Consider the following 61551-nt stretch of genomic DNA (forward strand, 5'->3'; position numbering starts at 1 on the left):
AAGTGCATAATATTGTGGTCATATATTTATAATTTTTGTATAATTTTTTTTATTTTTTTAGAACCATAAATATAATTAGTGCATACTTTAATTTAAATATTAAAAACAATAGAAAGAAAATTCAAATATAAATATAAAAAATGAGGTTAAAGGCTAATAAATCTTTTTAACTTATCCAATTACTATATTTATAGTTTCAATATATAACTAATCCATCAAATTATTAATATAATTTTATTTTGGTTGTAAAAAATTTGGTTGTTTATCATTACTCTTTTCGAAATGTCTATTATTAGATTTCTACCATCATTGCATTCTGACGTTCACAGTTTCTGACTGATGTACTTTTTTCTGATCGAAATTATCATTTCAAAAGAAATGTCAATAATATGGTTAGATTACTACAATCATTACTTTATCGAAATGTCAATAAATATGTTTAGATATCTACAATCATTGCATTCTCACGTTCACAGTTTCTGGTTGATATACATTTTTATAATCGAAATTATTATTTCGAAAGAAATGTCAATAATATGTTTAGATTTATATAATCATTATTTTTTTGAAATGTCAATAAATATGTTTAAATTTCTACATCGTTGCATTCTCAACTTCATTTAGTTCATATCCCTATTCTTTCATTTTTTGACATATTATAATTATAGATTAGGTGTGATGTTCTAACAATAAAGACGTTGTGACGAATTGGCGATGCCTTTAGTTTTGACTTATTAATATTGAATCTATGCATTAGGAAATTATGTTTTCATTGACAATGAATGTATAACCGGAAGTCAATGTAGAAGTGGGCTTAATTAGGATCAATTAATCTCGCTTATGGATGGAAAAGCAGAAAATAAATTTCAATAATAAATAAATAATCGGAAAATGCCGGGATGCAGAAAATATGTTACTCCCTAACTCCGTCCCATATTAGTTGCACTTTTTATTTTCAGACATTTCCAAATTATTTGTATTATTTTTATTTTAAATAAAAATTAGAGTATTTAATTAATATATTAGAGTTAGTTAAATGTTCCTTTATTAGCATTCTCTTATTATACCTAAAATGCTAATTTTATTACAATAATTATTTATGAATAAACTTACGCCGTAAAGATGAAAAGTGCGAGTAGAAATGGGACGGAGGGAGTATTTGGGAACGAACGCAGTACTTCCTAGTCCCTTGGTCCACAATTACAAGTCCACATTTGTCCACGATTACAAGTCCACATTTGACATGGTGCGGATTTTAAGAATTAAGTAAAGATTAGTGAAAAATGTGTCCTACTTTTATGTACTTTTAACTTTTATATAATAATATGTGAGTGAGATAAAGTTGGTGGAATGTGAAGTCAATTACCAAAAATGGTAGTACTAAAGTTATTAGGTTTTTATTGATGGGCGGACGAAAATGGCAAAATGAGACGTTTATTGATAGACGGATGATGTAGTCCCTCCGTCCCTTAAAATTTATCTCTTATTTCCATTTTTGTCCGTTTACCTTTCACTTTTAATATTATTGGTAGCAAAACTATATAAAAGCAAGATCAATATTGCACTAAATTTGCAAACTCATTTTCAATTATATTTTTTTAAAGTCCGTGTTAAATTAAATGGTCACAAATTATTAGGGAAGTTGTATTTTTTTACTCCATAAGAAGAAAGCTGGTCATATATTATTAGGGAAGTATTTTTTTACTGCATAAGAAGAAAGAAAAAAAATAGTTATAGTCTATTAGATTTATTTGGATATATGTCATGTCCAGCTGAAATGTTATGCAGCTGTCATTTACTATTTGCCCAATCCTAATTCTGTCTACTAAAAACTTTAATTAGTGAAGTCAACTGATTTAATCAAGATATAGCTACTAGTTTGAACACTAAAGACAATTCTTTACAAAATTGTCCATACGCATAAATAATCACTACGATTATTGAGAAAAATCTTTTCTTGTTGGGGAAAGATAAAAAATAATCACTACGATTATTTAAAAAAAAAACAAATTGTTTTAGCTAAACTTACTAAATTATGAATTTCCCGGCCGATTGAATTTGTTTGATTGAAGAATATACTATAAAGGAACATTGGAGGATTGAGAAAAATTTCATGCCAAAAGTATCAAGTTTTAACATGGGATTTAAATTTATGTCTTGAGGCTATTTGGAGGACTGAGACATGCCTTTGATGTTTATAATTAAATTAGTAGTTTTACGTTGCTCAAACCATCTTATCGTAGTGTAGAGAAAATTATTGGTGTTAAAAATTTTAATTAGAGTTTTAGTTTTCGATAAGTTAATTTTTTTTATCTAATATCGTGATAGGATCAGTGCATTACATACTATTCACCTAAAATACAAACAATTAATTCATAACTTTTATAGTATAAAGAATTATATTAACATGGCGTAAATTCTCCCTACTCTTTTTTTCCCATATATCCTTAATCCCCCTTCCTTCCTGTATATCAAACAATCCTTAATTATACTAGATTAATAAAAAAAATTACCTCATATAAATCCTGGCAATTGTTGGTAGATTCCTCCAAATGATCATACTTCCTCATGAATTCTGGCCGGCGGCCACTGCGGAATCTGGCTCGATAGATCATAAGCGCGCCGTGCGCATGTCTTAACGTCGAAAATTTTGGATGAGCATGGTAATCGCTCGGACAATAGTGCTATTTTGCAAATGTAAAACTATTTAACTTTTTGGACGTTATATTGATGAGAATTGAGATATATACGGATATTGAACCATAGCTTGCTCCAGTTATAAGAACCCTTAGAGGTATGGAGTAGAAGAAAATAAATTATCTAATTCTAAAATATAAGAGTATTTCAGAAATAGATATTTTAGGAAATTGATTATTTCGCTAACAATTTTCTTATCCGGCACATATATCTAGAAATACCGGTTTTTTGTTTTCACTATATAGTTCCTCAATTTCCAATTTCCTCTTGTTCCAAGATAAAAAATTTATCTATATTTGGATGCATTACACAAAACTTATTTTATATATATTGTGTTAGGGGCTAAACTTTGCAGGACATGTGAATATCTAGATTCAAACTCATATTTAATAACATACTATATATAAATTTATTGATATTTAATTTGCATATTAATATGTCACATTAATTTCAATCAGTGGAAAATGAGAATATGAAATTTGATTCATGACGGTCTTATATATACAAGACTTGCCCTTAGATTAAACGGATTATCATGACAATTTTACTTATTCTTGTATCTCATATAATAACCTTGCACTATTTACGTACTTTAATTAGTTAAATAAAAGAAAAGTCTTTTTTTGAAATGGTGTTAGTAAGCTGGGTGAATAGAATATAAATACGATATACGTTAATTGTAATTGCAAATGCCAATAAGAACATAGATATTCCAACAAATTATAGATTCAAAATTGAATCTCAAGTCCTAACCATATTACGAGGATACGGTCATGTTATTAAAATAAAACATTTTCTTATCAATGTTGTAGAAATTAACAATCGAATAATGTGTGTGGATGGTAATATGACCACGTTCAATCTACTTATTCACAAATTAAAATCACATCTAATCAAATCCAAAAATAGAAAATAAATAAAAGTCGGCATCCGATCACACCATCATAGTACACACCACAACCCTAATATGGAAAACTTCACTACATTCCAATTTCATGTACATCATCATCATGATCTTCATCATCTCTCTCTCTCTCATAGGGATTTTAAATTTATTAGTTTTCTATTTCGAAGAGATTATTTCAATTGTGCCGATGTTACTATACATGTTGAAAGATGGTGAAAATATACTATTTTTTTTGCAACATAGACTCACAATAATTTCTCATTTTTTTTCTATTGAAGAAAAAATGAGTATTTCTGAGTTGTATAAACTCATAATGTTGCTTAACTTTGAGATACTATTTCATCGAATTCAAATTGATTGATTTAAATGTAAGCACGGTTTGGTAAATATAAAAAAGAATACAACTTCATTACTAGCTTGTTATTATTATATTGTATGAGAAAATTTGCAATATTGCATATATGAGAACTCGAAATTTGAGCATATAGTACTTATTTTACATACACAGTGATTTCTTCATATTCTATTGAATGTCTAGATATTTAGGTGATCTAGTTTGGGAAAACTAGGTGCCCACTTGATATCGGGTTGTTAGAAATTTAAATATATACGTATCTCTTATTTCATGGAGTATATATTTGTAGATCTGTGTTAAAATGACATCACCTTTTAAAGTGATACCATATCATCATTTTTAGCTAATTATTTATACACGTGGACGAATAATCAGCTGTCATGTGGCATTCATAAAAAATGTTTAAGGATAAATTTTCTCGGCCTGCAATATCCAATACGCTAGACTGCAATCTATAAATTGCAGTGTAACATTTATAATATTGCAGGCTACGTGATATCACAGTGTTATTTTAAGAGGTGTTGTCATTTTAACGCACCCCTATATGTGTATGTATAAAGATAAGTTATGGTTATAGCTAACCCCACTGAAAATGTAAACCATCAAGAGTTCATGGTAACATATGACTAAGTTGTTGATGTAATGAATTAAAAAAAATGAAATTCTCGTTATTCTCGTTAGTTGTGGAAGTAATGAATTCATGAATTTTGAATCCGGAGCATCGATTAATTTAACAAACTGATGAATCTAGAAAAAGCTTTACTGTTATACTACGTAAGGGCTAAAAATTGATCCTTGTTTATATTATAAAATAATTTTCAATTTATATTCTATCCTTATATAGATATATATTGTATATTCAGAGAGAGAGAAAGCGAATAATTCAATTAGCTTGCGTACTGTTTATACAAATCAATAGATTATTTTACGCCTCAATTAATATTGTCATATTATAACTAACTGTCATTATCTATTCAATGTGCTTTATCAATTCAATTAGCATGCATACATATGATACAAATCAATAGATTATTCCATGCTTCTAAGTGCATGTATACCTCAAATTAATATTGTCACATTTTACTTGGTGTGTTTATTTATTAAATGTGCTTTTCCAAAACAAATTAATTTGACTTATACTAGTAATTAAGTAGATGGAATAATGTAATTGCCCTTCTAAGTAAGTAGTGCACCACTTGCACTTTCAACTTCCCCTGAAAAAAAAGAGGAAAATTAATTCTAGTAAATACTATAGTGAATGCAATGTATCTATATGATACATCCAATTTCCGTGGCATCATCACTTCACCGCATCAAATCTCAAACACCTAAAGTTAGACACGATATCAAATTTGTTATTTTGAGATATACAAATGTGTGGTTTCAAATATGATATACATCATGACATGTATATCTAAGCGGCTACCCCATATATCCCACGCTTTTGCTATAAAAGAAACCAATATATTGAGTTTGAATTTCTCGAATAAGGTGATAATTCCAAAACAAATTAATTCAATTCATTTTCAAGATCTTCGGTCGGCAATATGATGTGATGTCCATACTTAATTCGAGCTATAAATTGATACTATTGTTTTATTTAGTATGATTATTTATGAAGTTTTAATATAATTGTATAATAACTTTTAATTCCGCCACCTTTAATTTCACAGGTGTGCCGACTGCCGAGATTAGCAACACTGAAGTTTCTCTATGACGACTGAATAAAAACAATTTATTATATTTTTAATGATAAAAATATGAATTGGCATAGATTTTTTTATAAGGATGATTCATTCACATGACACTCTCTAGTCATGAGTCATGACTATAGTCTATATACCACTATTTCAAATTGAATTTATGATTTTGATTATAGAAACTTTGCACTCGTCACTCGTCACAACTGAAATATTGGGGTTAGTGGAAACTAAATTTTCAATAATGAAAATATAGATACGTAGAGAGAGCACAAGTGGCTAGCATGCATATTGAATGGCTATTCCAAGTCCCAAACCCTCACTTTATTTGTTCTCATACGGCTAAAAGTAGAAATCTTGGCTCTTTGGACATTGCTTCCATCACTAAAAGTATTATTAAGAAAATTTTCTTAATAATAAAATACTATTCAATCTCTTTTGGTTTCAACGTGGTTTCGGTTTATGTACTTGATCCCCTTTTCGGAATAAGATTGATTTCCTTGAATTCTATAAATTTTTCGAAGCAATATATGTTGTAGAGAAAATAAACACATACTTATATCGAGTTGATCTTAGAATTTAAGTAAACCAAATTTCTTTATATCATAAACTTGATTTTTGTGTGTGATTATTTGTACAAAAGTTTTCATCACCACATGAAATCTAAGAAAATTTTCATAAGAAAGTCTCAAGTTCATATATAAAAATACACATTTTTTTAAAAAATAATAATGCTAAGATTAAGATATATGAGAAAAACAAATTTAGTTACGCACAATTCTAGGATTTAGGAGAGGAATGATGCATTTGAAATGATACTAATCGATGAACAATATTGTGGAGCAAATATAGTACTACTAGTCTAGAAATGTTATGAAGCGATCTCTTTTAGCTTATGATACAATTTAAGTACTCGTATTATAGCTTTATTATTTGCTACGTTTTATTCCACTAATTATGATAAATTGACCGTCTGAAAAAAAATTCTAGCTACCTCATTGATCATATCCAAACCTTCTGTTATGAAATGGCAATTGGTCTTGCATCACATTCTACATATTGCATACTAAAATAATGTGGTTATATTCCTACTATACATTAATATATTGATTCATACGTATGGAAAATGTATTTTAATCACTAAATTATATATTGCTGCATAATGAATCACACTTTTATACAAGTAGTATTAATTTTATAATTGAATATGAGTATAATGATATAATAGAACGTGGCATCCATTTATGAAAATAAAAAATAAATGTAATTTTGAAATTGTGAATATCTTGCAAAATTAGACATTATTTTGGTCACATATGTATATTTTTGCGTGTATGCGATTTTTTCACGTAACCTCAACCTCAAGCTAGGTTTCGGTGGTGCTAATTTTCTCTTAAATATATGTATTCTATTAGAATTAAATTGTTCCTCATCTAGTTGCAATATGCACATCTATAGGATACTTTATTTTGCTTCCATCTAACCTTTTAGATTCTTTCAACTAATTTATAAAGTTGGATGATTTCCAATTAGGTGAATAGCAAGCACATTACCAACTTAATTACACTATTAGAAAAAGATATGAAAGGCGTATAGTCGTTCCTTTACTTCAATTATTATTATATTGTTTTGAGTAATGTATGTTATTGTGCTAGAAGTTTATATTTTGCTAACATTTCAATTCGTATCACAATTGGTCCTGAAGATATAGAAATTTCATAACATTTTTAATAAACTGTGTATAAATTAACAACCTAAAATGTTAGCAATATAACACGTCCCTATGTATAAAAGTGCAATACCCAATTTGTACCCCGATCATTCTTTATTCCTTAATTTTGAAGTAAAAATATATTTTTGGGTACCAACGGAAAAATTAATACTATATTAATATATGTCTCTTTGAATGTCTTCACCATCAGTTTATCTAAAGATTTTATGTAGAATCATTGACTTGACCTTCTCGTCTCACTAAAAGATCTGCTTTGACCTTCTCGTCTCACTTTCATATCCTAAATACTAGTAGTACTAAATAGCTTTTCCATTAGTTAATATACAAATAAGTTGAAAAAAAGTCCTAAAGGAAACTGTTGATTGTTTACTAGTTCTACAATATTTAGTTCATTAGGTCTTTATATTAATGTGTTTTATTTCGTTAATTTATTTTATATTTTTTCTTATTTCACTACGTCCTTATACCATTAATACATTTTGATTTAAGAGATTTTTACACTTATTTTTAATTTAGTTGGATTATTATTGAATGGACTTAAACTTTAGTTAACTTTTTTTATTGATTAAAATTCATTTAATTTTTATTTTTTCTCATACTTATATTGGAATTATTTCAGTTAGAATGTCTTCTCAAGAATCATTGTGAAAATTTTGATATTGCTTGTTATCAACATATAAATCTATCATTTTTTCCAATGATGCTCGAGTCCATAGTGCAACTGAATTAATTTCAAATTAAATTAAATAAAATAATATAACCAATACATAAAATTTAATTAAATTATAAAGTCCGTTAAATAAAGATTCAATCAAAAACCTAATTAAATAAAATGTATTAATATAAAGACCCAATGAAATAAAAAATTTATATAACATCCTAATGAAACAAAATGAATTAGTATAATAAGGATCTAATGAACCAAAACTTTTTTTCAAAAACCTAAGGAAATAAAATGTTTTAGTATAAGGATCTTCATATGTGTTTTGCCTTGATTATATCATACTCTCACTTCCCATAAAAATCGACACTTTTGAAAGAATGTGTATTTAATGCGCGATGGGTAAAATGGGAGAGATAAAAAACGATTGAAATATTGCTAATGGAGAGTTGAACCCACCTTATTAGAAGAAGAAAAAAGTTAACAAAAATAGAAGTGAACTACTTTTATGAGATGAATAAAAATGGAAAGAGTAGAGGGAGTAATTTTTTCAATATTTCTAAATTGTCCCATAATTACGAATTTTACAAAAATTATTATAATGTGATAGACGAAACATATTATGTTGAGAAAACAACCAACGTTGTTCAACACACCTAGTTAGTCATGTTTTTAAATTTTTAAAAACATATACATCACGTTAATAAATCTAGAAGCGTAGCACATTTGAAATTTTCGCCATGAGATTATTGGGAAAAAAATGTTAGAATTATAATATTATCGACATCTTTAGATGCTGTGGATTTACCAAAAATTGACCAAAATTGAGGTTTTTTTCAATAATTTAAACGATTAATTGTCATATATAGACTATGTATGTATAAATCCTACACGCATGCATGAAACATATTGACTTTAGCCTATAGGCTAATTTGACCTTTCTCATCTCTTTGATTAATCTTAGGTCCTGATATCATCGATGAAGAAAACCAATTAACATTAGTCTATATCAAAATATTCATTCAAATCTTATTAAGTCAAGCTAAAAAAACCACTATACCCAACCAAAAAAATATTAAATTTCATTTTCTCATATATAAAAAAGCAATTTAAAGATTCAAGTCGCACATGTGTTTTGTATTAATTGGGAGGCACTCCAATGCCCAATCTGGGTCAAATTCCTCTGATTATGTCTTGTACAAAGCAAGATATAAGACAAGATTTTAATACACGAAACACAATCTCACATATACACGTGTATTAGATAAGTAAATGAATACGATATTCTATAGTTGAAAATGGTAATAGTTCTACATTTAATGTATTATCTTTTGAAAACCTATTTATATATATCTTGAATGATTACCAGTTTTTGGTCAAAGTGTGGGATGCTTATTGCCAACTTAACGTGAGCTTGTTTACGTTGAATCATTGCATACGTCATAAAACAACATTAAATGCTATAGTAATGAAGCCATTTTAACAAATATAAACTCAAGCTCAATAGAGTTGTTTGTAATTGACCATACCTACTTTTAATTTTGACTGAGAGTGAGTAAATAATATACTAATTCTAGGGAGGTCAATCCAACCCGAAACTCGTGGGTCCTGAATAGCTCGTAAAATTAGTAGGTTAGGATTGTAATTTTGTAACCCGAATATAAATCAAGCTAAATAGGTTAGCCCGAACAAGTTAACGGGTTAAACGGATTGGCCCGAATCCAAATGAGTTAGCCCGATTGACACTCCTATTGATTCTATTCATAAAGATAGATTATGTTACTTTATTAACATATTTACAGATATCACATATCGATGGGATACAAAATCCTTCATATTAAAAAGACATAGGGACATAGGGTTATAATTAACCTTTTCAATATCAAGAAATCAGAATGGATATAGTTAATTAAGTAAACTGACCCTTATCCACCAACATAAACAATTCGTTAACAGCTAATGATGAATGATTTTTATAGAGTAGAGTGAAGCAACTACAACGAGTATCGGAAGGTTATTGGTCCTAAATAAATAATTCTATTAAAAAATATCTAAAAATGCATTTATAAACAGTACTGAGTACTTCAAGTTAGATTTAATTGTGTTACTAGCTTCAACCTTAAACATTGAATGTAGCGAAACTTACTTCCAATAAAAAATTATCACTAGAAAATATTAATATTCTCTCCCGGTCCAATAAAAATAGACATTATTTTTAATTTTATTAATCCAATAAAAATAATTTATTTATGTTTTTATTAACTCTTTTTCTTTAATGAAATGAGTCTTATACTCCGCTAATAATAATACTAATATAACTTATAATTTTATAAATAAAACTAATTGATGTTGAATTACTTTCGAGAATGATCAAACATATCATGGAATCGAAATCAACTGATACAGAAACTCAATTTTCAAAATTTTGTTCTTTTAACTGTAAAACAAAACACCATTCAAATTAACCTATATATAGCCAACAAACGTCATATTACTAATCAAAATAATAAAAAAGATAAACTCAATCTCTTAAGGTGGTATTCGTCTCGTTAGACAAGATAATATTGAGATATAGTAGCATGTGATAAGTCACAATGAGTTTTATCTATGATTAAATTAGTCATGGGGTGAAGGTCATATTATTAATCATGAGATACAATCTAATCCTATAATTATAAAGACAAATCGAGCTTTTTAGATTAGTTATGACCATTATTTATAAGTAATTATGACAATCGAACGATATCAGTAACGAAAAAGATTATATCCAATGTGAAATCATAACCCTGAAGGAAACAACTGCAAATAAATGAAATCTTTTAAATAAAAAAAGGAGAGAAGAACCAAAAATATGATGAGTTTTCAATTTTAAAGCAAAAGGCCTCACACCAGCATCAGCAATGGCTAAGAAAAACTATGTCCAGGCAGTGATGGTTGGGTCAGGTTTGATCCCGCTCTCTAAACAAGACCACTAATGGCAATGGTCAAACTTGAGTTCCCCACACGTGTCCTTTTCCACATCTCAACCTACACGTGTCAACCTCTCAACACCCATAAAAAAAACTTCTCCCTCAAAAATTGTTGGGTGGAATTCAAGCTGTAACAGAAATAGCCGTCACTTCAATCCTACCTATATATACAATACACCCTATATTTATTTTCTCAAGATCAAATACCAAACGCATTCTATCAATCATGGAGCCAATTAGTAGCGTATCCCTCTTTCTCCTCCTTGCAATTGCAACCACAATCATCCTCAAACTCCGCCATGCACGCCTCCCCCTCCCGCCGGGCACCTTGGGCTGGCCCTACATCGGCGAAACCCTCCAACTCTACTCCCAAAATCCCAACATTTTCTTCTCCACAAAAGTCAAGAGGTACGGATCCATTTTCAAAACGCAGGTGCTGGGCTGCAACTGCGTCATGATGGCCAGCCCGGAGGCAGCCAAGGCCGTCCTCGTTACCAACGCCCATCTCTTCAAGCCCACATTTCCGGCCAGCAAAGAGAGGATGATCGGAAAAGGAGCCATCTTCTTCCACCAAGGCGCCTACCACGCCACCCTCCGGAAGCTCGTGCTCCGAGCCTTCTCCCCCGACTCCATCAAACTAATCGTCTCCCACATCGAATCCATCGCAATCTCCTCTCTTCAGTCGTGGGAGTCCCGCCCCCTCATCACCACCTTCCATGAAATGAAGACAGTATGTTTTTTTTTTTTTTTTGAGTTGGCCAAGCGGTAGAGAGGTTAAGGTAATTAAAAAAAAAATAAAGCTAACCGTGGAGTACATTTTTTTTTAGTATGCATTCGATGTGGCGCTGCTTTCTATATTTGGAAAGGATGAGGTTTCGTGCGGCGAAGAGCTGAAGAGGTGCTACTACACGCTGGAGCGCGGCTACAACTCGCTGCCGATCAACGTGCCGGGGACGCTCTTCCACGCCGCCATGAGAGCTAGGAAGAAGCTCGCCGCGATCCTCGCCGAAGTCATCTCTCTCAGAAGAGGCAGAGAGAGCGAAGACTCCAACCTCCTAGCGTCGTTCATGAGCGACGCCGAGGGCCTCAGCGACGAGCAGATAGCGGACAATGTGATTGGAGTCATCTTCGCCGCCCGCGACACCACCGCCAGCGTCCTCACTTGGATCCTCAAATTCTTAGCCCAGAATCCCACCGTTCTTCACGCTGTTACCGTGAGTTATTTTTTTATTTTTATTTTTATTTTTTTTAAATTTGAACTTAAATTTATACTATTTTTTACTGAATTATGCAGGAAGAGCAAGAGGCGATAATGAGGTCGGGAGAAGGCAAGGGATTGAGTTGGGACGACACGAGGAGAATGGCGGTGACGACGAGAGTGATTCAAGAGACCATGAGAGTTGCATCCATCTTATCTTTCACATTCAGGGAAGCCATTCAAGATGTGGAGTTTCAGGGTATGAACTATGAAGTGAAGCGCCCAATTAATTAACACAATTTTTTTAATAAGATTTTAATATTTGTTTGTAAAAATTAAATTATGCAGGATATAGAATTCCCAAAGGGTGGAAAGTGTTACCGCTTTTCAGAAACATTCACCACAGCCCAGAAAATTTCACCGACCCTGATAAATTTGACCCTTCAAGATTTGAGGTATATGACTACTATATTTTTTCTTCTTTTTTTTTTACATTTGAATTTGATAATTAAAATGGATATTTTGGTGATTGGACAGGTTGCACCGAAGCCAAATACATTCTTCCCATTTGGCAGTGGGGTCCATTCCTGCCCAGGGAATGAGTTGGCCAAGCTGGAGATCTTGGTGCTTGTGCACCACCTCACTACAAAATACAGGTAGGGTGAAATTAAAGTTAATACTATGATTGATTTTGGTATATTTACATAAGATTGTTTTATGGATCATAATTGAAATCTATGAAATTTTAATTATTTTTTTTAACGAATTTGCAGATGGTGTATGATGGGCCCACAAGACGGCATTCAGTACGGACCATTTGCACTGCCACAAAATGGTCTGCCAATAAAGATCTCTCTCAAAGAATAGAAACTTTGTCTCACAAAACAAAAGTGAGGGAATCTCACATTGCATGCCAAGATTGTTTCACCATAAACTAATACTAGTATATATATATTTATATCTAAGGATGTGATAAGTATGTTTAAGGAATTGGGAAAGAGTACATAAGGAGTTGCCCATCTACATTAACCAGGATCACAAGAGGACTTAATTATGCATAGGATATAATTTTATTTTTATTGTTTCCTACATGTAAAAAAAGTCCGCAAGGCAGATGATGATGATCCCATGTTATATTTCTATGGAAATTTTCTTTTTCTCAAACTAGATCTCTTTTGTATACTTGTTAATTACACCTTAATCCGAACTTCGGAATATTCAATATGTAATAATTAAATTAGGAATATTCTATCATAAACAATGAGGAAATTGATGAGGACATACGCTTTAGATACATGAAAGAACATGGAAAATGGTCCAAGAATGAGTTCATTTTGCAGAAGCACTTATCATTGTGTCTGTTTCATTGATGTCTATTATTTGTCACCATTGTGAAGAGGTGCATCTAGTGCAGGATTCCAAGCTCACATAGCTTTCACTCAACATGTTTAAATTGTTTTCATTTTCGACACGCTGACAATGAATCCCAAGTACTCTCTCCGTCCCACAAGAACATACACTTTTCAATTTTTATAATTCTTTCTTGAGTCACATTCTCCACTAACAATACTTTTTTTTACTTTTTCTTTCTACCTCTCACTTACTTTTCTAATTGTACTTTAAAACTCGTGTTCAGCCTAAAATGCATATTGTTGTGCAATGGAGGGAGTATAAACAAATTACTAAGTTATTCAACTAAAAACAATAAATAAATACTCTATCGGTCTATGAAAATTAGTCTCATTTGCTATTTTGGGATGTTTACGAAAAATAGTCTCACTTTCTTTTTCTCTTTCTATCTCATACTTCATTCGTTCCATATTAGTGGAGTCATTTCTTTTCGACACGGAGATTAAGAAAAAATTGTGCAATGTATTAAATAAAAAGATAAGTAATAAAGTAAAAAAGAGAAAAGAGTAAAGATAATAAAGTAAGAGAGAAGAAAAAGTAAAAGAGGGAAAATGTGTTACTTTTTTACTGAAAAATGAAATGACTCGACTATTGTGAAACATATAGAGTATTTTATACTCCCTTCGTCCTATAATAGATGTCACATTTTCTTTTTTACTACTTTTATAGACTAGTTTTATGATAAATTTTGAGTATATGGAGTAATTTTAAACGAAATGGATTTGCACTATATTTTAATTTAGGAGGCGTCAACTAAGTCTTGGATTAGTTTTGATGGGTAGAAAAGGGACATTGAACATTATATCGTTCGTTTAGTCATAGTCGACGCCAGAAACTAAATCAGTTTGAAAACTCAGCACCACCAACCGTAATTATCTAAACTATGTAAACCTCCCTCTTTAAAAAATATAAATTTTTGAAACGATAAGTTTTAAGCACAATTGATAAAGTAGGGTTCACTTCCTAAAATAAAATATTTAAAATTTTCCAATTTCAAGGAACAGACTAAAATAAAAATAGTTTTTATATTTTAAAAATAGAGGTAGTATTAATCAATTCAATACACGGTTAAATTATTTGGAAGAGTACTTAATTTAGTTCACACTCTAGATTATTGACTGGTAGAATCATATATGATTTTTCTTTAAATGTTTGGATCAAAAATAGATATCATAAAATTGTTGTTTTAAATGTTTGGATCAAAAATAGATATCATAAAATTGTTGTTTAAAATATGCATTTATTCATTATTGAGAACTTGACTATATGTCTTCATTTTTTAAAAGAATAATTTACATTAGTGAGGCTAATGACTGAAAGTGAGGGTGATCGAGGGTGATAGAGAGTGAGAGAGACCGTGGTAGCATTGGACTCCCCTATGTGCTAGGGTTTTAGTCCATTTTGTAAGAGAAGTAAAGAGATGAGAAAATTGTGGATATTATTTCTCATTGGAAAGATCTACAAACAATTCCAAACCATATGCGGTTTGACTATATTAATACAATTTCAAAAAGATTCGATAAAGAAAATCAGAAATGATAAACAGTAGGGATATTGGCATTTAATATTACGAAATTTTCAAAAAGTTGGGTTTTTCCCACTAACTTTAAAATTGGCAAATCATATCACGAACTTTACCCCGGGTTTGTTTTTTCCCATGAATGAAAAAATTCATGTTATTTTAATAGATTGAAGAACAATTTTGGAGGGTGTGCTTCAAGAAAAACTATCTTTAAAGATTGAAAAACTTGAAGCTTTTAAAATTGTTGTCGAGAAATTACGAAAAAAAATCCTTATCATAATATTATTTGTGGGAATTTTTTTATTCGTGGGAAAAAACAAACACGGGGTAAAGTTCGTGATATTATTTGCCAATTTTAAAGTTCGTGGGAAAAAACCCAACTTTTTGAAAGTTTCGTGATATCAGATGCCAATATCCCCTAAACAGTAATACAAGACTCGATAAAATAAAGATATGCTTAACTGAATTGAAAGATTTACCCATCTTAACGGTCTTTATCTTCCCAAAATGTCTCGATAATTTGTGATGGTGCGACGAGGCCAAACAAGTGGTGAGGTTTCGGAATGGACTAAGAATCAATACAAAGTGCGTGTGACAGAAGCAACAATGTTAAAATTCATGAATTTTTCAATCGATGTCTAAAGTTAGAGGAAGAACGAGAATTTCAAATTGTACGTGGGATAGAGGTAATAATGTTTAAAGTTTATATTAATGTATTTTGAAACACCATTAATAATCCTTTAAATTACTTATAAGTATATTAAAAAAATACACTCCCATGTTTAAAAAATTAGCGTCATTCCATGCATCACATAAATATCTAATTCAGTCATATAGAAGTAATCAGTTACTACTTAGTTTTATATAATTATAGTAAGGTCGTCTTCATTATTTGTTGATGATGTGATGATCAGGATTGTCCCATCGTGATTTCGATTTGGTCAACTTTTTAAAAAATTAGTGTTTCGTTATTAGAGCAGTTCGAATCCTCCACATATATAATTAAGCACCGAATTTGGATTAATTTATTTTATGTATCTTACAACTGCAGGAAAGTTAGAGGTTAAACTTATAAAAATTATACCAGAGCAGTGTTGATTAGCTACGTCAACCTTCATGCTTCTATTATTTTTAAAGTAATAAAAAAATACAAATTGATATCGACAACAATAAAAAGACAAGTGCAAATCTCAGTCATATTATTGGGGTTTGTTTCTATTTATCCATTTACCCTACTGTGTTTCCCTGTTAATTTTTGAAAATTTATTTTATTAATTAAACAACGTTAGATGTGTATCATGTGTATGACCCAACTTTTTTGTTCGAATTTGTGTTCTCGATAGAATTTGACCGTACACTTTGTCCAATTAAAAATTTTAAAAGTATGTGATTCACATATTCTTTGAATTAGAAATATTGTACTTTACGAATTGATTACAAACTATATAATCGAAATAAAAAATATGCTTAAAGTAGACGAATAGTTGATTTGTAAAAATAAATTCAAGAATAATCGGATTAAGAATTAAAATTATGATTTGTAAATGAGATGAAGGCGAGAGTATTTATAGATGTATAAATGAATAAAAAGGGAGAAACAAGAATTCCATAATTTCAGAGAACTGCATATTACATGGAGATTAAATAAGATGCAGCTTTTACTAAGAGAAAACGATCTCAAGAGAAAATTTTGGACTCCAACCGTTTGTTTGTGTAAATATAGACATACATAATCCACATTACTCCCAGCATTGAACGAATTGTTTCTCACCATAATAATCATCAGTCTGCTTTCAAACTGTCTTCTTGCACCACAAAACTGATGTTAAATCAAATCAGCGACGTTCATAGGCATTTCATCGATCTGTGTACTGTAATATTGCTCAATATCTCTAAGGATCTTGATGTCATCGCTTTTAACGAAGTTTATGGCAACACCCTGCATTCATTTACCATGGTAACACCTTTTATTCCCTGCCGCACAACAAAAAAAATTTGGAAGAGAAGACATGTTACATAAGCTTGCAGCATACCTTTCGCCCAAAACGACCGGATCGTCCAATCCTATGGATGTAGAGCTCTCGATTGTTTGGAAGATCATAATTTATCACCAGGGAAACCTACGGAAACTCAATGCAAAGACACCAAATAAGTTATTGTTCAATATTTTTATATTTAACTTGGAACGATAGAGAAAGGGTAATACACTACAGCCCCTCAGAACTATCAAACTGAATGGGAAATAAACTATACAACAACAAGAAATAGCAGTACCTGTTGAACATCCAATCCCCTAGCCCAAACATCTGTTGTGATAAGTACACGAGTCTGGCCAGATCGGAATTCACCCATAATCGCATCGCGCTCCTTTTGAGGCATATCTCCATGCATGGATGAGACCGTAAAGTTATTCTCACGCATTTTCGCTGTCAGCCAATCAACCTGCCATTCAGAGAGAAAAAAACGAAAAATGTAATTAAGAGCCATCTAGATAAATCTTAAAGTAATATTTAGCATAAACTCCAGAGACTAATAAAATTATTTCTAAGGAAACAAATAAGCTTATGCAAGGAATCTGAAGGGTCAGGGATTCATATTGCAGTTTTTCTTTGAAATTTTTTTTGTGAATTCTCAATATGTTATTATGGTTTAGATTTACTCAATAAAATTCACAGGAACATACACCAAATGAAGGGAGAGACAGTACACATAACTACCTTCCTTATTAAGAATGGTAATATAAGTTTTAACAGAGAAATAATGTGAAACCAAGTGGAGGGAAAAAATACCTTGCGCTTTGTGTTGCAAAATATAACTGCCTGGGTTATGGTAAGTGTATCATATAAATCACATAGCGTATCAAATTTCCATTCTTCTCTTTCAACTGCAACGAAGAATTGCTTGATACCCTAAACATAAAAATCCATAAACAAAAATGAGAACATGGCTTCCTTCCAATATTTCATGATTTCATCTAGAAAGCTATAGCATTTCTAGTACTTTCTAGCTGCATAAGACCAGAAATACAAAGCACCATTGAGCACGACATGGACAAAAGTGAACACTTCTGTTTTGTATTTGGACATTACCGTGCCCAAACACAACATATATAGGCATGAAACTAGCTTCTTTCTTTTCTAATGTTGTTACATGATTTACATCAACATCTTAAATAAAATATTGTTTAGTGGTTCATAACATGAGCTGGACTGAGAAACTAGAGACTCATATCCTTCCCTCGATCGTGTTGAAATATTTTTACTAGTATAAAAGCAGTAATAGAATAGAAGATAGCTCACCTCCAGAGTCAATTCATCACGCTTTACTAGGATGCGGACTGGATCAGTCATAAATTTACTTGTAATCTCCAATATTTCATTTGGGAGGGTGGCAGAGATTAAGACAACCTATATTGGCACACACCAAGTTAATAATTTGAAGGGATGTAAAAGCTCTAAGGTTTTGGTATATTCAGTAATTATAGCACTAAAAGAAAATGCATCCTCCAAATCTACCAGTGAGGTTCAGCTAAAAGTTAACTTGTCTTTTTACGTAGTACAATAAAAGATAGCATTCCCAACACCTCAGCATTTCAATGGTTAAACACCTAGCCACATGTTTGAACTAGACAGATAATGAATATGATCACTTCTAGTGCAATGCCATTTCTGCATAAAGATGAGACAAAATACCACAACGATAGAGGGCTAGGTACCTGCAGGTCAGGAGGAAGATATCTGTAGACATCATAAATCTGATCCTTAAATCCTCTGCTCAACATTTCATCAGACTCGTCCTGATAAAGTTGAGAAAATAAAATAAGAATCAAGATAACCTAGTTATACAATAGGCCAATCTCTAAAAGTAAATGAAACTCACCAGAATCAATATTTTAATTGCTCTAGTTCGCAAAGTTCTTCTTTTGATCATGTCACAAACTCTGCCAGGAGTACCTGACACCACCTGAACCCCATGCTCTAGTTTTCTTATATCCTCACCCACACTTTTGCCTCCAACACAAGCATGAGCTTGCACATTTATATAGTCCCCAATTGCCAGTATCACTTTCTCTGTTTGAGAAGCCAACTCTCTAGTGGGAGATAAAATCAATGCTTGCACCCTAATTTTTAAGGATATACAAAATAGGATAAGCACAATCGGGAAAAATGTGAATTAACCATAGAAACAACAAAAATACACCAATACTGAAACCTCAAGTGGCATAAAAACAATTGTAATCAACTGAGCACAAAATTAAACCAATTCTTCCATGAAACCATAAACTATTATAGCAAAAAAGTAGAAAGGGGATAATATGCATACTCCGATGATTTGGTATCGACAATCTGGCAAACAGTTAGAGCAATCATTGAAGTCTTTCCAGTACCGGATTGCGCCTGAGCAATGACGTCACGGTGGGAGATAATCGGAAGGACCGCGCGCTGTTGGATAGCGGAGGGCTTCTCGAAGCCGTAATTGTAGATTCCGCGGAGGAGCTCCTCCTTTATTCCCATCTCGTCGAAGCTCATGATTGGCTCCACACCTTTGGAGGTCTCGAACACGAGCTTCGCATCGTCTTCCTCCATCGCACGCCGCCCCCCGCCGCCGCCGCCTCTTTGAGCCACCGCAGCCGACATATTGCTTCAATCAGTGTTGTCGGAAAGAGAAAACGTCTTCGAATTGGTTGAGCCGAAGAGAATGTGATTTTGCCCTAGTTTTTCAATTTGCGACTTGCCCCCAATTTCTAATTCTACTCAGCCTAAAAACGTTATATATTTTACTTAAAGTCGTGTTTCCGTGGACTCTACAGTGTACACGGACTACTGGAATAGGAATACTGTTTATGGAATACTGGAATAGGAATGATTAATTCATTCAAAATAAAATTTTGATACGTTAATTTATCATCTTCTTTTTAATAATAGTAGTAGTTAATTTTATGTTTTAGTGATCAAACTATATTACATCTTTCCAATAGCTAATTTGATATTTTACCAGCTTAATCTATCATTCCTGATAAAAAAGAAACGATGTTGATAAAAATATTTAAAAGCCAACACGCCCGAAGTCCCATGAAAATATATTTATGTCTCTATTTTGATTATTGATTGGTTTATGGGCCGTTCCTATGTTAATTCTGCTTCATAACTTCCCAATGAGAAATAAGTTTAATAATAGGAGCCGGCTAAATGGGCCAAAAAGATAGTAATATGGATAATAAAACATTTTAAATTACTACTATCATTCTTTGTGACAAGTGCCTTGCTATTATTATTGGGCTATAGCTCAGTTGTTATTCACTAAACTTGAGCTCGATTTGATCGATAATAGACTGAAGTTTGAATCAATTTGACCTCAATTTAGGATATGTTTAATTTCATATACTCCCTCCATCCTATTGGTATAAGATTATATACATTTTTGGGATTGCCTGTTATAATTGGGTTATTTCTATTCTTTTGACAAAATTCAATACACTTAGTCTACTGTTATTTTCTTCTCTCTCAAATTTTATTATCTCTTACTTAATCTCTATCCTATGTTTTATTTATTATATTTCCTCTGTCTTTGAAAAGTATGAATTATTTTCTTATTAGTTCGTTCCTAAAAAATATGAACTTTCTAATTTTGGAATAGTTAAACAATACATTACTCATACACATCATTTTATTTACAACTTATATCATTACATTGCACTACTAATGATGTGGAGCTTACTCTCCACTAATATTATTTACACTACATTTTATTTTTTTCTCTTTTATTTTGCCAACTATACATTAAATTCAGTGTTACACCAAATATTCAAACTTATTTACGACGAAGAGAATATTATTTTACTTTATTATCACCCAAATTTATAGACATTTGTCACCTCTCTCCAACAACTTTTGCGCTTCACCTTTAGGGGCTTTAATGTGGATTTTTTTTTTTTATATTTTACCCACAAATATGTGTTTGAGCATAAATGATATAGTTTAATTTTTTATGTTTACCCACAAATTCGTGCTTTCTATTATCCACATTAATTCATTTAATTATGATCTATATATAAAATTTGTATAAAATACAAAAAAATGTAAATTAGAGATGGGGGATACGATGAATAATCCAAATGAAATTATAATGAGTAATGATAAACAACCAAATTTTGTACAACCAAAATAAGGTTGTATTAATAATTTGATGTATTAATTATATATTAAAATTATAAATATAGTATATGGACAAGTTAAAAAGACTTATTAGCATTTACCCTTATTTTTTATATTTATATTTGAATTTTCTTTCTATTGTTTTTATAATTTGAATTAAAGTATGCACTAACTATATTTATGGTTCCAAAAAAATAAAAATTTAATACAAAAATCATAAATATATGACCACAACATTACGCACTTTCCATGTACTATATATGTATCCAAATATTTAATTAAATATATAAATAAACCTATTATTTGTCAAATAAACTAGTTTTTGATTGTACAAAATTTGGTCACATAAATTTGTTGAATTATAATTGTGGACATCAAGTGACGATGGAAAAAAGATAGCGTGAGCCATAGATTATGTGTAGGTAGTGTCTATTATGAAAGTCCATGGCGTGTTGATAGATGTCACTTGTCAACATTTATTGGACGGTATGATGTGTTTATGGCCATTTATTTTGAATTGGAAAACGGCCTGTTTCTACTTTTATTAGAGTTTGATGTGCTATAGCCATTAATTTTGAATCAGAAAACAAATTATTGCTATTTGTGTTTATGGCTACATATTTCTTCACTTTTCTTTTCCCATTAACGATTGTTTCTAGGAGCAACAGATGCATAAAAGTTGGAGTAGTTAATAGTATTAGTGTATTTATATACTGCTACCTCCGTTCCTGAAAATTTATCCTACTTTTTCATTTCCGTCTGTCTCCCAAAATTATTCTTATTTCACTTTTACCATTTTTGATAGTGTACTTCATATTCCACTAACGCATTCCTAGTTAAATTTTATTATAAAACTAATATATAAAAGTAGGACCCACAATCCACTAACTTTTTTAAATCACTTTCCATTACATTTTTTAAAACCAGTGTCGGGTCAAAGTGGGACAAATTTTGGGGGATGGAGGTAGTAATAAATAATATGTCAAATTGTCTTTAAAGTCATGAACTTTCAACATAGTTTGGTTTTTTCCGTAAATTTTAAATGTTGCATGAAAAATCATGAACTTTACCAAACTGTGTAAATTTCTCATCCGACCTGACCCGATAGATTTCCGACACAAACTTATCCTACGTGACCTCCAGAAGCGTGACTTGGCAAATGACAAATTTAGGGTTCAATTCGTACTATGAAATTCAATTTGTATGTTTATGTCGATTTGTACGTTTTCATTTGTTCTACTTGTATGTCTGTGATAGTCCAATGTCAGAGGTTGGAAAGATAGAAGAGAAATAAATACTCAGAAATTAGTGGAGTTTTGACAAGTCACGCCATCGACGCACCACGTAGGATAAGTAATTGTGTCGGAAATCTATCAGGTCGGGTCGAATGAGAAATTTACATAGTTTAGTAAAGTTCATGACTTTTCATACAACATTTAAAATTCACGAAAAAAATAAATTATGTTGAAAGTTCATAACTTTATATGCAATTTGCCCTAATAATAGTGCTCCATTTCTAAATTAATAAGTAGATTGCATTTCTTGATTTTCAGTTTGAGATTTATCTATGCAGCTCTGTTGAAGTGTTTTAGAATTTTCAAGGGCCCAACCATAAAAATTAATTTATGTGTCATACTTGACAAACTTAAATACTATATAATTCTAATTTTATAGTAGTAACTTTTAGAAAACATGGGATCATTAATGTAAAGCATGTTAATTAAAAGTCAAGTTTTTTTCCTAAATAGTAGTTCGCTTTAAAGAAAGAACGGCCTATTATCATAAACCCAAATACAATACTATATGCAAATGGGTGATTAGAGAAATGTTTATTTTAGGTCGAGCTAGCTGCAAAATAGTGCAAAAATATTACTCCGTATTATAATGATTAGACCTTTGTATAGTCTTCAATTAAATAAGTTCCCATGTGAAGTTGTTATTGTTAGTAAAAGTAAAATATTAACTGATCGTGAAATATACAATTGAAGTACAAACTAAAATTATAGTAATCTGAAGTAGCAACTCAAGTAGTACCATATCATGCCGATAGTGTTACATTACATTATTGTTGTTTCGTGTTTATTCATACCAAAAGATCATGTGGGGTAACTGAAAATCTCCATGAGAATTTAAATATGATAAAAATCAATATCTTTCTCTAAAAAGATTGTCAATACAATTTTTTAATATCAAGGAATTGAATCAGTCTAAATTTTAAACCAAGCTAATTAACTACTACCACTATTATCGAAATTGTGTAACGTGCATGGTTAGGAAAAGAGTGAAATAAAGATTCGAAAGTGATACTAACTCTGCCTCTCATTTTATAATTTTAAGACCAAATAATTATAAAACTCTCGAATTCACTTTTATCCTCAATATTACAATTTCTTTAAATTTTTTAGATTCGAATTTGAGCTTCTTGCGCTTTTTGCATTTATGTTTCTTTTACCCAAACTTTTGTCGTTATATCTCTCTCTGTATTTATTGCATTCATAAAATATTAGTAACACATTTCTTTCATTATTCTAAGAATATGCAGTTGAAGTTACGAGGTTACCCTCACCTGGCTTTCGTATATACTTCAAATTAATAAAATATTTCATTCATTTCGTAAGTACTAGTACTATAATTTATTTTGTAACCATTATATCCTCAATTGGATTTAATTCGTAAACATGATCTACGATAAAAATAAAAATAAAAGAGTAATAATGTAAAGAGATTTGAATATTTAATAAAATTATTAATTTATTTTCTAATCAAAATTTACAAAATTTTCTTAATGCAAGTTACTGTCGTTGCATTATTCTTCATGTAAGGTTAAATCAAACCCTTTGAAAGCGACAATGATAAACTAGTTTGTGGAAGTTAGGTCATTCAGATTAAGTTTTGTTTGAAAGATAATATATTAATCTTTTATTAAAGGTAAAATGGTCCTAACTCCTAAGACAATAGGGGTAGCGAACAAGTCTTCACAAACTAAACATTTTTCTAAATGGTATTTATATCTTTTAGGTAGAAATATTGAATTAATATGCCAAATTTCTCAACTGAAACTGACAATTAAGGTGATTTTCGAAATATTATACTATTAATTTGCTGAATTTCTCAACTGAAATATACAATAATTAAGGTGATTTTTTTACAAGTTCACACTAAATCAATATCCTACATTTAGCTAGCTCGATATTAACTTTAATAACCTGTACAACCTTCTAAATCCTACTTATACACTAGCTTTCTTTTAATAATATAATTATTTTACAATCCTAACCAGGCGTCACGTTTCTATTGGACAGATATAAGCAATAGAACGTGAACTGTCATTTTTTTGGATGGAATATACCCCTCTGTTCCCATTAAGTTGAGGCGGAAATTTTTCGTCACGAAATTCATAAAAGAAATGTTTATTGTGTTAAGTTGATAAATAAACATGTAAAAATAAAGAAAATAAAGTATAGATAATAAAATAAAATAGAACAAAGTAAAAGTGAAAAAAAGTTAATTAATACTCCATCCTTTCCCCATTAATTGACATCCTTACCTTTTACTATTTTTTATAATGAATCTCACATTCCACTAACTCATTTCACTAACATTTTATTATAAAATTAATACTCCATATAAAAGTAGGACTCACATTTGACTAACTTTTTAAATTCATTTTCCACTATATTTTTCAAATCCTGTGCCAAGTCAACTGATGTTAATTAATGGGGAACGGAGAGAGTACTATATACTTCCTCCGTCCCAAAAAAATACGTACTTTGGATTCGACACGAATTTTAATGCAAAAATTGGTAAAGTAAAAGAGAGGTTGAGAGAAAAAGTAATTAAAGTATTGTTACTTATAAGTGGAAAATGAGTCTCACCTCATTAGTTGGAAGAGAGTTTACAAAATTAGAAAATACATATTCTTGTGGGACGAACTAAAAAGGAAAAAGTACATGTTTTTATGAGACATAAGAAGTGCGAAAATAACTCAACTATGAGAGAATGGATCTCGAATAATTAAAAATTTTCCAATTTAATTTGTTCAAATAAGTTCATATCGATGGTAAAAATTGTCAACCCAATTATTTATAGAAATAAAACCACTTTACTCCGGAATACCAAAAGTAGCGATTTTAGATTCCCATGGAAAAAGATGTGACGTAATGTTTGATTAATGAATTGAAGACTTTCATTGTAGTGAAAAGACAATGGCAAAACTGTAAATAAGCGCATATACAAGTGGGTGTGTGCTACTATCCAACTTTTGCCTTTTATTCTTGACTTAAATACCTCATTCAAATAACTAATTTAATAAATAGTAATTTAATTTATCATAACCGTATTATTTTTTGAAGAAAGAGAAAGAAAAATGGGTTCATTATCAAATAGTGCATCAATCAAACTTGAATTCCCCTCTTCTTTCCTCCTTCCATTACCTCTCCGATGAGCAATCCCATCTCCTCCACAAAAAGGCCAAAGCACCACCACGAAGATGCCGCCGACCACCGCCACCAGCCGCTACTCACCGGAATCCCCGATCACCTGAGCCAAATCTGCCTCTCTCTCGTCCCCCCTTCCACACTCTACTCCGTCTGCAGCTCATGGCGCCGCCTAATTTGGTCTCCCTCTTTTCCCCCTTTTCTCTCTCTCTACGCCCTACTTCTCCCCGCCGATAACCTCCACCACCACCTCTCGTCGAATTCCCTGCAATTCGCCTCCTTCGATCCGATCTCCGCCAAATGGCAGCCGCTCCCCCCGCCGCCGCCGGATTGGCAGCTCAGATTCCTCTTCCGCCACCCCTCCTTCATCTCGCGGAGGATCCCCGTCCAATCCGTCGCCGTCGCCGGCAAGCTCGTCGTCCTCGCCGCCTCCAACGACGACTTCCTCCCCGCCCTATCGCAGCCGATGATTTTCGATCCGATCTCCGGAAATTGGACGCTCGGACCGCCGCTCGCCGCCCCCCGCCGGTGGTGCGCCGCCGGCGCTTCTCGCGGCGCCGTCTACGTCTCCAGCGGCGTCGGATCTCAATACAACACCGACGTCGCCAGATCCGTCGAGAAGTGGGATGTAGGCTCGCTAAACCACCACCAACCGCCGCTCCGCCGCCGCTGGACTTGGCAGAAGCTGCGAAATCTCAAAGACGGTAACGCCAAATTTGAATCTGCTAATTTTCAATCATCGATTCGTAATCACTAGGATTTATCCAATTAATTAGGTGAAATTACAGAAATCATAATCGAATCGAATCGAATTGAATTGAATTGAATGGAGCAGGGAAATTCAGCCGCGACGCGATCGACGGCGTGGGATGGAGGGGGAAATTGTGCATGGTGAACGTGAGCGGCGTCGCGGCGAAGGATGGGATAATTTACGACATCGAGAAGGATTCGTGGGCGGAGATGCCGGAGGGGATGCTGGCGGGGTGGAGGGGGCCGGCGGCGGCGATGGATGAGGAAACGATCTACGTCGTCGACGAATCAAAAGGCCTCCTCAAAAAATACGATCACGCCAAAGACGCGTGGGCCCACCTGGTGGTGGATGACAGGCTTAAAGGCGTGCACCACCTCGCCGCAGCCGGCGGCAAGGTCTGCGGATCCGCCGCCGACGGCAGCACCATTGTGGTGGTGGATGTGGCGGCGCCGCCTCCTGCCCGGCTGTGGGAGGTGGATGCGCCGCCTGGATTCCAAGTCTCGGCGCTCCATATATTGCCTCGATTGAGCAACAATGCTACCTAAAATTTTTTGATTCATTTATTTGATTTTTTTTAGTTTAATTTTGGATTAATGTTAAAAAAATGGATTATTGTTTAGGTAGAAAGGTGAATATTGGTTGTGAGATTTTTGTTTTGTGAAAGGCATTTTAAAAGGATTTGGAATTTAGGGCATCGTTATGTAATTGGAGTACGCCACGTTACTCTGTAAAGAAAATTTCCGAATAAATTAATTTCCAATTAAAATTTTATTTATTTATCTGAAATTATAAAAAAATTAATAAATTAAGTTCTGATTTTAAATTTATTTCTATATCTCTGTGTGTGTGCATCGACCATTTTTTTACATGTGATTAAAGTTATACGCTTGGAACGTTTATTTTGATTTTTATTTCTACATATGAGTTTATCATTTACTACTTGGGGTTTCACTATATGTCGTGGTTATATTGTGCAGATTAATTAAACAACAAAATATAAGAAAGAACGAAATACCTAAACTACACTGAGTGAACGAGGGTCAAATTTACAAATTTACTTGGTTCGTTCTTTTTATTTATATTAGTAACTTTTTAAAATTGTGGTTGTCAATTTGTTATAGTATTATTCCTTTCTTTCTGGAAAATATCTCTTTTTTTTGTGGTCAATATACTAAACGAGAAAAAAAAAATGAATAATATGAATAAATATATTAATATGTGAATACATGTGATTTCAGCTAAAAGACAAAAGACAACTTTTCAGGATGCATTTTAAAAGGATTCTAAATCGTCGACTTTATCTTCTGCAAAAGTACAGATCATGTGCCGTATGGTCGTGAATTTAATAGTAGTATATTATAGTATCATCAATTTTTGCCGTCAGCCAGCGATTCATATTTTATTTTGTACATGGATATTTTCATTTGAGGCATTAGTAGTCAGTAGCAATAATTTACTAAGTTAGTAACCTTATTCACACTACTCCTTATACTGGTTTTCGAACAATTTTAATCTTAAATTTTCATTATTTTTAATCATCATCCATTTTACAAAAAGTAAACAACGTTATAAATAACAAAATTACTTCACTAAAAATCATAAAATATCTAAATGAATTATACTGGAGTAGTATTTATAGAGTTTGAAAATTACAAATACCAAAAATTAGATATCTTTAAAATTACAAATGAATTAAAATAAAGGGATATTGGCCCCTAATATCACGGAAATTTTAAAAAGTTAGGTTTTTCTCACGAACTTCAAAATTGACAAATAATATCACGAAATTTGCCCGAGTTTGTTATTTTCCACCAACAAAAAACTTCCGGCTATATTAATGGATTGATGAACAATTTTGAAGGGTGTATTTCAAGAAAACCTATCCTCAAATATTGAAGAACTTGAAGCTCTCGAAATTGCTTTCGAGTATTTGCCATAACTTTTTCAACGATGAGAAATAACAAACTCGGATAAACTTCGTAATCTTATTTGTCAATTTTAAAGTTTGTGGGAAAAACTCAATTTTTTAAAAGTTCCATGATATTAGGGGCTCATATCCCTAAAATAAATTATTTAAATTACAAAAATATCTAAATGGATAATAATCCTACTAATATTTATTGAGCAATATACCATAAGCCCCTTTCCGTGTTGCACCCTTACCCATACATGGCGCAATCCCTATCCCTTGGAATCCTGCCCCTCCCTCCACCTGCAATGGGTCCCATACCAAACCCCTCTGAGCGGTGCAACACCTCCCATTTTGTTTTGTTACCAATGCTCTCTTAGAGCATCTCAACGATAGAATGTATATAGAAAAATGTATATCATCTATTTACTTTTTTAAAAGGTAAAATATACATTTCAAAAAAGGTATATAGATAAATAATTTTTAAAAATAAAATAATATTATAAAATGTATTAAAAAATATAAAGTGTACCTTTTTCCTTGGAGAAGGTTTTTTATGAAAAGAAGGTAAATATGGTAGTTATAAGATTTTACCTATCCATTGATGGGAGGTAAAAATACCTCTTCAAAATGGGAAAAAGGTATAATACCTTCTCAAATACCTCTCTCATTGGAGTATGATTTTTCATATAAAAAAAAGGTAAATATGATAGTTATATTAATTTACCTTTCCATTTACCTCTCACATTGGAGATGCTCTTAGAGCATCGGTAATCCATATTTTATCATGTACTACACAATTTATACATTAATGTATATATTTCTTTGTCAAATTATCATTCCCTCTAATTTTTGCATCTGACCACATCTTCTACAATCCCATACGTCTAATCCAACTATATTAATTTTTAACTTTTTTTAGTTATCAATTATTTTGTAAAATTAAAATAAATAACACAATAAATTATTAAATGACTACATTGAATTTCTTTAAAAATTTATTAATTGAAAAGATGAACTTCAATGTTGTAATCTGTTGGTGTGTTTTCCAAACTTATTCGAAGCGATCAGCTTGAATGCAGACAGAGAAGGACATCGACATGACGTCTCCAAACTTGTTCAATGAGATCGACTCATTCTTTACGCATAATAGCACAACTATGAGAGGTTGCATGTCAATGTGCTTTTATGTGTGAAGAATAAGCTAATCCCATTGCAGAAGTTTAGAGATGACCAAATCTAATTAAAAAATATATAATCATAATAAATAATATTAAAAACTCAACTTATGTATTTGAAAATTATAGTGTATGTTGGTATGTATGTGTGGTCAATATTATCGTTCAATTGGGAAAATTAATGCACTACAATTGATATTTGAACCATAAGGATTTTGCTAATTTTCGTAACTCTTATACTAATCACAATATAATTTATATTAATAGAAGAAAATGAAAAAAAAAGGTTTGCGGATACTTACTCGGGTTTGGGTATCCACGTCGTGTATCAGGCTGGTTGCCCAAAGTTACATGTAGGTTGGATATTAAACATAATATTTTAACATTTTTCGGATTCAAGTATCCAATTTTATTGAATCAAATTTCCGTGAGTACTCGAATTTGCAGGCCTATCTCTATTTTGCTTATTTAACTAGTTTTGTTGGAAATGTCGACATAGATATAACCCTACCGGCTACGGATATCATTATATGTCCTAGAAAAGGCACTTTTTATTTATTAGGTCAGACTATTTGATTCAACTAACTTACTAATCTTGCAGTAGCTCTAGACGAATTTTGTCCCTTTACAAATCCAAATTTGAATCACATACTATAAAATTTTATTTCATTTCATATGTCATTAAATCAAATATAGGCAACTTATCCATATAGATACATTAATGTTTATGGAGGGGTATATATAATTCTGAGTTAATTAGGCAACACCTATAAACTAATCTTCACCGTTGAAGAACCTCCATGGTGTTTGCCTGAATGGTGATAGTTATGAACCAAAAAGGACATATTAGTAAATGAAAATTGTTTCACTACCTTTTGTAATAGGTTTAGGGGTACTTACTAAATCAGTTATATGTCACTTTCTTCACGCATATCTCATTTTATTTAAATTAAATTCCGGTACAAACCTATAAAGTAGGGCGGCCTCACATATTTAATAAGTCAATGACAAAATAACCTCTTATTAAAACTAGGACGTGGATCCTCTACTGTGCATTTCAGCACAACAGCCCCGGCTATTCCACACAAAGAAATAAAATAAGTAAGAAAATTAAATAAAATACATTAAGTAAAAATATATTATTTTAATAATTTATATGGAGCGGCAAGGGCTGCTGTATTGATATGCATAGCAGAGGATCCCACCCCTTAAAACTACAATTGCTACTGATCATCTTAATCACTAGTAACTCTCTCAAAAAAAAAAAAAACTAATTTTATCATTTTCAAGTGTCTACCAAAAGTAGATAAATTCTAAATATAAAAAGTTTTAAATGAATACTAACCCTACACATCATTTTTTATGTAGACCCTTCCATCACCTCTTCTCTTCTTGTCTTACTTTATCAACTGTGCATTATTAAAATACGTGTCATTTACAACTTTGTCTATTTTATGTGGATGGAGGTAATATTATTTAGAAAGCAATTTTGTAAACATATGAAGCTAATTTATCTTCACTATACATTTATACTCATCTTAATCACTAATAATTAGGAAGCCAATTCTTTCAACAAAAAAGTAATTAGGAAACTAACTTATCTTCATTATGTTTATCTGAATCCATAGGTAAAATATTAAAGAAAAAGGAGTGAAAATTCCATAGAGGAGTAGGCAACCAACTCCATACACCAAACAATTAAAGTTAATTCCCTTGACTTAGACCTTACCTCTCCTGTTCTCCATAAGAAATTTGCCGGCCTTGCCCCTTGGTATATTAAAATGGTGTTTATATAATAATCCTTACTCCTTTATCAAAGGAGAGAGTAAAGCAATTAAACATGTATCTGGCATCATCAATATGCCAAAGGAAATGGAAATATAATATGATTGACAGAAGTACTTATTGTTCTCATAAAAAAATGTCACATGTTTGAAAAATGGATACAAGATAAAACGAATGGAAACATATAGAAATAGAAATGTAAAAATCAAACATAGGGTAAAAGAGAAATCATAATAATAGCCAAGTCGATGCGTCATCTCTCAGCAAGACGAGATACGATTTGGTAGTGCTCTTGGTTCAGGCGAGTCGACTTTAAAGAGAAAATGACTTCATTTTGTTTGTGGCAGTAACATTGACAGAACGATCTTCGACGAATCGGAAGAGGAGCGGACAAAGCTCGGACAATAAAGAATACTGAGAGCTTTTTGTATGTTGTGTTATGCAATAAGAGAAGCCAACTTGAATCTATGTTGTCATTCATATAGATTCAAATGCTGCAAAGTCACAAATTTGAATGGTCAGCTCATTCATGTCACAGATGGAAGTTACAGACATACACCTAGACACATGTTCACCGTTATTTACCTACATAAAAGGCATATAATTCATGATACATCTCAGATCAATCAAAGACTATTGTTTCACGTTCAAAATACACATTTATAGTCACATCTTTTACAAGCTTAGCCAAAATAAAATTAGCACTAAACTTTCAAGAATGTATGTAATACTTATTAGGGGGTGTGATTAATTGCTAACTCACCCCTTAATTGCTAATTACAACTAATTTTAGACTATAGGATTTTAGAAATCTAATGGTGTATAAATTTCAATGTGTAATTTCGTTTTATTATTATTTAAATTTTTAAAAAAATAAAAGAACTATTAAATTCAGGGTTTTGGATCAAAATATTAATATAGTGTATTAAACATATGAATGATATGCTTGGAATATGTCAACATAATTTTGAATTGAAATTTTATATGTATTATGTTGACATATTTTATTAGCTATGTTTACATTAATCTGGCAATACAAAAATACGAAAACTCAATAATTTTTTTCAAATTTTGACATTGGAATATATGCAAGTGAGATCTCATTAGAATACTTATAAAATTATTTTTAATTAATTTGATATATATTGTGTGAAAAAAATAATTTAAATTGAGATAGTTATATGCATTTAAACTTTTTGATATTTTTAAAAAGTTAATTATAACTATTTTATTGTTAATTGACGTAGATACCTTAAATGACATTTTTTTATTGGATACATTGATACTCAAAAAGGATAGATATTGGCCCTTGATTTGAGGATCTAATATCTATCATTTAATTATAATTAACAATTCAAATATAAGTCAGATATAACACAACCCATACTTATATTTTAGGTTTAGGATTTAACAGAATCGTGCTCTAACTTTGAAAATTCATTCTGATTTGACTCGAAACCAAATATCAACGAAATCAGTGGAAAATATAGTATTTCATTGCCCGAATATATATCAACGAAATCAGTGGAAAATAATAAACCATAGGTGTCTAGTTTAATAGGATTAATTTTGAATTCAAAATTCTTTGTCATTTAAGATCTATGACAATTAATAAAAAAATTGTATATACCTCCATAAAAAGATGAGTCTTATTTTCTACTAATAATATTTTAATTATTTTTCTCTACATTTAACTTATTTTACCAATTTACATTAAAACATGTGTTGTCTACTATCAAAATTATTTTTTACTATGAACGAATGTAGTAATTTATACTCCCTTTATCTTATTTAGATGGTAACTTTTTTGAATAACACAAAATATTCGATGGAGATATTGGGTACAATTAAATAAAGACAAAATATTCGATGGAGATATTGGGTACAATTAAATAAAGAGATACTAAAATTTACAATATTATGAATAAGAATAGAGAAAGATAAATCTTCCCTATACATATCACACAAACAAAAGACGTTTAAAAATATTAGTAGTAAATTAGAGATATAGTTGAATTTGAGTTTGTGATATGAAAATCCAAGTCCGGGACGCATAAGGATTCCGAATCCCCATCTAAATTGGTATGTCTCCTCTACTCTCTATATAAACACATAATTATACCCTAAACATAATTACACCTTTACAACACCACTCAGCGAGAGAGATAATGGAGGATGTTGAGCACCACAAATCAGATGAAGAATGGGAGGAGAGAGGAAGCACTTCAAGGGATGAGAATGTTGTTACAGATTATATCTTCTTTGGAATTCCACGGCCTAATAAGATAGATGAAGAATTCTTTGGAGCGATCCGATGCCAGATTCCACGGCCTAATAAGATAGATGAAGAATGGGAGGAGAGTGGAAGATCAGATGAAGAATGGGAGGAGAGAGATGAAGAATGGGAGGAGAGAGGAAGATTAGAGGAAGAATGTGAAGAGGAAGAATGGGAGGAGAGAGGAAGTACTTCAAGTGATGAGAATGTTGCTTCAGATTATATCTTCTTTGGAGACATCCAATGCCTGCTTCCACGGCTTAATAAGATAGATGAAGAAGATGAAGAACTTAATAAGATAGATGAAGAAGATGAAGAATTTTTTGGAGCGATCCGATGCCTGATTCCACAGCCTAATAAGATAGATGAAGAATGGGAGGAGAGAGGAAGTTCAGAGGAAGAATGGGAAGAGGAAGAATGGGAGGAGAGAGGAAGTAGTTCAAGTGATGAGAATGTTGCTTCAGATTATATTTTCTTTGGAGCGATCCGATGCCTGATTCCACGGCCTAATGAGATAGAATCATGGCCTCTAACTCTGCCTCTAACTCTGCCTAAGACAGAACTGAAGCAACAAAAATTCATCAAGAAATTATCAAAAACCGATAATGACAAACCAAAAAGATAAAAGTCTAGCACACGAAGAAGAGTTTCCGGTTCAACCTCACAAATTTCCCTAATTTGCTTTGTTTTTTTTCGTTTCTTTTTCTAGGATCAATATTTTCAACTATTTTTCTTTCTATTTCTCTTAATATTTTAGATAGGTTGTTTTCAGTATCATGAATTTCTAGTTTTTTTTTTTTTTTTAATGATGAGTTTCATGAATTTTACAAACTTCTTTTTGTGTACTCAATTTCGTTTATCGCAATCTATAGATGGAAATTGATGCAAAACATGTACAGAATGACTTAAATTAAATGGATAAGTAATTAATCAAACCATAGTTTTTTTAAAACGAAAATATTATAAATAATTAAAATCTGACTTCAAAATATTAAAACTCATTATTTATGTGTGGTTCGGAAACTCTTGAATTTTAAAAGAAATAAAACAAAAACAATAAAATTTAAAATAAATTCGGAGAAATAGTAAAAAAAACTTTTTGCCTTCTAAACAATATTGGACGTGAGCAAATTCCAAGTATTTCCGACAAAAAAAAAAAAATCAACAATTTCAGCGTCACCCGCAAGAATTGCATCTGAAACATCTTATCACATCTCGTACTATTTTAAATCACGCGTTAGGGTGTCTCCGGCGGCGCCCCTCCCACTCGCCCTTCCCATGCCACGTCAGCACTAGCCCCTCCCATTCCACTGCCACATCACTAGCCCTTCCCAAAATTAAATTAATTCACAATTAAATTAAAATTCACGGAATTAAAATTCGACACAAATACGAACGGAAAATACGAATATTTCAATAAAAAAAAAACATACATCATTCGAAAAAAAAAATTACATAGTAGATAGAAAAAAAAAACAACCACATCAGTGTCCACCCCTCCGCGTCCAAACCTCTTCGATGATATCCTCCTGAAGTCGAATATGGGCATTTTTTTGCCGCATGTCGGCAAATGCACGCAACCGCTCAACCTCTCCATGAGGTACCCCCATGTTCACATTCGCGGTGGCCACGCCGTGGCTTGGACCGGCACCCGTGTCATCTTCGCTGGTCCACTGAGTCAGTTCGTCCCCTTCACTTTCGACAATCATGTTGTGCAAAATGATACACGCGTACATGATGTCGCCGATGTTGGGAATATACCACTGCCGTGCCGCTGCCTCCTGCCGGGTCGCAAAGTAGGACTTCTTTGGCCCGATCGCATGCTTGATCGTCTTCACAAAGACGGGCCAGTTTGGGTATATCCCATCCGCCAAATAGTATCCCATATTGTGCTGGTTGCCGTTGGCGACGAAACTGATGGCGAGATCAACGCCATTGCACTGATCGTTGAACAGGGGCGACGACTGGAGGACGTTGATGTCGTTGTTCGACCCGGCCACTCCAAAATAAGCATGCCATATCCATAGCCGGTAGTCAGCTACAGCTTCAAGGATCAACGTGGGATGCTTGGCTTTGAAGCCGGAAGTGTGTATCCCCTTCCAGGCGGCGGGGCAGTTCGTCCACTCCCAATGCATACAATCGATGCTGCCCAACATCCCAGGGAACCCGTGCACCGACCCGTGCATATTAATCAGCCGCTGGCAGTCTTCGGGGCTCGGACGCCGAAGATACTGATCCCCGAATATCGCTCTAACGCCCGCGCAAAACTCCAACAGACACTCGACGACTGAAGACTCCCCAATGTGGAGGTACTCGTCGAACATGTCGGCCGGGCCTCCGTACGCCAGTTGCCTGATTGCGGCCGTACACTTCTGTATTGGCGTGTGTCCGGGTTTGCCAGCCACATCCTCTCTGATTCTGAAAAACTCGTACCTTCTCTCTAATGCACCAACGATATGCATAAACAGAGGACGATGCATCCTAAAACGTCGGCGGAATAAGGCATCCCCAAAACGCGGCTCTGGAGCAAAGTAGTCCTCATACAACCGCTGATGTGCAGCAATGTGGTCCCGGGGTACATGCCGTCGGCGATGGATCGGCCGAGGCACGGCCGCCGCCGCCTGCTGCCTCTGCCGGATCCGTCGATCAATCGCCGCTTGCACAGCGAGATCCAATTCATCATCGCTAAAGCCATCACTATCACTAGCGCCTCCGCCTTTGCCACCCGCACAACTACTCGCCATTATAGATAATTGAAAAAAGAGGTTAGAGAGAGAAACTTGTCAACACAAGTGGTGTGAATGAAATGACGTTGGAGGAGCCCTATTTATAGAGTTTTTAAAAAAAAAAAAAAAAATTTAAAATGTCGGGCGTCCGAGTGGGACGGGCGACCTTCGCCACAGTGGCGCCCGTCCCGCTCGCCCGTTGACGGGAGGGGCGAGGCCATCGCAGGGGCACTCGGGACGGGCGTGGACGCCCTTCCTGCCCACTATGGCGCCCGTCCGGTCGGACGTCGCCGACGGGCGAGTGGGAAGGGCGCCGTTGGAGGCACCCTTAGCGTTTCGTTTGTTTGTCAATAAATGGTGCAGATTTATTTGGGTTGTGATTAAGTAATAGTATTGAACTGATATTAATATTTTTTCACAATACATTGTGCATATTTATTTGGGTTAAATTGTTGCATAATGAACTGGCTCAGTTATCATTTGTGACTTCTACTATACTATACAACAAGGTTAAGGAGATTGAATTGTTCATAACTGCTGAATAGTATGTCATTTATATAATTACATTAGCATTTTGTAAGGATTTTGACACCTAATCCATAGTGAGCAAGAACAAACATCTAGGTACGGAACCGTATCAGTGTCATTTTTTACCTTTTACAAAAAAAATTGATTGGAAAACAACTAAATCAAGCGCATGAGAATGATTTGATTTCTTTGTTGAATAGTGCAGCAAACCTGGGCAGCTGTGATCTCATTTCCGAACAGGTAAAGCAAACTAGCCCTTACTCGTTTTGGAAAGATTTAAGAGCTGAAGTTCAACTACATTCTGGGAGCATGATTCATTCAAAAAATCACTTCTAGTGCCCAACAAGACAAAGAAGATAGTACAATTTATTCATGTGTAGATTTCCTTGCAGGCCAATATGACAAGGGGAGGTGATAAATAGATTACATTGTTATAAACAGAACAGGGAACTCATCATCACATGCTGTAGAGTTAAATTACAGTTTTTCTCAAGGAACAAGAGCTGAAATAACCGGAAGCTTTTAGCTGTTATCCTGAGTTGCTTGGAGGCTTTTCTTTTGGATGCTTGGAGCCGTAATGATCAACAAGCTGATTCTGATTTGCTAACTGGGCCTACAATTTCGAACCATGGTTAAGGAAAACTGTCAATGGTTTGTCAGAATCAGATACAGCAGCTTGTGAAGTAAAATTATCACGACTAGAGAAACACCTAACGAAAGGTCTCATACTGCCATTTTACACAACCTGGGAGATTAAGTTTAGAGTACAAGTAATTATTGCAAAGCCAACTGAAAAATTCCTACAAAAAATAAAGTAATTTCTTCAAAATAAACAGCTTAAAGCACATTGAACTATTCCAGGTATGTTTCATAGTGAGTTCTTTGTTTCTATATTAAGATAAGCAGTGCATTAATGTTGTAGGATATGCACAACACAAGATATAGCGTATTAAGAATAAAGGCCACCACTAATTCAATTACAGTACTGCTGAAACATCCACTTGCAAGAGATTAAAGATCTGCTCAACACAAGACATGCTTTTAGCATCTTACAGGTTCCCCTTTTACCTCTTTCTCAATCAAATCCTTGAGATAAGTTGAAAACGCATATCTAGAGGATTCCTAAGTGTATGACATTGAAGTAAAAGGCAGTAAAAAAGTTGGTTGAGAATCTTGAGATAGAAGTTGTAGAGGTTCTTGTAGCTGTAGGGGATACAGATAATTAGAACTTAATTTGCATATAAAAAACTATACTCATGTAAAAAAGACTAAGAAAATGCTGTCTTAGAAGATATGAATAGGAAAGGCAATCATATCATAATAAGGAATGTAGGATGCCTACACCATTTATTCCTTCATCATGCTTATATAAGGATGGGAAATAATACAGAAGTGCAAAGTCAGCCAGAAAGGCAGGGTCACAAATTTGATGATCGTAATGGAACTACAAGAGCAATATCTTTCGAGGGGCATTCCTAAATGTGAAAGGGCACTATCAGTGAATTTCTCCGAAACAGGGAACCAGATACTGAGAAAGTAGAACGGGGCTGCGACTTGAATTTTGCAATTTATGTAGTAGCCCTAACAATTCCAACCTAGTAATCCAAGACCTTTCCAAAAAAGGGAGCTGCAAATGAATAACTAATAGCATAACTAATTCAGGATCATCCAAGATCAGGCATCAACTCCTTCAACAGATGCAGTGTTAGTCTGTTAGGATATCTTGTGGTACTGATTCCAAATCACTAATACGATACTATCAAACAGCACCTCATCCTATCTGAAGCTAGACACACTGGTACATAAACAAGAACTTGGTTATCCATATCACCAGCTCCAGACCACAATTCACCCACATTTGCCCTAACTTAGATCCAACACATTCATGTAGTACAACATAGTCCAAATCATTGACAAAGTTATCAAACACAATCAATAACAAAAAAAGAAAAAGAAAAAAGGAATAAGAGAAATTGAGAAATCATATTTCAATCTTAATCTCGACACATAATAAAAAACCTAAATCAACCAAATACAATAGTAATTCGATGAATTAACTGAATCAAAACATACAAATAATACAAAAATCGGTGTGAGATGAAGAAATTACTCGACAAATGGGGCAAACGACTTGCAGGCCGTGGGCGCGGGCTTCGATCTGCGAGCCTTTGGACTTCTGGTTCTTCTCGGCATTCTTCTTCTGAGCTTCGAGCTTCTGTTTCCCTCTAGTCATCTCCTTTTCCCCTTATCTTTTGCCAAACACCTTCAGCGTTGTGTGCGTATAGCTTTGAATTATGATGATGGCTTTTCAATTTGGATTGCTGCCAGAGCAAACAAGGGAAAAAGCAAAAAACGCGTGTAGAGAAGAGGGGTCAATTTATCGGGCCGAGCCGGGCCGGGACAATCGGATTATAATTCATTGAAAATTTGTGTTTGTAGTGTAAAAATAAGAGAATTTCTGAATTTATTTCAGAGGGGTTGAAGTTGAGTTAATTAATTTAATAAAATGCATGTATTATGACTAATTCATGAAACAAATCCTACTTTTATTAGAATAATAATTAATAACTTTCATTTATTACGTATCCTTCCTATCTTTCAATATCAGGTATTGATTTCTCAATTAATGACGAGTAATTTAGTTATTAGTACATCTTTGAAAATTTCGCTATAGCTCCACTATTTTGTTTGAGTGTTTGAATAAATACATTTATCTCAAATTATTCAACTTTTAGTTGGCCAACTAAACTTTGGTCACTACATAGTGAGTGAGACGTAAAATCTAGCTGTAATGCTGCCGTCTTTGGAATATTTATGTGCCTGATTATTGTTGTAATATTCATAGCCAAGCGTGATAAAATGCGTTTTTTTCTGGCATGACACACAGAGAGAGAGCAACGGTGACCATATCACTAGGAAAATTAACAAATTGTTGTCGTTTTCATTTCAATCCAATGGCATTCGAATCATGCAAGGATAGATTGCATTTTGGACCAGAATGTTGGAACCAAAGAAGACACAACATGCTTCAGTCTGGTCACTACACTGTGACTAGGTTTTGGCAAACTATTTATTAGCCACTCATAATCAGATAATGCATCTTCTGATAATGGCTCCAACAGTTCACACTTGGACAGAATGTCAGCAGGCGGTACGCTACCTACCAGATTCGTTTCCAGCTTCGGCCTGCCCTTTTTACGCTCAACTGGCTGTTCGACTGGGGCTTTCAGAGAAACTGGTGATGCACCAGCTACAACCTCTTCTTTGAAAGGCAAGGCTCTCTCTGGCTGCAGACAGAACTCCACCCATTGCTGCACCAATGGTGACGCTCCCCTAATTCTTCCTCCGATTTGGTCTGTAGCAAGTCGTGAGGTACTTGGTATCGCCTGCAACACCAAATTATGAGGACTGAAAAATATTGAAATGATGGAGGCAGGATTCCGAGATGTACCCAAAAATCTGCCCACAAGCTTGCACCGGACTTGGGAACCATCACTGAAACATTTGACATAGTTTTGGCAACAGGAAGTACGTCACTGCTCCATCCAACAGCTACCCACACATCTCCTGCTCTGAAGGCTTTAAGATAATGCTGACTATCAAATAGACGAACCTGTATAAAGCCATTTGTGCACATTGGTATATTGCGACTCTAGACTACTAATTAAGAAAGGAATGTCCATAACCTCCACGGAAAAACTGTGTTAACCTATGTCATTTCTGCTACTAACTGCATTCTTTTCATCGTTGCAGAAAGCTATCAAGAGAACTACATCTATCTTGATACCTTATTCTTAGATATCTATCCTTTATCTTACCTGTTTCACAAGCAGATTAAGTTGCTGCAGCACGGCATTCTTCCCACCAACTACTTGAGAATCAATATTAGTAGTATTATATGACGATCCCATATACTTCAACACTGCTCCAATTATTTCCCTAGGTGAATCAACCATTGAAATCTTGCCAGCTAGTTCCGGACGCCAGAGATCTGACCAATCCTGGATGTAGATTAAATAAAAGGCAGGAAATTTTTTAAAAATTATTGTAGCATTATTGATTAAATTTTTGAATGTACAAGTGCAGGTCATATGAGATAAGCACAAACTAAGACCAAACCTCAAGAAACAAATATTCAGGGTTGACAAGCAATCACCTTTACTGGAGCTAATTTATGCCTTTTAAATTCTTTGTTATTATAAGCTATCACGATGCTGCCCCAACGATATGGCACAGCCCATATCTTGCCTTGAGAATCCAAAACCCCGTCAGCACTCCTGCGTAAATATACCTGAGATTATTTCAATTCTGATGTCCATACTTTTCCAAGGGTACCAGAATAATTAAAGAGCAATGATAACATAATGCTTCAATCAACCATGCGCACTTGCTTAAACACATACATTCAAGTTCAGATGATCACTAGCTTTAGAATTGACAAATTTCCTTCCAGGTCAGCAATAATGGTTCGCTTTAATTCTCACTTTTTACACTTTATTTTCTCCTTTAATAACACAGCACAAAAGAAAAGGTAGACTGCATTTTTACCTTCCATTTGTCACTTAAATCTTGAAACCAGTCTTGTTCTTCTATTCCTTTCATAGGCTCAATCAACCCCTTTCCAATGGAAAAATTTAACCAGGAATCACCAAGTGTAACAAGATCAGCCGACACAGCAGATTTAGGACTGATTTTTCCTTTGGACATTGGATTAGAGAGTTCATGAAATATGTCCCCAACACTTCGGCGGAACTCTGTGCGGAACTGGACCCTCTTCCCTTGGGATTTCAAAAACTCCTGCATGTCATAGCAAGATGCACACCCCCAGATAAAAAATCTAAATTTTTTACTTCACTTCTCAACCTAACTTACTAACAGGCTGTTTATATCACCAATCGCCTCAAAATATCAGCTATATCACTAAGCTGTTTATCATTTTACAGGGAAAAAAGGAAAAGAAAGAAAGCTTAAAGTTTTATTTTCTTATTTCTCTATTTAAATTTCAGACCAATGTTATAACCATGCCATTAACAAGCATTCAAACACATTCTCTGAGAAGGGGCTTTGTGTTCAACCAAATTTGATGACTGGAAGATACAAAACTCACCCTAATCCAGACAGGAGGAATTGAACCTTCCAGAGCAACTATTCTCAAAGGTACAGTCAATGCGTATGATTTAGACTTCCAGCGTTCAAACGCAGCATTCATATCCTTATCTTCAAAATCCCCCGAACTCTCAACCTTGCCCACATTATCCTCATCTGTAAACGGAAAACAACATCAGAAAAAGCACAAGGCATAGAAAAGCCATGCAGAACATACATACATTGCATTTATTTCAAGGAAGAAAGCCCCAAAACAATGAGGCAATAATACGCCCTATTATATATCCAGTGAAATGCATCACTTTCATCATCCAAAAATCACCAAAAATCCACAATATTTTTCCAAAACTGCAGTAGCTAAGTTACAAGCAAGAGCAAAGTATAAAGAAGCGCATTTTCTCCCAAATCAGACCTCAAAGCAAAATTCAAATAACAAAACCGAAAATGTGAATACAATAATTGAAAACCTAATTGATTATACCGAGAATTTCGTGGGCGGTGGAGGAGGAGGGAGGAATGCGAGCTGCAGCTGGGTGAGGAAAGGCCCAAAGGCTGGTGATTCCGACGCCAATTAAGAAAACAGAGGAAATAGAGAGCTGCCGGAGAAAGTCTTCCGCCGGCGAGCATCCCTTGCCGCTAGACGCGGTGGAGAGCTTGACCAAGTGGTTTGTGGGTCGATTACTATTGCAGCGGATCCTGTGGCGGTGGGTCGGATTCGGGTCTGGATATGTCAGCCCATGAATAGAAGGCAGAGACAATACTGCCATTTTGAGAGAGACGAATTACAAAAATGGAAGAGAAACACTAATTTAAAGTAATAGTAGTAGTTGAATTAAGACTAAAGTCAAAATTGGTCCTAATCATGTCAGAATATCAATTTGGTCTAAAATATTCATTTTTTAAAAATCGGGTTCAAAATATTTGAAACTGTTAACGAAGTGATCCTAATAATTTGACATTGTTGTCGAAGTGGTCATTTTCCGTAAAAAACTAACGGTCAACGCCTAATTAATGGTTTTTTAACTTAATTACTCCCTCCGTCCCCTAAATTTTGTCACCATTTGATCCGGCACGGGTTTTAAGAAATGTAGTAGAAAGTGGGTTGAAAAAATTAGTGGCACGTGAGTCCTATTTTTATATATTAGTTTTAAAATAAAATGTGAGTGAGAATGAATTGACGGAATGTAGGGTCCACTACCAAAAATGATAAAAGTGAAAGGTGACAAATTTTTAGGGATGAACGGAAAAGGAAATAGGTGACAAATTTTCAGGGACAGAGGGAGTAATATACTAATGCATAATTAATTAAACATAAAATTAATAAAATGCTAAAAAATTCCAAAATCGACTATTTCTCCCTCTTTTTCCTTCTCTTCCAGCAATGGACGGCGACAACAATGGTGGACGATGACAATTTTGATCTCGGACAGCAGCAATGCGGAGAAACACACGATGACGACGATTTGTGGAAGAGCGAGCAGAGAGAGAAAGACGCGACGACGTTAAGCGCCGGAGAGAGGAAGAGAGAGATTCCGATTTAGGAAGAACGAAGGAGAGATGGAAGAGAAGGAAAAAGAGGGATAAATAGTCGATTTTGGAATTTCTTAGCATTTTATTAATTTTATGTTTAATTTTGTTTAATTAATTATGCATTACTATATTAATTAAGTTTAAAAAATCATTAATTAGGCGTTGACCGTTAGCTTTTGACGGAAAAAGACCACTTTGACAACGATGTCAAATGTTTAGGACCACTTCGATAACGATTACAAATATTTTGGACTCGATTTTTAAAAAGTGAATGTTTTGGACCAAATTGATATTCTGGTTATATGTTTAGGACCAATTTTAACGTTTACTCTTGAATTAACTAATTTTTCTCAAATACTATATATGTCTCACAATAATATACACTTCTTTATTAATAAGAACAAAGTTACTGAAAACTTTCTATTCGGTCGTGTTGGAAAAATTGCACACTTCCAAATTTTTGTGATTTTTAAGTTTACTTTCAAAATTAATGAGAAAATATACAAGAACTCGGCCACATTTATGGAATTTAAGATCAATAACAAATTATAGTTTTTGTTTGGTTAATAACCAATCAATTTGATTCCAAGATGTGTGTTTATGGTTTTTGTGATCAATATCGAATGAGTTTTTTTTTTTTGTTTTGTTTATAATCAATCATTTTGATTCCAAGATGTGTAGTGGTTGCTTTCTTCCTCAAATTGATTAAGATTTTCAGCAAAAGCAATCGAAATTGTACTACCAAATTGAATTGCCTTGAAATCACGGATCCATGATTCGAACTTTTTACATAAAGAGCTACTAACATATTAACTGTGTTTGCATTCCCAAATTTTTTTCTGTGTGTTTATGCATAGAACCCAATTTAGCTAATAAAAGTCACTTTTCTTGATAAATATGGAGTAACATATTTTTCATTACTAAAGGAGCTTACAACCACAACAATGAAACATATACAAATTAAAAGCACTTGATTTAGCTTCATAATATAACCACAGTAGTGTTTTATTGTGGCTTGGAGCAATCTGTAGGCAGAAAGCTGACTTGTCTCTTGACAAGATCATACCCAATTCGATAATTCATCTGATGCAGATTCCCAAAGATAGGCAAATCCTCATCATGCGAAGCGACGACATCATTGTGAAACAAACAATCCCTTTCTCCATCTCCATAAAAACGTTCTCTTGTGCCAAAACCACATCTGCATTCTTGAAATGTGCTGTGATTGCAGGTGAACTGAACCCATCCTCCTTTTTATAGCACAACCCGAAAATCTGTTGTGGATCCTCCATGCGTTCACCCATGACTGCACCCTTCAGGGCCGCCTCTACCTTGTTGTACATCTCCTCAGGGACGAACGATAGTGTCGTCCCTGAGTCGATGATGATGTTGCACTCGTTGGAGTCCAACGAGGGCAGCAACTCAGCGTTGGCGATCCTCTCTGTCCCAACGCTGAGTCCTTTCAATGTGAGGTAGTAGAATGTGTCTGGTGATTTCTTTACTAGTGGCGTGGAGACGACTTTAGGCCCAACCACGACGGCGCTGCTGCCGAAGCTGATCTTGCTGGTGGCGTTGGAGTCTTGCAATGTCAAGCAGTAAGAGAACTTGCCACCTATAGAGGTGTTTAGCTAGTTTATGATGGATACCGAGCCACCACCAAGGCCGACGATCCCGGACCCGGTGTTGATGAAAGTGCCACCGTTCTCGCGGCCACAGCCGAAGGCGAAGTTAGGGAAGGAGATGCCTTCGTCGATGGCTAAGGTTTCCGTTGCAAGCTCGACTGAGCTGACTGAACCGTCTCCGTAAGAGACTAGGTGTCCGCAGTTGTTTTTGTTGCACGGTACCGGTATTGTTTCGTATGTGGGGCATTGTTGGAACCCGCACGGGACCGGCTGGTAGGACGATGACTGAGATGGATCGACTCATCGAAGAGTGGGAGAGTTTGGTTGTAGCACAGTAGGCACGGTTTGCATTGGGTCCATGTTAGGTCGCTTCCCGTGTCGGCGATGGCTAGCTGCTCGACCGGGGGCGTCCCGCTTTTTATCTTCATCAGGTACTCATAGCCCGAAGGGCTGATCGGAGCGACTATGCACTCTGTGCATGATGTTGAATGCACGGCCATCAATGAGGATTTTCTTGAAAAGGAGCGGTTGACCGCGTCATGGAGGGGTCGTACGAAGGCGAATGGCGTGAGTCGTGGTGGAAGAAGTCGAGGGTGATGCTGCCAGAGGATATAACAGAGTATGTCAAGCAGAGGGAATAAAGCAAAAGAGAGCAAAGAAATGTAGACATGGACTTGATGTAAGAAGGCATGTTTTTTTGTGTTGTGCATGTGCAATTGAAAGATTTTGTGATGATGGAATTGCAAGAGTGAATAACACTAGTATTAATAGGAAATTATTTGGTTGAAATGTGCATATATTTTTCTGAAAATTAAAATAATTATTATTGCAATGAGTTCATTAGTTCGTTGCATGAAGAAATGAAATGCATGGTTAATTATGGAAAATCTTTCAAATTTTGAATGAATTAACGAAAAAATATGACCGAAGTATGATTTTGTTCCTTATTTGGATGCAAAGAACAATTAGTGAGGTTAGTACTAACTATACATGCAAACTGAGCTTCGAATGCAATTACGGTAATTTTGAAAGAGAAATTTGGTGTTATTAATTTCCTTCACGTTACGTACACATAAATAATGTAATTTGCCATTTTTTGTAGAGCGGCGATTAGTTATCACTGAATTATTAGATTATATTTTCATTCAAGATTATGCTAATTGATAGCGGGGTAAAAATATTCAGGATTGGGATCAGGTATTCAAATTCCAGGTGCATGGATTCATGGAGAGTTTCTTTATCTAATTATTAATTAAGTAGTTACCCGTTTTAATTTATTAATAAAAGAATTCAAACGTCACACTGCCCATATGTTCATATTATACGATGAAATTTTACATTTAAACTCATATTTTTACTAAACAAATTTGTGAATTGTCATATGACAATCCCGTATACTTCAACACTGCTCCAACAATTTCCCAAGGTGAATCAACCATTGAAAATCTTGCCAGCTAGTTCAGGACGCCACAGATCTGACCAACCCTCTGGAATGCACCACTAAAAATAATAAAAATAAAATGAGATATTTATTGGTGATTGTTCAAATAAGAAAATATGGGACATTTATAGGACCGTATAATATTTTAAAATTTGAGCAAATTCAGGTAACATTCTATGAAATAAGTGGGGAGTATAAAATACTCTATCATTTCACAAAAAATAGTCTAATTTGTAGACGACACGGGTTTAAATAAGAAAATATGAGATATTTAATGGGGACCGGGAAAATAGTACAAAGTGCGGAGTATTAAATACTCCATCCGTCCACAAAAAATAGTCCCATTTGTGGACGACAGAGATTTCAATGAGAAATTGGTAAAGTAACAGAGAGGAGGAGAAAAAGTGGAAAAAGTACGAGAGATCGGAAACTTTCCATTTTTAGAAATGAGAATAATTTTTGTGGTTATCCCAAAATGGCAAAATGAAACTGTTTTTTCGAGACGGGGTATCATATTAAGATTATTATTGTACAACAAGTCATTCTCCAAATTCGACATATCTACTAATAGTATTTTATCTTATTAGGTACATATGTAATTTGTTCCCTAAAAATAAGAATTTGAGGAAAACACAAGTTTTTATTCGAAATTATAAAGTAAAATAGAATAGAAGAAAAAGTTATTGATTATTGTAAGTGGAAAATGAAGCACATCTATTTAAAACTTATCAAAATGGAAGTGGACAAATTTTGTATGGAAAAGTACTATTGGTACAAAGGGAGTATTATTCAATGTCAAATTCAAGAACTAGAACATCGAACCGAGGTCGTTTCATTTATAATTCTTCAGACTATATATTGAATTTTTTCTTTTCGGGCCGGGTTAAGAAAATTGAACATTTTCAAAAATTTATGATTTTTAAATCCATCCCCAAAATGAGTAAAATAAATACTACTCCAAAATTCGTCCAAAAATTTATGATATTTAAGATCAATATCAAATGATTTTTGTTTGGTTTATTATCAAAATTTGATTCCAAAATGTGTAGTGTTTGTAGTTGCTTACCCAAATCGATGTAGATCTGTCTAAAGTTACATGGTAAATTGGTTACACTCTTCCTCAAATTGATTAACATTTTCAGCAGAAGCAACCGAAAATATCGAGGTTGTTTCATTATATATACCAACTTGGATTGCCTAGGGTCCAAGATTGAAACTTTTGACATAAAGAGTTACTTATCATATTAACTTCATTTCCATTCCAAACTGAAATTCTTTGTATTTATATATAGAGCCTAATAAGGCTAATGAAAGTCACTTTTGTTAGAAGAAATATAACACATTTTCTTCATTATTAAAGGAGATTACATGACTTAATATTTCATTGTGGGTTGGAGCAATCTGTAGGCAGAAAGTTGAGTTGTTCCTCGACAAGATCAAACCCAATCTGATAATTCATCTGATGCAAATTCCCAAAGATACACACATCCCCTTCTGAAGGTACCAGCGTCAAACAAACAATCCCTTCCTCCACCTCCAAAAAAACACCCTCTTCTGCCAAAACCACACTTGCATTCTTGAAATGAGCTGTGACAGGCGGTGAACTGAACCCATCCTCCTTCTTATAGCACATCCGGAACGGGTCTCCTGGAGCCTCCACGCGCTCGCCCTCGACCGCACCCTCGAGCATCGCCTCCACCCTGTTGTATATCTCATCAGGGAGGATCGACAGTGTCGTCCCTGAGTCAATGATGATGTTGCCCTCGTTGGTCTCCAACGAGGGCAGCAACTCAGGCTCAGCGTTGGCGATCCTGTCTAGCCCAACGCTGAGCCCTTCCAATGTGAGGTAGTAGAATGTGTCTTCTGGTGGTGATTTCTTTACTAGTGGCGTGGAGACGACTCCGGGCCCGGCCACGACGGCGCTGCTGCCGAAGCTGATCTTGCTGGTGGCGTTGGAGTCTTGCAATGGCAAGCAGTAAGAGAATTTCCCGCCTACGGAGTCGTTTAGCTGGTTTACGATGGAGATCGATCCGCCGCCGAGGCCGACGATCCCGGACCCGTCGCTGAAAGAGCCGACGTTGTTGAAGCCGCAGCCGAAGGAGAAGTTGGGGAAGGAGACGTCTCCGTCGAAGGTTAGGATTTCCGTTGCAAGCTCGCCGACGCTGTATGAGCCGTCGCCGTATAAGACGTGGTATTGGCAGGCGTCGCCGCACGACGGTGATGATCCGGACTCGGTGCATTGGGGGGAATCGCACGGGACCGGGCGGTAAGACGAGGACTGGGATGGGTCGAAGAGTGGGAGGGATTGGTTGAAGCACTCTGTGCATGGTTTGCATTGGGTCCATGTTAGGTCGCTTCCCGTGTCGGCGATGGCTACCTGCTCGGCCGGGGGAGTCCCGATTTTGATCTTCATCAGGTACTCGTAGTCCGAAGGGATGATCGGAGCGGTTATGGACTCTCCGGATGATTTTGAACGCAAGGCCGTCAGCAAGGATTTTCTTGACAAGGAGCGGTCGACCGCTTGTCTTAGGCGTTGGAAACGGGTGATGGAGGGGTCGTAAGAAGGCGAGTGGCGCGAGTCACGGTGGATGAAATCGAAGGTGAGGTCGCCAGTGGATTCAACTGAGTATGTCAAGCAGAGGGAATAAAGCAGAATAGAGCAAAGAAATGTAGACATGTATTTGTGGTAAGAAGGCATATTTTTATGTCTTGTGTAAGTGCAATTGAAAGAATTTGTGATGATGGAATTGCTAGAACGATTAACATTATTTATAGGAAAATATTTGGTTGAAATATTCATATATTTTTCTGAAAAATAATTATTATTGCAATGAATTCATTAGTTCGTTGCATGAAGAAATGAAATGCATGGCTATTATGGAAAATCTTCCAAATTTTGAATGAATTATTGAAAAAATATGGAGAAAGTATGTTGTTGTTCCTTATTTGGGTTAGTGAGGTACTGAGGTTAGTATAATAGTATACATGCTAACTGAGCTTCGAATGCAATTACGTTAATAAGTTTGAATGAGAAATTTGTCGTTATTGCCTTCATGTTACGTACACTCATAAATATTCAGGACCAGTGGGGGGCCAACTTTTCAAATTCCAGGTGTATTCATGGAGAGTTTATTAATCTAATTAAATAATTACTGTCCCATTTTAAAAATGAACTGAAAACCCCACATTGCTCAGATGATCATATTATACAACTTTATTTTAATTAAATTTAAATTCACATTTTTAATATTTAAATTTGTGAATTGTTATGCGGTTATGCCATATGGTAAACTCTTTTTCTTTTCGATTGCCAGCGATTCAGTGAATTAATAAGACAGATATCAAATATGAACATATAAATTTTTTTAATAACACAAATTTGTTTAGATTTCCTCCAAAAATCATAAAGTTTGTATTGGTGTTTCAAGTGGTAGTAATTTAGTACCTGGATGCTATAACGTGATAATTCAATTTGTATGATTAATGTCATAATTAAATTTATGTGTATAATACGAAATATATCCCTCTGCCCACGAATATTAATCTCATTTTTCCATTTTTGGATATCCACAAAAAATAGTCTCATTTCTACAAATGAAAAATTTATCTCTCGTACTTTATCCATTTCTTCTCCTCTTTTTAGACTATACAATACTTTTTCTCCATTTCTCTCTTACTTTACCTATTTGTTGTCCTTCTATTTTTACTTTATCAAATTTTCATTAAAATCTGTGACTATTTTTGTTGGATGAAGTATAAATTATATTATAAGTAAAATTACTTTTAAACATTTGAAAAAGATTGAGTTGGGGTTTTTGGGCATGTGACAGATATGACAAAGAAAACAACATAGGTTTCTCTCTTTTCTTTTTAATTGTGAGAAAATTAAGTAAAACACTTTCAAAACCCAAATAAGGACATCTAGAAATTGATAAATAACATTGGACAAGAGCTATGACGTTCTTGTGGAATTGGCAAAAAGCTTACATTTTAGTCCAAGCTGATAACAACTTTGTATCATCACGATAAAGGAAATCAGTTATTATGTAGAATGGGATGTAAGAGAACAATTAATCATATGATCATATTTCGAATACTACACAGTTATAGCAGAAAATTATTTATCCAAACGTATTTTCATTTCCACATAAAAGCAACAAATTAGTGAAATTAAGTCATACACAGTCGATCAACAATTGAAGAAGGGCCAGCTTGTCAAAAATCTGTAATTCCAATTCTTATAATATTACATAGAAAGAGCTTGTATAGATAAGTAGGGTTGCATGATTTGTTATTCTAATATTTTAAATATCATAGAGAATATATTCAACTGGACCCTCAACAATTCTTAACATTCCCTCGTCCCATAAAAATAAGACGCTTTCCTTTTTCGTCCCTCCCATAAAAATATCTCATTTTCATAAAGTTCTCACGAACTCATTACTTATGCATATTAATTTATTTGCAACTTATACCAATATAATAAAACCCACCATTAAATACTAATAATAATATAGGTCCTAATATCCACTAATATTATTTTAACTACTCTTCTCCTCATCTCTTTTGTTTTACTAATTATACATTAATTTTCGTGTCGTTCCAAATATCCTTATTATTTTTGGGATGGAGGGAATATTACTATCAATGGTATTCTTTTCAAGTAAACTAATAGTCTCAGCTCAGTTTGTTTAAACGTTGTCCAGAACTCATTTGCCGCCGCCCTTTCTTAATATTGTATCCAATGATTTTTGCTTTTCTCTTTTTTGTTTTTCAGTTTATGTTCTATTTCTTCATTTTTACATTTTCTATTTTAATACAAAATATGCCTATAGAACATTCTATTTTTTTCTATTTTATTCAATGTTATTACTTTTTTTTTGTTTTATATGCTCTATTTATTGAAAAATATTCTTTTATAGTATTATTTGGTACAATATTTTATCTTATAAATTATATTATGTGAACGAATTATATATTCTACTTGACTTATGTAGTGAAAATTATGCCTCTTTTTTCAGTTTTATATTTCTATTTCTATTTTTTGCATCTTACATCCACAGCACACTATATGTTGTCCAACAAAACAACTTAAGCACATAGTAATAAGCAATTACACAAAAGAGCAGAGTACGATTTAAAATAAGAGGCCTACTGTAAACCAATTTCCCCTGCCTCATCTGAATAACAATGTTAACCATATTTGGCGAGCACACGGAACGCATAGGCCCAACGACCCTCATTCTGCATACCAACAAAAGAGTCAAGTTGCTCCACCTTCTCAAGTATGATTTCTCCGACATCAAACTTTTGATCATGAGTCAACCCGGGTAAACGGCCTAAGAGCCCTGCTTAGATAGAACTCGTATCCAATACGGAGGGAGAGGCATTCGAGCCTAGCATCACCAAAGTGTGATATCTATTGTAGAATAGACGTATATGACTGCTATATAAACTATATAGCCCAATTAGGCTAATAAAAGTCACTTTTCTTGATTAAAAAAATACCCATTTTTTCATTACTAAAGGAGCTTTCAGGACATGCACAATAATATTCTAGCCTGAACATTACAAAACCACAGCCATGAAACAAATAAATACAAATTAAAACCCAAAAAAAATCTCTTGATTTAGAATGATAAACCATAGTAATCATTTCATTGTTGCTTGGAGCAATCTGTAGGCAGAAAGTTGACTTGTCTCTTTTGAAGATCATACCCAACCCGATAATTCATCTGATGCAAATTCCCAAAAATAGCCAAACCCTCCGACGGAAACAGCGTCAAACAAACAATCCCTTTCTCTGTCTCCACAAAAATGCTGTCTTGCGCCAAAACCACATCTGCATTCTTGAAATGTACTGTGATTGCCGGTGAACTGAACCCTCTCACATTTTTATAGCACAACCCGAAAATCTGTTGTGGATCCTCCACGCGCTCACCCTTGACTGCATTCTTGAGCGTTGCCTCCACCCAGTTGTACATCTCCTCAGAGACGAACGACAGTGTCGTCCCTGAGTCAATGATGATGTTGCCCTCGCTGGACTCGGACTCCAACGAGGGCAGCAACTCAGCATTGGCCATCTTCTCAGTCCCAACGCTGAGTCCTTCCAATGTGAGGTAGTAGAATGTGTCTGGTGATTTCTTTACTAGTGGCGTGGAGACGACTTTAGGCCCAACCACGACGGCGCTGCGGCCGAAGCTGATCTTGCTGGTGGCGTTGGAGTCTTGCGATGTCAAGCAGTAAGAGAACTTCCCGCCTATGGATTTTTTCAGCTGGTTTATGAGGGAAATCGAGCCGCCGCCAAGGCCGATGATCCCGGACCCGGTGATTTCTTTACTAGTTTCGCTGAATGTGCCGCCGTTCTCGCTGCCGCAGCCGAAGGCGAAGTTACGGAAGGAGACGCCTCCGTCGAAGGTTAGGGTTTCCGTTGCAAGCTTGCCGAAGCTGTATGAATTGTCTCCGTAAAAGACCTTGTATTGGCAGGTGTTTTTGCGGCCGCATGACGGTGATGATCCGGAGGCGGTGCATTGGTGGGACCGGCACGAGACCGGCCGGTAAGACGATGAGTGTGATGGATCGAAGAGTGGGAGAGTTTGGTTGTAGCACTGTTTGCACGGTTTGCATTGGGTCCATGTTAGGTCGCTTCCCGTGTCGGCGATGGCTAGCAGCTCGACGGGGGGCTTCCCGATTTTTATCTTCATCAGGTACTCGTAGCCGGAGAGGCTGATCGGAGCGACTATGGCCTCTCCCGATGAGCTGAATGCAAGGCCGTCAACGAGGATTTTCTTGACAAGGAGCGGTCGACCGCGTGTCTGAGGCGTTGGAAACGCGTGGTGGAGGGGTCATACGAAGGCGAATGGCGCGAGTCGCGGTGGAAGAAGTCGAAGGTGAGGTCGTCGTTGTTGCCGGAGAGTTCAGCTGAGTATGTCAATTTCGAGCAGAGAGAATAAAACAGGAGAGAGGAAAGAAATGTAGACATGGACTTGAGGTATGAAGGCATGTTTTTTGTGTTGTGTAAGCGCAATTGAAAGAGTTTGTGATGATGGAATTGCAAGAATGATTAACCCTATTTATACGAAAATATTTGGTTGAAATTTGTATATATTTTTTTGAAAAATTCTGTAATTATTATTGTAATGAATTGCATTAAGAATTGAAAGGCATGGTTAATTAGGGAAAATCTTTCAAATTTTGAATGAATTATTCAGAAAAAGTATATGACCGAAGTATGATTTTGTTCCTTATTTGGGTGCAAAGGAACAATTTAGGGTAGTTAGTGTACAGTCAATCTGGGCTTCGAATGCGATTACGTTAATTTTGAAAGATAAATTTGCCGTTATTGCCTCACGTTACGTACACTCATAAATAATGTAATTAGTCGTATTTTGTAAAAGGCAATTAATTGATTCACTGAATTATTAGATTTTCATTCAAGATTATGCGAATTAGTAGAGCGGTCAAAATATTTAGGATTGGGACCAAGTTTTCAAATTCCCGTTGGATTCATGGAGAGTTTCTTTAAATAAAGAATTCAAACACCACATTACTCAGATCATATTATACGACTTAATTTTGAATTTAAACTCAACTTAATTTTGAATTTAAACTCATATTTTTATTTATATTTTTTCGGTAATTACCAATAGTATCTACCGGCGGGCTCAGTAATTATCCCTGCGCTGATTTCGGCACCCCACTGGGAGGGACAGCTGGCACCCAAAGACAAGGATTGATCCCTTGGCCATTTGGCATGCCACTCGACCACACTCCTTGAGTTAAAAACTTATTTTTATTAATCAAATTTGTGAATTGTTATGCCATATGTGGTAAACTCTTTTACTTTTCGAATGCCGACGATTCAGTTAATTAAGAGGGCATTGGGTTTAGGGGTGGCACGGTACGGTATACCGCACCGAGAATGTCATACCGCATACTGTACCGCAAATTGCGGTATGAGAAAATGTCATACCTATACTTTATCGAATTTTTCGGTATACAGCATTGCGGTATACCGAAAATTCGGTATGATTATTTCCGATACCGTTACCATACCGTCTATGCAGTATACCGTACTTTTACGTTATACCGAAATAAGATATGACATACCGAATACGGTATACCAAAATAAGGTATGACATATCGTTATACCTGTGTTTCATACCAAAAAAATTCTATTATAGCCAAATATTTAAAATAAAATTTCACCAATTTAAATAATGTCCAAAAGATTAAAACTACACCACAATCAAATCTATACAATGGACTTGATTTGCATCTCTGCGTGAGTGTGTTTGGGGTTGGGGGCGACTGAACTAAAATATGGAAGTAGGGTTAGGAATTTTAACATATTAACTATTTTTTATATAAATTTTAAATACAACATATATTTTGAATTTTTGACAAATATCGTAAATGCGGTATATTGCGGTATACCGCGATATAGGAAAATCTATATCTTTACCGTACCGAAATCTATCGGTAAGGTATCATACCGTACCGCAACTTGCGGTATATCGCAAAATTCGGTATTTGCAGTATATTTTCGGTATGATAAGTGCGGTATTTCGGTATATTTAGCCAGCCCTAGTTGGGTTTGAAAAACCGTATGCCGAATTAAATATATAGTGCGTTTGGTTCATGAGATAACTCAATCCTAGAAGAATAATCATAGGATAATTAGTCTTAGCTAACTCATATGACTAAAATAATCTCACAACTACTCAATCTTAGATTATATCTTGATATTATTTAATCTAAGAAACCAAACATCACCTGGTATACAAATATCTAAGATGAATTCAAATACCCAAAAATGAGATATGTCGGGCTCATGTGGATTACCAACACATAAATTTGGTTAGATTTCCTCCAAAAGTCATAAAATTTGTATTGGTGTTTGTATTGAATTGTGTATAGGCATGGTTTATAGTTTAGGATGGAGAAGTTGTAGAGAGAAGAGTATGATTGATAATTCCTTGATTATTTTTTTCAATAATATGACACCCTTATATAGGGCATTACAAAGCTTCTGCTCCAAGTATTCTTGGCCACCAAGCTAATGTTTTCTTAGCCTCCAAGCTAATGCATTTCTTATCCTCCAAGCTAATACTCCCTCCGTCTCATTAGAAATGAAATGTTTTCCTTTTTAGTTTGTCCCATTAAAAATGAAACGTTTCCTAAAATAGAAATATCTCTATCTCTACTTTTTCATCTCTCTTATTTTACTCTCTCTTCATTAACTCACAAAACAACACTACATAAAAACTCGTGCCGATTCTCAAATGTTGCATATTTAATGGGACGGAGGGAGTACATTTCTTTGATCTAATATCTTTTTCTTTTTATAACACTCCCCCTCAAGTTGAGTAGTGGGATCTCCGAAACTCAACTTGCCAAACACGTTTGTGAGGCTTCTTGAATTGACTGCTTTGGTGAGGATATCGGCTAGCTGATCCTCTGACCGGACGAATGGTAGCTCCACAACTCCACTTTCTAGCTTTTCTTTGATGAAGTGTCTGTCAACTTCGACATGCTTTGTTCTATCATGCTGCACTGGATTCTCAGAGATGCAGACTGTCGCCTTGTTATCACAATATAGTTGACTCTTGTCTTGAGTGAGCCATATTTCACTCATCAGCGTCCTTAGCCATAGGATTTCCATCATTCCACTTCTTATCCCTCTGAACTCAGCTTCTGCACTTGATAGTGCCACTACCTTTTGTTTCTTACTCCTCCAAGTCACCAGATTACCTTCAACGAATGTGAAGTACCCAACCGTTGATTTTCGATCAACTGGATTACTTGCCCAATCAGCGTCAGTGAACCCATATACTCCTCGATTTTCGTTCTTTCTGAACATTATTCCATGCCCAGCTATTCCCTTCAGATACCTCACAATCCTCAATGTAGCTTCATAATGGTCTCTTTGTGGTCGATGCATAAACTGACTCACTATTGCCACGACATAAGCGATATCAGGCATAGTGTGGGAGAGGTAGATGAGCTTCCCCACTAGTCGCTGGTCACGGTATTGACCTTGATTTTATAATTCTGCCTCTTCAGAGATCTGCAACCCATGATTCACTAGGATTGGTGTCTATCAGATCCGTTTCAACCAAAATATCCAAGGTATATTTCTTTTGTCTCAAAAAGATTCCTCCCTCAGAACGCTGCACTTCTATCCCCAAAAAATATTTGAGGTTTCCCAAGTCTTTCATCTCGAACTCCTGAAACAAGCTTCCTTTCAACCTCTCTATTTCCTCCGTATCGTCTCCTGTGATGATCATATCATGTGATCAGGCATGTGATTTTGTTGTCCCTCCTTTTCAAGAACATGGTATGATCCGAATTGCTCTGCTTGAAACCATACTTGCTCATGGCTTCTTTGAATCTCCCAAACCAGACTCTTGGTGACTGCTTTAGTCCATAGAGAGTCTTCTTCAGCCGACATCCTTCTCCCCCCTTAAATCCCTCAGATAACCCTAGGGGTGCTTCCATGTAAACTTCTCGTTTCAGTTCCCCATGTAGGGATGCGTTCGTCACGTCAAATTGGTGGAGTGGCCAGTTCCTATTTGTAGCAACTGAGAGTAAGACTCGAATGGTGTTCATCTTTGCTACAGGGGAGAACGTCTCATTGTAGTCAACTCCGTAGGTTTGTGTATATCCTTTTGCAACCAGTCGTGCCTTGTATCTTTCTATCGACCCGTCTGGTCACCGTTTGATAGTGAACACCCACTTGCACCCAACTGCCTTCTTCCCATCGGGTATTTTGCACTTTTCCCAGGTGCCGTTTCTTTCTAGAGCTTCCATCTCCTTCAACATTGCCTCGCGCCAGTGTTTGTGTCTCCAAGCTTCTTCAACTATACAAGCAATCTCCTCTTCCTCATATAGCATGGCCTCAAATGCGTGAGCCATTTCTGAAAGGTGGCCTTTGGCCAAGTTCACCACGGTACTAAGATTTCCTGCCGATGATCTCTGGGCTATGTCTCTTTGGTGGGACTCCTCTTTTTGGCCTTGGTGGCAATTTATATCCTCCAACTCCCTCACCCACCTGTTCCTCCAGTAAACCACAATTTCAGCTTCATTTTGCGACTTGGTGTCGGGCTCGATATCTGTCTCAGGGCCAGTCTCACCAAATATAGGATCATCATCACCAATGCTAGTATTGATATGCTTAGGAGAGTTATCGGGAGTACTTAAAGCAGATACCAGTAGGTGAACTTCTTGGATGGGGACACTGATTGGCGATGGCTGTATTTCTGGTCCTTGTTCTGGTGATGTCAGTGCTGCTAGAGGGCTTGATGTTGGCAACCGGCTTAGTGGGTCACTTTTACTCTCCCCCTGACTACTAAGGTGGTGGAAAAAAATACTCTATTTCGAGAAAATCACAGTTCAGGGTGGTGAACATGAGATTGGACTTAGGATCAAAGCAGCGATACCCCTTTTGAGAATGTCCATACCCCACGAAGACACATTTTATGGCACAAGGTGAGAGTTTGGTTCGCTCATGTTTTGCTATATGGACAAAAACTGAGCATCCGAATACTCGAGGATTAAGGGTCAAGGGTTGTGGAACTTGGGCTAATTTTGAGAGGACCTCTAGTGGTGTTTGGAGGTTTAGGGTGATGGAGGGTAACCGATTTGCCAGATAGACGGATGCAGCAATAGCTTCAGGCCAGAAATGCCTAGGGTTGTTGGATTCAATAAGCATGGCTCGAGCCTTTTCTAGGAGAATATGGTTTTTTCTTTCAGACACACCATTTTGCTCTGGGGTATATGGGCAAGTAGTTTGGTGGACCAGTCCCTTAACATGGCAGAAAGTTTTCAATTTTGAGTTGACGAATTCCCCCATTGTCAGATCGAAGGATTTTTATATTTTTCTGGAATTGGGTTTGAACAAGGGCGTGAAAGTGGGTAAAATGTTCAAAAACTTCGTTCTTGTGTTTCATAAAGTAGACCCAAGTCATACGAGTACAATCATCTATAAAGAGAAGGAAATATTTGAACCCTTGTCCCCCTATCACTGGAGAGGGACCCCACACATCAGAATGAACAAGAGAAAACAAGGAATCAACACAGGTGTTATTGGATTGATAAGAATGTCTATGGCTTTTGGCCAACACACAAGTTTCACAACTCAAATCTTGACTAAATTTAGGAAAAAGAATTTTTAGATAACCCGTAGACGGATGTCCTAAACGGCGATGCCAGAGCCAGGCTTCTCTATCAGCATTCCCTTGAGTTAGCAAAGCAGTTCCTTGTTCCGCTATCTCGTCCACATAATACAGCCCATCCCTCTCAGTGCCACGTCCAATAATTCCCCCTGTCCTGATATCCTGCAGTAGACAAAAATTTGGTTGCATTAGGAGAGTACAATTTAATTCTTTTGTCACATGACTAATTGATAACAGTTTATGCGACATGGAGGGAACATATAAGCAGTTAGATAAAGTCAGAGCAGATGAAATTCTGACAGTTCCTGCTCCCTCCACAGGGGTAAACTCTCCACTGGCCGTTTGAATGTGACTTTTCGGGGCCCTATGCATATAAGATCTATCAGAAATATCATAAGTAATAGTATCAGTGGCTCCGCAGTAAAAAAAATCCAACTAACATTTTTACTTCCACCAAATTCTGCACCTCCACCTCCATTTCCCCCATGTTCTCCGAATTCTCACCGCCTCTTCTTCTAGCGATTGATGCCACTCCGACCACCGTCCCTTCTGTTCCCGGGTTGCTGCTTCGGTTGTTAGCAGCCTCTTGGTTGCTCCCAATGGTAGTGATGGGCGCTCCTTCTCCTCCGGCTATAGCTGCAGCCGCACGACCCCCTCTGAACGGCCCCGACGAAGAATGGTTCTTAGCTTTCTTCTCCTGCCACCACTCCGGGTATCCATGGAGTTCGAAGCATGTCTCGCGTGTGTGTTTTTTCTTTCCACAGTGAGAGCCACTAGCTTCGATTTGTCCTCCTCTAATCGTCTGCTCCAATTTCCACCATTTCCACCACAGCTACATTGAGTGGGGTTCCGGTGCGCTGTCGGATTCGGCCATGGCTGAGTCACAGCTAGCCCAGCGCCGATTCCTTGAGTGCTGATGGAATCTGCCGACTACAGGACATTAGATCTGGCATCTTCTCGCCGGAGGATGGAGTATGCGACATCCACGGAGGGAAGTGGTTCGGTTCTGAGGATCTCCTTTTTGATGCCTTCGTATTTGCTGCTTAGGGCTACCAAAAATTGAAATAATCTGTCTTCTTGTTTCTCAGTATTGTTAATCTCTATATCCTCTGCATACTTCATTGGATTTGGGTGTCTCCGAGAAGTAACTGGCAGAGGAAGCGTGCGTCGAGTTATCATAATTTAATAATTATTAATCGAACAAATAAATCACATTATAATCAGATCTAATTAGCAGATTATTTAGACAAAATCTATTCGCGTAATTCTCTCATGTATCATGCTCATAACTTGAATTAATCATGTTTTAAGAATATTGAAACCTAAAACATGCTTTTCTATGGAGCAGAAATAATACCTAATTAATTCTCCAAACAATTGATGATGGCTAGCAGCTTCTCCACGTGACGCTTTGAATACTAAACCATGGATCTTCTCTCTGGTTCCCGAACTGTACTCCAATATCAGTGTGGGTTGATCTCACCTGAATACTAGGACTTAAATAAAGAAGACAGAAATTCTACTCCACGGAGGAGAAGAAAAAAATCGCCCAACTCCAATAGGGGTGGGTGGGTGAGGGGGGGGGGGGACGAAAATCTTGAGAAAAGTAATAATGAGTTATGTTATTTTTCTGTCTCCTTTATTCTCCTATTTATATTAAGTTCCTTTTGGGCCCAGACCCAGATCTATGGAAGGTTTTGGGTATGGACTCATCCAATTTACTTTTTACTAATTAAATTGAACCCACAATTTAGTATAAGCTTTAATTGGAATATTACGAGCAGCCACTACAGAAGTAATATTGAACTCTCCCCATCCAAATCCGTAATTATAAGTAATCCGGGTTTCCGTTTTTAACTTTCATTTCCCGCGCTTAAGATAAAAATGTGCATTAATTAATTAATGTCTGCTATGGACTTAATTAATCAATATCTTATTAATTCCAAGAGTGGACTTAGCAAAAAATACTTAATTATTATTCATAGAGCGATAAAACTCCAACTGGCCAGTTTTCTGAATAATAAAACCTTGTTCGAGCTCCTCTTGAGGACATTATCAAACAAGACTCACCTCGCGCACGTTTCATAATCCTAGCACCACTAAATATTAATCACCACTACCCAATATATCAGGATTATTGGGTTACGAAAAATCCGCACATTTGATAAGTCAAAGTAATGCATAATCAATACCGTATGCTCAATGCTAACCTACATTGATTAAGAAACAAATATTTATCACGACCTCGCCTTTCAGTAGATAGCCCAAGGACAAGTCTTGCTGTTAGACCCGTTCAGTGTTTTACCACACCAATGTCATCTTATTTCAGTAAGGATTAGAAATATGCGGACTGACATTGCAACCTTTCACGATGGATAGTCTAATCCCATCTAGATCGTGAAATTCTTCTTTTTCTTTGTTTAGGACTGACCATGTTACCTTAAAGTGGACGCCGCCCACAACCGGTCTACTAAAACAAAGACTTAGACTTTGTTAAGTTAACTTATACATTTAAACATGCAATTAACATCCATTAAATGTAAAACATAACAACATTATGACAAAAATAATTTGTTTTATTCCTTGAAAAATAAAATAAGAGTTTTACAGTATTCAATCACTCGAAACGTGATTTCTAGTATACAAACTCTAACATTTCACACTCTTGTCTTTCTCTATCTCCACCTCTTTGCACCACATTTTAAACTTTGAAAATGTCTCTGACTTATCTCTGAATATTGACCCACAACTTTCTAGTATAATCATCAGTAATAGACAAATA

General features: G+C 35.0%; 5 protein-coding genes, 1 long non-coding RNA gene and 3 pseudogenes across 6 annotated transcripts; 3 read left to right on the forward strand and 6 right to left on the reverse strand.

Annotated features, from left to right (window-relative positions):
* Nucleotides 1-11207: 11207 nt before the first annotated feature.
* Nucleotides 11208-13383, forward strand: LOC125211295 (abscisic acid 8'-hydroxylase CYP707A2-like). The gene is made up of 6 exons (XM_048111026.1): nucleotides 11208-11751; nucleotides 11849-12235; nucleotides 12316-12478; nucleotides 12568-12674; nucleotides 12757-12875; nucleotides 12993-13383. Exons 1-6 carry the CDS (start codon nucleotides 11248-11250, stop codon nucleotides 13084-13086), a joined length of 1374 nt encoding a protein of 457 aa, XP_047966983.1. The 5' UTR covers nucleotides 11208-11247; the 3' UTR covers nucleotides 13087-13383.
* A 3332-nt stretch (nucleotides 13384-16715) lies between these two features.
* On the reverse strand, nucleotides 16716-19887 carry LOC125215413 (eukaryotic initiation factor 4A-3-like). The gene is made up of 8 exons (XM_048116821.2): nucleotides 19475-19887; nucleotides 19031-19271; nucleotides 18867-18947; nucleotides 18451-18558; nucleotides 17941-18060; nucleotides 17426-17593; nucleotides 17185-17271; nucleotides 16716-17090 (listed from the first exon to the last, which is right to left on the reverse strand). The coding sequence occupies exons 1-8, from the start codon at nucleotides 19786-19788 to the stop codon at nucleotides 16977-16979; spliced, it is 1233 nt and encodes a 410-aa protein (XP_047972778.1). The 5' UTR covers nucleotides 19789-19887; the 3' UTR covers nucleotides 16716-16976.
* A 5770-nt stretch (nucleotides 19888-25657) lies between these two features.
* Nucleotides 25658-27259, forward strand: KUF1 (KAR-UP F-box 1). The gene is given in 3 exon segments (XM_048110951.2): nucleotides 25658-25721; nucleotides 25724-26446; nucleotides 26578-27259. Coding segments are annotated over 3 exon segments (1233 nt in total). The 5' UTR covers nucleotides 25658-25672; the 3' UTR covers nucleotides 27039-27259.
* A 6074-nt stretch (nucleotides 27260-33333) lies between these two features.
* Nucleotides 33334-34432, forward strand: LOC125210695 (uncharacterized). Its single transcript, XM_048110264.2, has 2 exons — nucleotides 33334-33447; nucleotides 33523-34432. Exon 2 carries the CDS (start codon nucleotides 33534-33536, stop codon nucleotides 34263-34265), a length of 732 nt encoding a protein of 243 aa, XP_047966221.1. The 5' UTR covers nucleotides 33334-33447; nucleotides 33523-33533; the 3' UTR covers nucleotides 34266-34432.
* Nucleotides 34433-37207: 2775 nt separating this feature from the next.
* On the reverse strand, nucleotides 37208-39407 carry LOC125211411 (uncharacterized). The gene is made up of 2 exons (XR_007174518.2): nucleotides 39005-39407; nucleotides 37208-37507 (listed from the first exon to the last, which is right to left on the reverse strand). It is a non-coding gene; the product is annotated as an uncharacterized LOC125211411 (long non-coding RNA).
* A 377-nt stretch (nucleotides 39408-39784) lies between these two features.
* LOC125211726 (putrescine-binding periplasmic protein-like protein) lies at nucleotides 39785-42779 on the reverse strand. Its single transcript, XM_048111633.2, has 7 exons — nucleotides 42482-42779; nucleotides 42002-42156; nucleotides 41443-41691; nucleotides 41051-41185; nucleotides 40713-40895; nucleotides 40346-40507; nucleotides 39785-40280 (listed from the first exon to the last, which is right to left on the reverse strand). Exons 1-7 carry the CDS (start codon nucleotides 42765-42767, stop codon nucleotides 39861-39863), a joined length of 1590 nt encoding a protein of 529 aa, XP_047967590.1. The 5' UTR covers nucleotides 42768-42779; the 3' UTR covers nucleotides 39785-39860.
* A 1647-nt stretch (nucleotides 42780-44426) lies between these two features.
* On the reverse strand, nucleotides 44427-45843 carry LOC125210419 (aspartic proteinase CDR1 pseudogene; annotated as a pseudogene).
* A 2003-nt stretch (nucleotides 45844-47846) lies between these two features.
* On the reverse strand, nucleotides 47847-49323 carry LOC125209026 (aspartic proteinase CDR1 pseudogene; annotated as a pseudogene).
* Nucleotides 49324-52250: 2927 nt separating this feature from the next.
* On the reverse strand, nucleotides 52251-53596 carry LOC125210420 (aspartic proteinase CDR1 pseudogene; annotated as a pseudogene).
* Nucleotides 53597-61551: the final 7955 nt, after the last annotated feature.

The sequence above is a fragment of the Salvia hispanica genome, chromosome 3 (assembly GCF_029641045.1).
Source record: "Salvia hispanica isolate PSC_SH4W2 chromosome 3, Shi_PSC_v1, whole genome shotgun sequence".
NCBI lineage: Eukaryota > Viridiplantae > Streptophyta > Magnoliopsida > Lamiales > Lamiaceae > Salvia > Salvia hispanica.

What these genes read in the sequence shown, in the direction of transcription:
- LOC125211295 (XM_048111026.1), top strand. Translation starts at nt 11,248, where the DNA reads ATGGAGCCAATTAGTAGCGTATCCCTCTTTCTCCTCCTTGCAATTGCA. An exon ending in CCTTCCATGAAATGAAGACA is followed by an intron (nt 11,752 to 11,848) that starts GTATGTTTTTTT and finishes ATTTTTTTTTAG; the next exon opens with TATGCATTCGATGTGGCGCT. An exon ending in CCGTTCTTCACGCTGTTACC is followed by an intron (nt 12,236 to 12,315) that starts GTGAGTTATTTT and finishes TGAATTATGCAG; the next exon opens with GAAGAGCAAGAGGCGATAAT.
- LOC125215413 (XM_048116821.2), bottom strand. Translation starts at nt 19,788, where the DNA reads ATGTCGGCTGCGGTGGCTCAAAGAGGCGGCGGCGGCGGGGGGCGGCGT. An exon ending in GTCGATACCAAATCATCGGA is followed by an intron (nt 19,272 to 19,474) that starts GTATGCATATTA and finishes CTTAAAAATTAG; the next exon opens with GGTGCAAGCATTGATTTTAT. An exon ending in CCGGTCGTTTTGGGCGAAAG is followed by an intron (nt 17,091 to 17,184) that starts GTATGCTGCAAG and finishes AAATGAATGCAG; the next exon opens with GGTGTTGCCATAAACTTCGT.
- LOC125210695 (XM_048110264.2), top strand. Translation starts at nt 33,534, where the DNA reads ATGGAGGATGTTGAGCACCACAAATCAGATGAAGAATGGGAGGAGAGA.
- LOC125211726 (XM_048111633.2), bottom strand. Translation starts at nt 42,767, where the DNA reads ATGGCAGTATTGTCTCTGCCTTCTATTCATGGGCTGACATATCCAGAC. An exon ending in ATTTAAGTGACAAATGGAAG is followed by an intron (nt 41,186 to 41,442) that starts GTAAAAATGCAG and finishes AAATAATCTCAG; the next exon opens with GTATATTTACGCAGGAGTGC. An exon ending in TTAATCTGCTTGTGAAACAG is followed by an intron (nt 40,508 to 40,712) that starts GTAAGATAAAGG and finishes GGCTTTATACAG; the next exon opens with GTTCGTCTATTTGATAGTCA.